Source organism: Hesperophylax consimilis, chromosome 18, assembly GCF_061612785.1.
Source record: "Hesperophylax consimilis isolate HC1 chromosome 18, BYU_Hcon_1.0, whole genome shotgun sequence".
NCBI lineage: Eukaryota > Metazoa > Arthropoda > Insecta > Trichoptera > Limnephilidae > Hesperophylax > Hesperophylax consimilis.
The window spans coordinates 32,857,963-32,930,051 of NC_142853.1; the positions used below are offsets into that span (position 1 = coordinate 32,857,963).

The 72,089-nt window shown below is 34.4% G+C and overlaps 3 non-coding genes across 3 annotated transcripts; all 3 read left to right on the forward strand.

Moving 5' to 3' along the window:
* Window positions 1–22,152: 22,152 nt before the first annotated feature.
* LOC149415690 (5S ribosomal RNA) lies at window positions 22,153–22,271 on the forward strand. Its single transcript, XR_016303835.1, has one exon. It is a non-coding gene; the product is annotated as a 5S ribosomal RNA (ribosomal RNA).
* A 323-nt stretch (window positions 22,272–22,594) lies between these two features.
* Window positions 22,595–22,713, forward strand: LOC149415691 (5S ribosomal RNA). Its single transcript, XR_016303836.1, has one exon. It is a non-coding gene; the product is annotated as a 5S ribosomal RNA (ribosomal RNA).
* A 323-nt stretch (window positions 22,714–23,036) lies between these two features.
* On the forward strand, window positions 23,037–23,155 carry LOC149415692 (5S ribosomal RNA). The gene has a single exon (XR_016303837.1). It is a non-coding gene; the product is annotated as a 5S ribosomal RNA (ribosomal RNA).
* Window positions 23,156–72,089: the final 48,934 nt, after the last annotated feature.

Genomic DNA, 72,089 nt, shown 5'->3' on the forward strand with positions numbered 1-72,089 from the left:
ATTCAAATCTCGAATCAGAAATTAAAAAATATACTTATATTTTGCAATAACTTTATTGAGCAAAACCTCAAATTGTAGTATTCAATCATCGAAGACAATATTAGCGATTTCCAAACGAAAATCTGAAACAAAAAATCAGAAAAGGATACGGTCACATCTAGGACCAAAAAATGAAGACAATGTCGGTAGTTCTTATTCGAAGCATGATACAGTTAAATGTGACCGAAGAGTATAGGGTCCCATTAGCTCAGTGGCAGAGCGGTGCCCCGGAAAGGCAAGGGTCCTGGGTTCGCGTCTTAGATGCGTTCTCATATATATGATATGGGTATATAAAAACACACGCGTATTCGAATGCAACGGTGTGTCAAAATTTCATAACAATCGGTGAATAACTTGACTGGAGATTAAATTATTTAAAACAAACGAACAGTTTCATTTTTATTTATATGGATAGATAGATTTACATATTACACACGAAGATCGGATATCGCGTCGCTCCATAATTTAATATCTCGCCATTCAGTGTCCAGCAACAAGCCTATCGCCTGTGGACGTGGACCGAGTTCCTCATTAGGTCTGCATGGACCAGATCTGCATTGTAATACAAGGGACATAAACCATCTTTACATCTTATTCACTTACTGCAGATGTAATGTAATGTCTATTGATTCTGTATATAATGTGTTTGACTTGTAGCATCCTTTGTTCGTTCGGAAGCATCGATTGTTAGTCGATGTTCAGAAGTCAATTATTCATGGTGAATAATATCATAAATTATACTGGTTTATTTTTCACGGTATTATGCCGTGTTACGCTACCTCCATCTTTAGCAAACGTTTCGGTCAGCATCACAGTGCCCACAGTGGCCGAAAAAACCTTCCACCCCAAGGACTGGCTCTTAACTGCTGTAAAATTTTAAAATGTCATCTAAAGTATAAAAAATAATAATTTTTCGTTAGAATTTTCCTTCCCAGCGACTGGAGTCAATCAGATTAGTCAATCGACTAATTCTCATCATGTGTTATTTTACAATGTATTCATAGACATTTGCGGCACGTTCCAGATTGGCATATGATTTCGGAATATTTTTTTATTTATTAATTTATTTAACGCCTAGAGAGCTTTTACATGGTTGGTAGTATAATTTTAATTTGACAGATACTTTGAAACACAAAAAAAGAATAAAATTACATTTGATAAAAGCTATGCAACAAATCATACAAACACAAGAAACAAAAACAGAAAATTACAGCTATTTGTAGGTTAACATGATGTATTTAGGAGTATTGTTGAAATAATTGTTTTAAATGATCCAATGATCCACAAAACTTGCCAAGTTGGTATTGAATATGTCAACATCACCCAAGTAATGATTTCCCATGGTGTGAAGTCGTTGTATCGGAGAGTGGGCAATGTAGTTACGCTTATGTGTGCTGCTGTAGAATATTGTATTTTGTCGTGTTGTTACTGTGGGTGTATGTATGTTTATAAGATGCAGGAGTTCACAACAGTCGAATTTAGAGTTAAGTATTTTGAATAAGAACGTTAAATCGTTTATTTTACGTCTATCTTCTAATGTATGTATTTTTAGAGTATTTACTAAGATATTGTATTTTATGTTTTCGACAGGGCTATTTAATTTAAAATTTATAAAACATAGAATTTTTTTTGTATTCGCTCAATGTTGTTAATGTGAATTTTGTAAGATGGAGACCAAACTACTGAGTTATATTCAATTAGACTTCTTACTAGAGATACGTATAATAGTTTAATGGCTTGTAAAGAATTAAAGTTTTTAGTTGTTCTTAATACAAAGCCTAGTGTTTTCATACCTTTGTTCACAATTTGATGGAAATGATTGGTAAAACTTAGTTTTTCGTCTAAAATAATTCCATGATCAACCAATTGGTTATATTGGAATCGAAGAACAAACAACCGAAACGTTTCTTGAAATGGCTTTAGCCATGTTTGGACAGCAGACTTGAATATCCATGTACCTCATCTCTCTTTCCCCTTCCCACTATGTTCAGCTTCACAACAAACGTATCGCAATTAGGGATGCCGTACACGAAGAAAAATTACTAATATGAATATTGCTTTTAAATTGTTCGTAATACGGTTAAAATGGGCTTGGAGGCCCTTAACGAATGAACTGATAGGTTTCCTAAAAAACTTAAAGTAAAATACGAATGTGTTATCACGATGTGCCTTCAATTCTTCGAATTTCGTCATTGTATATTATCAAGGCAAATGAAGGTGCACGAACACGTGATCCGATATATTAGGAATTGACAAAAAAATTATCAGGAAATTACTTGCTATCCCGTTTTCAACCGGATTACCAATATTTTGAAGAGATTCTTAATAAATTAGCAATACCCATTTTCTAGGGAGCAGTTGAGAATTGAATGCGATAGGTACCAACTCGCTTAAAAAAATTATGATAACAGTCTTGTAGATAGGTTAGATTTAAAAATGAATAAATTCAATAATGAACACTGGCAGAAAGCAAATAGTCTTTAATCAGTTACCATTTTACTATCACCTATTTCCAAATCTAGGCAGTCTTTCGAAGTCAGTTCCCTAATATGGCAATATCTTCCAGATGCAGCTCGAGGTGATCAGTGATCAGTGATCATTGGTCGGTGGGCGAGTGGTCTAATAATGTGTCGGATTACACCGGACGTGCGCGGGCGGGGCTCGGATTCTATCCCCGGCCTCGGTGATGTCAGACCGTCACTGATGCCACACGAATGGTCAATGATAAAACAGAACTTTGATAAAACATTAATTACAGCGAAAAAACAGAGTAGCGAGAAAGAGAATATCGACCAAACTGAACAGTGACAAAACAAACCTATGATAAAACAGTACAGTGAGAAAACACACACGGAGAAAAACGAGTAAACGGGATTGCAGGCAGTTTCCTTATAAATTTTTAGTACATTTATAATATATCGAAAAACATGTTATGTTTGTCCTAAAAATATACAATAACGAAATGCGAATATATTAGACTTCTTCAGATTATGTTTTCCGACAAATTCCGAAAGTTTTTTAAGAAACCTGCCATTTCATTTGATAAAGGCCTGCAATCCCATTTTTAAACGTATTAGCAATAATTTGAAGAGATTCCTAACAAATTAGCAATATTTTATATCAGTAAGTTTTCTCCCTGGACCACTTAAAATTGAAATGTTGCTTGAAACGGCTTTTGCCATAATTGGTGATGAGATCTGAATTGCAAGGAAACAGTGTCAAAACAAAATAGTGACACAATATAACATTGACAAAACAGAACAGTGACTAAGAGAATAGAGACAAATCAGAACATTGACAAACAGAAAAGCAACAAAACACAACAATGACAAACAGAAAAGCGACAAAAACGAACAGTGACAAAACAGAACAGTGATAAAACATAAAATTGACAAAACAGAATAGTGACATACACAAAAGCCATAAAACAGAACAGAAAAGCGACAAAACAGTAAAAAAAATATACCAGTTACAAAACATAACAATAACGAAACAAAACAATGATAAAACATAATATATATAAAACAGAACAGTGACAAATACAAAAGCGATAAAACAGAACAGTGACAAACAGAAAAGTGATAAAACAGAATAGTGAAAAAACATACCAGTGGCAAAATATAACAATACGAAACAGGACAGTGATAAAACTTAAAAGTGACATAACAGAACGGTGATAAAGATAACAGCGACAAAACAGAACAGTGACTAACTGAAAAGCGACAAAACTGAACAGCGACTAAACATACCAGTGACAAAACAGAATAATAACGAAACAGGACTGTGATAATACAGAAAATTGACATATAATAACAGTGACAAAACAGAACAGTAACGAAACAGGAGAGTGATAAAACATAAATGTGACAAAACAGAACAGTAACGAAACAGGAGAGTGATAAAACATAAATGTGACAAAACAGAACAGTGACATACACAAAAGCGATAAAACAGAAAAATTTACAAACAGAAAAGCGACAAGATAGAACAGTGACAAAACATACCAGTGACAAAACATACCAGTGACAAAACATACCAGTGACAAAACATAACAGTAACGAAACACGACAGTGATAAAAAAGAAAAGTATGTAAGTACCTAACCTAACCTAAGCTATTACTTTTTTCTAATTTATCCGGTTACCCACACGACTATAGGACCTTTAGCAATGTGCAATACCAAGGTCTAGGTACCTAATTTTTACAAAACGATTTTGAATTAAAATAACCAAAAATGTGTACTACGCTTTTATTTACTCTTTGCTTATCTACGGCACTATAGGTTGGGTAGGATCTTGCAAAAACAATCTTAACTTAGGACGGGTTGTTTCGGAGAACTTGAACAATTCTTCAAATTTCAAAGTTAATTTTCAAGTTCTGTGAAAGATATTTTTAAGTTCTGTTTTTATTTCAGTTCTGTCAAGCAACTAGCCTATAATGTGTCATATAACAGATTTTAGGCGCAAAGACCCTACAGTTGCCAACTTGAGTAGCGGGAATTATCAGGCTAGTTGCTGGGTCAAACGTAACGCGCAAAAGATCCGCTACAGTTCCCCCCACCCCCGGCGACCGAGCTCCTCGTTCCTCCTTCTTACGCGCCGACCTCTGACCTAGCTGGACGTGTGTTCGTTTCGGCGCCCGCGTTCCAATTCGCACCGCTCGGTCGAGAAGCCAAATGTACGACAATGTCGCGCTTTGAACATCGACAGGCTGGCACCGTTTGTTTGAAACACGGCGCACCGTCCTGCAATCAACAGGATACCCCGACAACACCATGCTGTGAGTCTCTTACATTTCCTATTACCCTTGAATGTGTCCGCTAATAACCTAAATTCGTCCACGCTGCCTGTCGGTCTAGAGAGCTGTTAATTATTTCCCAGAGAGAGATTAGGGAACCCTTTGATGATAATTCTAGTTAGGATGTAACAACCTGTATTCTATTGTCATTCACCCATGTAATGTCCATTTTGCCGCTCAAATACAATGTTGATTTATAAAAACCTAACCTCTTTCATTTGGGGATAGCGGTTGTATGGGAGTGTTTTGTGTAGACGGTGGGATATGGATTCTTGAGCCTCGCGCTGACCCCGAACCCTGACTATGAGAGAGACGTCTCACGCCCCCGCTTCTGAGCTGGCCGAGGGAAAGTCAGGGCCCCCCCCAGGTCCGACGCGCGACACTGGCGACCAACTTAGGGCAGAATTTTTTTTTTAAACATATCCTTTCCGACTGCACAGAATTGCCTTTACGATTGCCCCCAATTTGAAAACATGTACTATGCAATTTTGTTGCCAAGCGCATTTTCGCCGCGAGAACTTTTGTTTGTTGCCAAGCGCATTTTGCCGCGAAAAAATAACGGTAGGAATCCTCTCGAACGAATAAAAGAGACGCACGAAATTCCCGCCAAAACGCTGTGATAACGAAAGTTTGAACATAATGTTTCTTCAATAACATAGATTCTGTGTTCTTTGTTTAAACAAAACAAACCCACTGTTTTAATTTCGGCATAAATTGCACCATAATAATAACAGTCAGGATTTAGAACTGTGAAGCCAATTTTTACACCGGAAGTGATTTTTTTTTTAAAAAAAGCACAATACACCCAACGGCCCATCGAAGCTGATTTCTAAAAAGTATATCAGCTACAACCTGTAAAACACAAATAATTCTTTATCCCGATTAATTATATAGGTACGGTGTTCGTCCATTTTCTCGTTTTTTTTCAGCTTTTGACTGTTATAAAAGTGATTTTAAGTGAATTGTTTCAAATTAACTTCAGAAGTGCAGTGTTTTTTTGCAAAGAAGTGCTTTCTCGACGCAATAATAAGAACGTGTGTTCAATCTCACGATTTAGTGCCAGTAAATGAAGCAAATATAAAATCTTTCCATCAAAAGTGTTTTTTCGCTTCTAAAGTGCTGTTTTTTGTGCCTTTTTCGTGCCTTTCCTCGAGTGCAGTGAATATAAGTGCGAATAGTGCCCACAAAATTAAATAATGCAAATCCTAAAGTGTCCCCCTGGCCAAATTTTCTTCAAAAAGACTTAGAAAAATTTCGGAGTTTTTTTTCCTTTTTTTAAACCATTTTTTAACAATGAATTCCAATCAAATGGCTACATCTTTGGACATGGGTGTCATTCCCAATGTACACAACTTATCCAAAGTGCACCTACAAGCCGTCTTAAAAGACAGAGGAATATCACCACTAAACAAATCAAAGTCAGCATTGAAAGCATACGCTTTGTTATTCAACAAGAAGTTCATCAGGAAAATAAACCTATCCGTTGCAAGTGAAGACAAGGCACCCAATACCCCAGTTTTGGAAATCCCCGTTTCTAACAAAGAAACCAGGACACATGTTACAGTAAAACAAGACAATGCACCCATCACGGCACAAGAAAAAACATACGATCTCACTCCTTGGAAGATCAAATATAACGGTGTTTCTGATGTACTGGATTTCATTGACCGAATCGAAGAAACGGCCTCAATTAAAAATGTTACATTTGACGTACTGCAGAAAAACTTTATAGAACTAATATCTCCAGAATTAATCCCGTGGCACCGAATACAAAAATCAAAATGCAAGGACTGGAATAAACTCAGATCAGCCCTGATCACTAGCTTCGGCAAATCAGAGGCCCAACACAGAATTAAATTATCGTTACTATCCATTAAACAATTAGTAAACGAAACTGTGGCAACATTCATAGAGAGGGCCGAATCCATCAACATCAAACTTTCCCACCCTGTCTCGGAAGCCGAATTACTACCAGTTATAACTGATGGCCTCCTACAAAGATATGAAAACATTATCACCTCACAGAAAATTGTGTCGTTGGCCCATTTAAACGAAGTTTGCCTCATTTTGGAATCCCACCAAGACAGGAAAAACAACAAAACCACCACGGACAATATCACTGTACCAAGCCGTCCTTCTGGATTAAAACCAGAATTTGACAACAAAAAAGTTTGCTCCTTTTGCAAAAAAGTAGGTCACCTAGCTACCACTTGTTTCAAGCAGGCCAAATTTCTGGAAGCTAAAGAACCCAGAACCTTAAAGAGACATCGCTCCAGGGATCGTTCTCCTCCACGCGACGAACTGCGTGAAATTTTCAAAAAATCAAGAAATAACATGGAAAGGTTGCAAGACCCTCACTTTGTTAAACCTCAAGTGGATTTCTCTAAACCCCCACCGAATTTTCATGCAAGAAAACCAAAAAACTAAATAATAACCTCTCAGGTATTCATTCTGTACCAAGGTCTAAGGAATGGACTGATTGGTTATCACACATTAAATATTTTAACCAGACCTTAAATGTTTCTTCGGTTTGTTGCAAACAAGCTAAAGATGGAAGACCTTATGCCCTTTTCTCCGTTAACAATGTCCCCTTCTCTGGACTACTAGATAGTGGTGCATCTGTTAGTTGCCTCGGCAACAATGCCCACCTGCCTTTTGTTAACAACGGTTTTAAAGTTTTTTCCAAACCTACACTCGTGACAACTGCGGACAATGCTCCCCAGACAGTCATCGGTACTCTGCAATTACCAATTAAATGTAACAATAACACAGTTACAATTAACTTTCTAATAGTACCCTCTATATCCCAGAATTTCATCCTTGGCGTTGACTTCTGGAAGGCTTTTAACGTTGCTCCACAAGTATTTAATACTCTTGGCCAAAAACCTCCGGTCGCTCAAGTTGGTGAGATTCATTAAAGACTTTTCCACTATTTCGGCCCCATTAAACAAAATTACTGGTATCCGTAAAGGTATCAGCAACTTTCGTTGGTCTACTGAAGCCGAAGAAGCTTTTACGACTTTAAAAAATGCTCTTCAAACAGCCCCTGTCCTGAATTGTCCTAATTTTGAACTACCTTTTACCCTCCACACGGATGCTTCTAACGTAGGGATCGGTGGAGTCCTAACTCAGGAATTCCCCGATGGCGAACACCCGGTAGCCTATTTTTCCCGCACCTTGAATAAACACGAGAAAAATTACGGAATCACCGAAAAAGAGTTACTGGCAGTATTGGATTCTGTTCACCATTTTCGCGGTTACATAGACGGTAGCAAATTTACTGTAGTCACAGACCATAGTAGTTTGAAATGGTTGATCTCTCTAAGTAATCCCTCCGGCAGACTCGCTCGCTGGGCTTCTCGCTTGTCCCAATACACTTTCGATGTCATCCACCGTAAAGGTGCGGACAATATTGTCCCAGATGCCCTGTCAAGAATTGAACTTGCCACATTAAACATCGATACAATTGCCTCTACCCCATCCACAAAAGATGAATGGTATCTCAAAATCTATGAAGGATGCAAAAACAATCAACAAAAGTTTCCCAATTTTATTATAAAAGAAGGACAACTATATCGCAATTGTAAGGCCCCACTGTCCATCCTTGAAGATTACTCTTGGAAACTCGTTGTGCCCCTCGAAAAGAGAAAACAAGTAATCATCAACAATCATAGTGCCCCCGACTCTATACACCCAGGAACCTTCAAGACGTATAAAAAGATTTCCTTGAAGTATTACTGGCCTGGTCTTTTCAAGCAAGTTCGCAACTACATCTCCAAATGTGAAACATGTAAAGCTTACAAACATAGTACGGCACCCCCTGCCGGCCTAATGGGAAAACCCAAACGTGCTGATAGACCCCTCCAATCGTTATCTATGGACCTCGTCGGACCTTTTCCCAGGAGTTATTCTGGACACATGCATATACTCAGCATTGTGGATATCTTTACCAAATTTTGTTGGATCTTCCCCTTAAAAAGAGCCAACGCCGCCGCCATTGTCAAACTTGTGGAAAAACACATTTTCATACCCTACGGAACACCCAAAACCGTAATAGTTGACAACGGAAAACAGTTTATAGCACAAGAATTTAAAGATTTCCTTGCTAAATACGGGATTAAAGATATTTATTATAATACCTTGTACACTCCCCAAAATAACACTGTCGAAAGGTATAACCAGACTATTAACACAGCTCTGGCCATTTTGGTTGACAAAGACCAACGTAATTGGTGTAAGAATTTAGATAAAATTCAAGCTGCCATGAATAACACTGTTAACCTATCCACTGGTTACACCCCCTTCTTTTTAAAACACGGTATGGAACAGGTGGTACATGGTTCATTGCACTGGAACACGAATTTCCCCACGTCAACCACCTCCACAAGCAATCCTGCCGTTGATTACGCTCATCGTTTGGAAGAACTTACTGCCATTTATAGTGAAGTTACTGATGCCCTATTGCTGGCCCACCAAAAAAGTGCGGACAGATATAACCTACGTAGGAAACACATCACTTTTAATGTAGGCGATGTTGTCTGGAGAAGGAATAACACCCTCTCTCAAGGAGCCCTGTACTTCTCTGCCAAGCTGGCACCCCGTTTTGTCAAAGCCAAGGTTGTAAGAAAAATATCGGACTTAGTTTACTACCTGTCCGACTCCTCTGGCAAACATACTGGTAATTACCATATTAAGGACATTGTAAAGTCTGGAAGTGAGGAGACAGTTGAAACTGCCCCACCACCCCAGCAACTTTAAACTAACCCATTGTGTATTATCACAAACTATTGTAAGCTTATGAAGTCTTACCATAATTAGGCGTGTAAAGTGTCAACTACATGTCAACCTATTCGTCAAAAACGAGTTTAACCTACCTTTGTAAATAAATGTATATTAACATATTATGACCATGAAATATTATTCCTGTAATAACGTTCTTTCCCTCACGACAATCGTTTTCTCCCTTTTTACGTTTTATTTTCTCACCTGTTCTGAAACTGATCATTTTAGAATAGAGACACGTTTTCGAGTTACAATCGCCGGGAAGTCGCGAACCCGCTTTTGCTTCTCAACTTCTACACTATGCAATGTTTATGTCATGTCACCCCATTTTTCGTTTCATTTTGTTCCCTTCGTCGTGTTAGAAAGAACCACCCCACTTTTGTTTTTGTTCCTTGTAAAATAACGATTGGTAATCACTCATAAGAGTGCCATCCAAAAGAGTTCGGATTTTGTAAATTCCAAAGTGTTAAATACCGACCCTTTTTTTAAAAAAAAGAAAACCTGTCAAGTACAGCCATTAATTCTTTCTTGTCCAATTCAACGTTACCTTGAGTATGTAAAACCCTATAGTGGTCTCAAAGGCAAAAACCAAGTAGCAATTAATCACATAAGTGTCTTCTTTGTATGTATATAATTTTTTTCATTTTTTTTCAATTTTTTCCTTTCAAAAATTGATGGCGTCCTACCCAAGCTCACATTTACCAAAAATCGGATTTTGACACATCCATTTTGGGAAATTGTATTTATAAAAGAAAACCAAATGTCGGTCCTATAAAACCACATACAATAACTGGACTCGCTTCAACTAAAAGTATGTAAAACCCATTAAGGTCTGTATATTTTGGATCCAGGTAGAAATTCAAACCCACTTGTTTCGCCAGAAATGTTTATTGCAGAAGAGGAAGAAAATTATAAATCAACCTATTTATTGACTTTTAGCAGGGGAGCATTTATGGCGACATCTATTGAAAAAACTATCAACTTATTTATTAACTTCAGTCCGTTGGAAAGGCAGAGACATCTATGCAAAGCCAACAAACTCCAATTTCTAACATAAACTCCCCCCGAAAAAAAGGATTGGAGGTCATTTTTTCTGAAACAAACCCCAAAACATAAGAATAAAAATTAAGCAGCTAAATATCTACATATATGCCAAAATTAATTTGGAAGAAACAAAAATAGTAATTATTTACTATTACTGTTAATACAAAAAAAAATTGATTAACAATAAATATTTGAAATAATAGGTAACCTATTTCTAAGCATAAGTTTAAACATAAGACTACTCTAAAAACGAAATGACAATTTCAAACTAACTAAAATTATACAAATTAATTATGAGATTAAAATTATTACTTTCGTTCAAATCAAATTCATGCAATTCACTAAGCTATTCTATACTATAATTTAACAACTAAGATAATTCCAATAACCTTGTTCTAACAGAAATCATAACAATAATCAAACATAAAACAAATAATATAGACAACACAACATGGAGCGCTGGTTTCCTGGTCATCCTTCTTAAGGGTTTGTGTTTTTCTATAGTTCATTACCACATTTATAATTAGTTTCTTCAGATGTATTTGTGTAGTTTGAAATTACATATAGCCAGCAGGCTATCTCGGTTTATAAGCGTTCATTTTTAAAGTGTTTTTTTTTTTTTCTTGGTATATACGGATCTACAATCCTTTTTTTATTTTGTACATTTTTTATCAAACTCGCAAGTTTTATTGTTATCCACTTTTTTATGCACTGTTTTTACCTTTTATTTATTATTATTTCTTCCTTATCTTCTTTTAATTTATTATTATTATTTTTTATTTTTATTTATGATAATACACAAAAATTTTATATTGTTTTTATCACGAAACTTTTTATATTGTTTTGCACAAAACCTTTTTTTATTTTGCGCTTACTCAGAGTCTGGTCCGTTGGGTGGGGGTGTCGACATTTTCAACTCCTCGTTGTCATCTATTGGCAACAGACAGATCTTTGATATGGCCCTCTGGATGATGCCTTTCGACGTGATGATGGTCGCCACGCGAACTCTTCCATCAGCGCCAGGATGAACGGCGCTCACACGTCCCAGCCTCCAGTAGCAAGAAGGGACGTTGTCCTCCTTTATTACGACCATGTCGCCAGACCGCATCTGCCTTTGATTCCTATTGGTCCATTTGCTTCTGGTTTGAAGTTCTGCTAAGTACTCCTTCCGCCACCTCGACCAGAAAAATTGTACAATCTGGATTAGTTTTTGGTAATTGTTTAATCGATTGAATGTGATATGTTCCAAATTTTGTTCTGGAATCGCCGCCAAACTAGTTCCTATTAGAAAGTGACCGGGAGTCAAGGGATTAAGGTCATAAGGATCATTTGATAAGGGAGACAGTGGCCTGGAGTTTAAGCAAGATTCAATTTGACACAACACCGTATTAATCTCTTCATAAGTTAATGAAGCGATACTGGTTATTCTTTTTAAGTGATGCTTAACTGACTTTATCCCAGCCTCCCAGAGCCCCCCAAAGTTCGGCGCACGAGCTGGTATAAATTGCCATTGTATTCCTAATGTGGATAAATAATTATCAATTTTATCATTAGACATATTTAAAAAATTATAAATTTCTCTTAGTTCATTATTAGCCGCTTTAAAATTGGTTGCATTGTCCGAGAACATTTTGCTTGGTCTACCACGACGCGAGATAAACCGTTTCAAAGAGTTTAAAAAACTCTCTGCGCTCAAGGACAGCACAGCTTCTAAGTGCACGGCTTTAGTGACCATGCATACGAATAAGCAAATATATGATTTAACGCTATGTGATTTTCTGTGAATACCCGACTTTATTAATATTGGTCCACAGTAGTCCACTCCTGTTATCTAAAATGGCCTACATTCAGTTATTCTTTCAGCTGGCAGGTCGGCCATCAACTGCTGTTCGGATTTGGGATTACATCTATAACAAATTATACATTTTTTTATTATTTTTTTTACAATATTCCTTCCCTTAATCGGCCAAAATTTCATTCTAATCAACGCCAATAATGACTGCGTTCCCGAGTGTAAGTTCAAGTAATGATAGTGTTTTACAATTAACTCTGTTAATTTATGATGCGAAGGTAACAAAATTGGGTGCTGCTGGCCTTCGGTTACCATTTTACCTTTGGAGAGCCTTCCCCCCAAACGAATTAGATCCCTTTCAATAAAAGGATCTAATGACTTTAGTGCACTATTCCTAGGTATATTACTTCCATTATTTAAAGCTCGAATTTCGTCTCTGAAACAGTATGATTGCGCCCGAGATATTAATTTGTTTACTGAATTTTCCAACTCACTAACTGTCAATTTACTATAGCGGCGCTGCGAAGGGTTTCTACAATTAAAAATAAATCTATTAATGTATGCTGTTACTCTCTGTAATTTGGAAAAATTGGAATATCTATCAAAAATGTCCCAGTCCTGTTTCACAGCAGACAACAGTGCCGAGCTTGTTTTGATCTCTGGTGGATCAATACAAAATGAGTTGGAATTTGGCCAGCACGCTGAATCCAACGTCAGCCAATCTGGACCATGCCACCAAATGCTGGAAATTAATAACTGTGAAACGCCGATTCCTCTGGAAAGCACGTCTGCTGCATTGTCTTCTGACCGTACATGGTTCCATTGCTCCGGCTGACTGGTTTCCTGGATTTCCGCCACTCTATTAGCAACGAAAGTGTTCCATCTTACCGGCTGATCCCTGATCCAGCACAGTACTATTTGGGAATCACACCAGTATGTAGTAGGTATATCCGGAGTACATAGAGCATCTTTAATGTAATTCACTAGTCTTGTCAGTAATACGGCTCCACATAATTCTAACTTGGGTAGAGAAACACTTTTCAAAGGCGCTACCCGTGATTTGGACATTATCAAATTGGAGTACTTCTTACCCAATTTGTCAGTAGACACCATATAAACACAGGACGAATATGCCTTTTCTGAGGCGTCACAAAATCCATGTAGCTGTAAATTTACATGATCTTGACATATTATCTTTCTACCTATTCTTAAATTATTTAATTGAGGCAGTTCATTCACATATGCTTCCCATGTCTTCAACATATCATATGGAATAGGCTCATCCCATTGAAGCCTTGCCTGCCACAATTTTTGCATCAATAATTTAGCAATAACAGTAACAGGACCTATTAATCCTAACGGGTCAAATATGGACGCAATGCATGACAGTATTTGTCGTTTGCTATTAATTGGATTTTTTAATAACTTCACTGTGTATAGGAAATTATCCTGCTGATTGTTCCAAGACAGGCCTAATATTTTGTTGTCATTTGAATCTGTACTAATAATCATATCTGACATGTTTTCTTCCTTCGAACATAACGAGGGCAAATTCGACCGCCATTTCCTTAAGTTCATGCCAGCGGATTCCATGATGGATATTAGTTGTTCTTTAATTATTAAACAGTTTTCTTCAGTTTCATCTCCAGTAATTAAATCATCCACATAAAAATTATTCTTTATAATCTGACTGACCTTGTGGTTTGATGATATATTTTCATTTCCCAGCTGCTGGAGGCATCTAGTTGCTAAAAATGATGACGGCCCCAGACCGTAGGTAACGGTGTTAAGTCGATAATGCTGAATTTCCTCCTCCGGGAAATTTTTCCATACTATTCGCTGTAGATCTCTGTCTTCGGGTCGCACCAATATTTGCCTGTACATTTTCTCAATGTCGGCTGTTATCGCGTACTGGTGTTTTCTGAAACATATCAATTGTGCGGCTAAATCTTTCTGTAAAACAGGTCCTATCATGAGAGCATCGTTTAACGATATACCATTGGATGATTTTGCTGAACCGTCAAATACCACTCGAGTCTTAGTGGTAGTGCTCGATTCTTTCAATACTGCATGATGTGGCAAATAAAAATAACAATCTTCATTAGAAGGTGCTTCGCACTGGGTCATGTGACCCAAGTCTATATATTCCTGCATGAATTCTTTATATTTTTTCATCAGGTCAGGATTTGAAGAAAATTTCCTTTGCAAATTGCAAAGTCTTTTTTCCGCCATGGGCAGCGTTTCTCCCAACTGTTTAACACAGGGGCGCTGTGGTAAGCTTACCATGAAACGACCATTGTCATTCCTTTTATAAGTGTCCTTGAAAATCTCCTCGCACGCTCGCTCCTCATGGCTCCGGTGCTTCACCGGTTGGAATTCTTCTAATTTCCAGAAGTTTTCAATCTGTTTATGGATTATATTTAATGATAGTTGACAAGATTTTACTGGCCTTTTTATTTTTGTTGTGACGATGGGTCCTGACACCAGCCATCCGAATTCAGTTCTCTGTAATATGGGTCCTGAGTCTCCATTTCGAAGTTGATCTTGCTTCATAATTTCCCAAAAGATTTCCGCTCCGAGTAGCATATCTATGGAGCTTGTTTCATAGAAGGCAGGATCCGCTAACTGAAGACCATCAGGTATGTTGGCATCCTTTCTCTGAAAGGAAATTTGCGGCAGATGACTTGTTACTTCTTTCAAAACGAGACATTCTATGTCTCTTTCATACGGTGAATAGTTCGAGAAAATTCTTAAATTTATGCTATTTTTAATATTCAATATTTTGTTTTGGATTCCGGTAATCGGTATGTTTGCCCTTTTGGGTTTTAATTGCAACCTTGTTGCAAATTCTTCTGTTATAAAATTGGACTGAGAACCACTATCCAATAAAACTCTAGCCTTAATCAAATTTCCGTTATTATTCAACACTTTAATAACGGCGGTAGATAACAAAACAAAACTATTAGATATTTTCGTAGAGTGATTTGTAACTAAAGGTTCATTATTTGATGTTGATGGTGAATCCTTATCCTGAGACTTCGAATTATCTGTTTCCTTTTTTAAATGCAACAAAGTATTGTGCGAGTTATTTTCGCATATACGACAATTGTATTTACTTTTACATTCTTTTAGCTTATGACCCAAGCACAAACATTTCAAACACGCATTTACTTGACGTATCTTTATAATTCTATCCTTAGTATTTAATATTAAAAATTTTTTACAATTATAAACCTTATGATCGCCTTTGCAAATAATACATTTTGTCATTTGAGGCGTTAAAATCATAGCCTCTTTTCGGTATTTGAAAGGAAAAGTTTTATTTTGATTAAATTTTCCTTCAGTAATTCCAGCAAATTCTAAAATCTGAACTCGATCTGATAAATATTTTATAAACTCTTTATATGTGGGTAGATTTTCTTTTGTGGCAAATACTTCCCAATGATGTCGAGTTTCACTATCTAGTTTTCGCGACAATAAATATATTAACATGATATCCCAATTTTCGGTGGGTATATTTAACTTAATTAACGATTTTAAATGTAATTCGGATTCATCGATAAGATTCCTTAATGCTACGGAATTTTCAAATTTTATTTCAGGCAATTTGAATAATGCTTCAACGTGCTTATGTATAATAATTTTTATATTTTGATAGCGAGAAGTTAACATTTCCCATGCAGTATGATAGTTCTCCTGGTTATTTGGAAGTGAGGTTAATAATTTAGCTGCGTCACCTTCGAGGCATGATCGCAGATAATACAATTTTTGAATAACTTCTAAAGATGGATTATTATCAACTAAAGCAACAAAAGTATCCCGAAAATTCAACCATTTTTCGTAACTCCCATTAAATTTTGGCAACTCAAGTATAGGCAAACGTATGTTATGTGATGTTGTATTCTGAACTTTATTTAACAATTTATCTTTAGCCTTAGCAACAAGATTATAATATAAATTTTCAAATGCTTGCCTTTCTGTTTTGGTTAATTCTTCCGGCGAAATTGCTTCTATGTTATCTTGTAATGAGTCGAAAGTGTCTAAAATTGGTTCAAGTTTCTTCAATCTGACTTCAATTTCAGATTGCGACAAATTATCACCGTTTATATATTCATTGAACCTAGTTAATTTCGCCTTGCAAATTCCACGCTGGTTAATCAAAGTTTTGAGATCCATTTTTAAATATCAAGAAAGGAGGTATTCACAGAACGTATTGTCAAATGATAATCACTTGTAATCAATCACTACACGTGCACTGTCCTTGATCACAGAACTTTACTAATTAACCGATAAACAATGAATTTTATCTGAATTTTATAAATGCAACAGCTCGATGGCTGTCAAAAAGAAAACAATTTGACACTATTGTTATTCTCTCCACAATCTCCACCGCGCATGCGTCAGCTTGCTTCGCGGCTGGGTTGGTGTTTTTACCGACTCGCGGTAACTTTCGAAATTTAAACTAACGGATTTTCAAATATAACCGCTCGTAATAAATCTTTTAAGAAATTTAAAATACTTGCTTTGTATTCTAACTTCTTTTTATATTGTTGTAACAATTATTATTGCTTACTACAATTTCGATGATGGGTATGAAATCAATTCAAACAACACTTGGTAACAATCAGCCCGATTCAATTTTAAAACAAACAAAGAAATACGGCTGTGTAATAAATCATGCTCTCCTGCCTGGGAAAATAAGGTAGGTATATGGGATATGGTCACTTGCCCGTTTTTCTGAAGATCCCCTCTGATGTTGGATGTTGAAGATGTTTGCTGGTTCTTTTATCATCCGCGATTCAATCGATAATACGGATCCGGCTCGAAGGACCAATGTATATTTTGGATCCAGGTAGAAATTCAAACCCACTTGTTTCGCCAGAAATGTTTATTGCAGAAGAGGAAGAAAATTATAAATCAACCTATTTATTGACTTTTAGCAGGGGAGCATTTATGGCGACATCTATTGAAAAAACTATCAACTTATTTATTAACTTCAGTCCGTTGGAAAGGCAGAGACATCTATGCAAAGCCAACAAACTCCAATTTCTAACAAGGTCTTTTATTGTATGACGAGATCTCGATTTCTTTTCTCTACTGTTACGTCACGTATGTCTCGTACCTCACGTTTCAACCCTACGGGACAGGTTAGTAAAACCTTACGGTTATCCTGATCTTCGAACGCAAATAATTATATCACAACGTAAATCAACAGGACTTTGTTCGATCATCGTTGCATAATATAAACACCCAACCTTTGTCTCACCATTTAACCAAGTGTTTGCAACCCAATTGCACGCTACAATGAACAGTATGTAAAGCCATTATGGGCCTGTTCTCACCCATCGCACGATGTAAGTAGAAATACCTTCTACCATCATCTTGCACCTTGTAACACATGAAGTAACATTAAAATTGTTTATCTTCTCTATTGTTCCATCGTACGCCTCTCCAGGCTACGGAGTTAGTCAATCTAACAAATCTTTGCAAACAGTATCAAATGATACTGCTAGCTTTTGTTGAATTATATTTAAATGTAAAATTTGTCACGCGATAGGAGAGATCCTTAAAAAATCCACCACTACACGAGAAGTTCGTTACAATTACTTAACACTTATAACCATGTGTTATAATTTGGTCGTGTGACATTAATTTGCCATGAGTACCGCCTTTGTGTATAATTTGGTCGTGTGACATTAACTTGCCATGAGTACCGCCTTTGTGTATAATTTGGTCGTGTGACATTAACTTGCCATGAGTACCGCCCTTGTGTATAATCTGGTCGTGTGTCATTAACATGTCATGAGAACCGCCTTTGTGTATAATTGTGTACAACCCTGTACACGAGACGTGGAGACGTAATAATAATACTTACCGTGATTCGTGTGAACGACATAATATCGACATCGTCATCTCCTTTAAGGAACTGTTTTTTACACTCTTTGACTTCTGTCTATAATTGAGTTGTACCTTGCATATACTGCATACTCGTACACTATACGTGAAGACGTTACAATACTCACCATGAATCGTGCGAACGAAATAATATCAAACCTTTATATGTGAACTACGTAAGTATTTCACAGAAACCTCTTTGTTCAACGCCAATGCCCGTGGACTTCCTGTTTTTGCTGCTTTCCAAAAAGAAAAGAAGCCCAGGAATATCTACTATCCCAAAAGGACTAGTTTTCAGCTTCACTGTCAATTATGGGGCATAGTGCCGCAGGAGTTAATCGATGGGCACAAAACCACTAAACTCGTCGTCTGGGAAACGAATAAGAAGAATCCCAGGTTTGTGAAATTGGAACTAGGGTCTGTCTTTTCTCACAATCATGTAGAAGTTTAAAACGACCCCTAATCTTTTGCCAAATACACGCAAAAGATTAGCCTCTTTAGTACAATGTGTATTCAAATACTGTTTAAAATTAATCCACTTTATTAAAATGTAAAGAGTCAGGAAATCTGCTGGTTGAATATGTTTCACTCTCACATAGAGGTTGAATTGGAAATTAGTCCAGTCTCTAGCAAATTTCGTAACTCAATTCCCGTCCTTTTTCCTCCCACTCCCTACCCCCATGCCCTCAGGCATATATATGAAGTGGAAAATCTGTTGTCGACCATATTTCGCCCTCACTTCGAGTTCGAATCGGTAATTGTTCCGGTCACCAACAGGCTTCCTACCTCACCTTTCACGTATGTTGTCATTTTTTTTCTCTCCTCAACAAAACACATTCATGAATTTTGAATATGTATGATACGCACTTGGCGTATCGTCTGTCTTTTCTGACAACCTTTATTCATGAATTAGTTTCCCTGCTGTTGCCGTGACTCGTTCACGAATTTTTTGTCTTGTTCTTTGAAATCCTACGAAAATGTTACCACCTGTATGTTAACATAGGCCAAAGAAGGCCGGTTGTTTTTTCAACCAAGACAGTTTGTCATTCGGCAAACGCCAAGTCATCCTAATAAAGGATAATGTTTATGTAATCAAAACTAGTTAGGAACCTCTCTCTACCTCTCTCTCACACTCTTCGTCACTCTCTGGACCGGCAGCTAAACCTCGTTTGTTTATTTTTTCTGGACACATTTTGTTTCTCTCCAAACTTTTCTTCATTGGTCCCTAGGCAGGTAAACTTCAAGAAATTTGCTTTAATAATAATTCCCCCCGGATTTAAAAAGAAGCCCAGGCGGATGCCATCTCCGGCAGCCAAGCTGAGCCTCACCTCCTAGCAGCCTGCGCTGTGGTTACAAAGGCCCCTCGACTACTACTCGCTACACACTTGTTCCATCTTGTTCCATCTTGTTCCTGAAAGCACAGACAATACCACTCATATGTATGACGTTTGTCACACCACTGCAAGCCGAGTTGTCCCACTATACTTTATGACACTCTGAACTACCTTTCGGACACGCTAGTCCCGGAGTTCAAATTTCTTGCCCTCAATGCCAATGCCAGTTATACCGTCTCTTGCTCTGTCATGCAGTGACACATACCAGGTCATGGGTGAAACATAATTACCCTTTGCCCCTCCAGTAAACACAAACTGCGCATCTCTAAAAAGTTATCCTGAGCTACATTATGCTCCGACAACCAACACATACGATCCGTGCCCACCATAATAGCACATAGGACTCGTACTGGCATAACTACGGAACCTGGACTACTCTCTCCAATGACCACTGTAACCATAGCCGCAGCCCCGCAAACCACAGCCCCACTTCGCAAACATCAACGCCCACAACGAAGCAAAGTGTTCTTTCCAAGGCCTAAGTGTACTCCTGAGTGTTATCTCAATGGGTCAGATTACAGTGATAATGTAATCTTTTAGAGTCAGTGAAATCTCGTTTCCTTCGCAACTCTTCGAAACCAAAAAACCAACGCAACGCAAACTTAGCTTCCAGACCAATGAAACCCTAGAATCACACCTTAACATTCCGTCTTTTGTTTTTTTCAATTGTATAATGTTGTCTATTGTTTTTTCAATTGCATAACCATGCCTTTTTGTCTTTCAATTGTATAATGTTGTCTTTTGTCTTTCAATTGCATAACCATGTCTTTTGTTTTCTAATTGCATAATTTTACTTGTTGTTTCCACACCTGCTCTCTCCCCAAAATTATTTGCTCCAAACATGCTATGTACCCTTCCTCATTTCTCCCCACAAATATTGTTACCTAGCCTATGGCATAAGCTAGTCATTATGTTTTAGCTAGGCATCTCTCTGGCCATCCAAGTCTCTCAAACTAAGGGCAACTCTTGTTTTGTCAAAAAAAAAAAAACCCCAAGGGAGGCACATAGAGGATCTTTTAACCCTGATGCTCCATTACCACGTCGCCCTTTTTACGAGCGCGGGGGGAGGTGTCATATAACAGATTTTAGGCGCAAAGACCCTACAGTTGCCAACTTGAGTAGCGGGAATTATCAGGCTAGTTGCTGGGTCAAACGTAACGCGCAAAAGATCCGCTACAGTTCCCCCCACCCCCGGCGACCGAGCTCCTCGTTCCTCCTTCTTACGCGCCGACCTCTGACCTAGCTGGACGTGTGTTCGTTTCGGCGCCCGCGTTCCAATTCGCACCGCTCGGTCGAGAAGCCAAATGTACGACAATGTCGCGCTTTGAACATCGACAGGCTGGCACCGTTTGTTTGAAACACGGCGCACCGTCCTGCAATCAACAGGATACCCCGACAACACCATGCTGTGAGTCTCTTACATTTCCTATTACCCTTGAATGTGTCCGCTAATAACCTAAATTCGTCCACGCTGCCTGTCGGTCTAGAGAGCTGTTAATTATTTCCCAGAGAGAGATTAGGGAACCCTTTGATGATAATTCTAGTTAGGATGTAACAACCTGTATTCTATTGTCATTCACCCATGTAATGTCCATTTTGCCGCTCAAATACAATGTTGATTTATAAAAACCTAACCTCTTTCATTTGGGGATAGCGGTTGTATGGGAGTGTTTTGTGTAGACGGTGGGATATGGATTCTTGAGCCTCGCGCTGACCCCGAACCCTGACTATGAGAGAGACGTCTCACGCCCCCGCTTCTGAGCTGGCCGAGGGAAAGTCAGGGCCCCCCCCAGGTCCGACGCGCGACAAATGATATAATAACAAAATTTGAAAAGAACTTTCACAGAACCCGTAAATGAACGTTGAAATTTGATGAATTGTTCAAATTCTCCGAAACAACCCGTCCTTAGTTAAAGGTGATGAGATCTAGCAATCACCTTTTAAAATATTTGTATTACCAAATGTCGATGATATATTTAAGCAAGCTTCCATTATCAAAATGTGTAACGAAAATATAAATTTATTAAACCTAATTTTAAACACACAAACACAAAACCATTATATTTACCAAGCAATAAAAACATTTAACAGTCTCTCTTTTGAATTGCGCTGTGTTATCAAACAATCAGAACAGATAAATTAAATAAAAATATTGAGTGTAAAAAAAAATATACAAAACATATTAAAACATACGTGGCTTGCTTATAAGGGACAAGAGTTCCTCTTTTCTGATAAGATATACATGACCAACAGTGACGACAAATAAATAAAAAAAAAGTGGGTGTGTCAAGCCTACGCAAGACAGAAGTGAAACTTCTAGTATTCTTCTCTCTTATTATTAGGGCTTTTTTATACTAATTTTCATATATTTATTGGCAGGTAGAGTAGAAATTAATATTGTTTAGCGTTTGCCAACGACCATACCATGTTGAACACACCGGTTCTCGTCCGATCACCGAAGTTAAGCAACATTGGGCGCGGTCAGTACTTGGATGGGTGACCGCTTGGGAACACCGCGTGCCGTTGGCCCATTTTTTATGGTAATTTCATGTTTTTTTTTATTTTTTTATCGTTACTATCATTAATAATATCATAAAATTCTTTAACTTTTCAAGTATGCTACAGGCCTAAAATATTACTTAGTGGATTGATATTATGGTCAACCATTGAAAAAAAAAATTCCTGCAAAGTTATGGATGTAATTACGATCTTTTTCAAGCGCGTATGTAATGATTATTTTTATCAACGTCGCACACACCTTGCTAATGTTTTCAGTATTATTAGGGCTTTTTTATACTAATTTTCATATATTTATTGGCAGGTAGAGTAGAAATTAATATTGTTTAGCGTTTGCCAACGACCATACCATGTTGAACACACCGGTTCTCGTCCGATCACCGAAGTTAAGCAACATTGGGCGCGGTCAGTACTTGGATGGGTGACCGCTTGGGAACACCGCGTGCCGTTGGCCCATTTTTTATGGTAATTTCATGTTTTTTTTTATTTTTTTATCGTTACTATCATTAATAATATCATAAAATTCTTTAACTTTTCAAGTATGCTACAGGCCTAAAATATTACTTAGTGGATTGATATTATGGTCAACCATTGAAAAAAAAAATTCCTGCAAAGTTATGGATGTAATTACGATCTTTTTCAAGCGCGTATGTAATGATTATTTTTATCAACGTCGCACACACCTTGCTAATGTTTTCAGTATTATTAGGGCTTTTTTATACTAATTTTCATATATTTATTGGCAGGTAGAATAGAAATTAATATTGTTTAGCGTTTGCCAACGACCATACCATGTTGAACACACCGGTTCTCGTCCGATCACCGAAGTTAAGCAACATTGGGCGCGGTCAGTACTTGGATGGGTGACCGCTTGGGAACACCGCGTGCCGTTGGCCCATTTTTTATGGTAATTTTATGTTTTTTTTAATTTTTTTATCGTTAACATCATAAAAAATTTTATATCATTCTTTAACTTTTCAAGTATGCTACAGGCCTAAAATATTACTTAGTGGATTGATATTATGGTCAACCATTGAAAAAAAAAAAGGCGTTAAAAACAAAAAAATTATGTGCGATGGCCGAGAATCGAACTCGGATCAACTGCTTGGAAAGCAACTACGCTGACCATTACACCACCAACGCCAGTTGTCGAGATGAGCTAAGAAGCATTTATATTTTACTTCAAAACTTTGACTAGATCAAATGAACTTTAATCGGTCCCGCATTTTCGTTTCGGTCATGAGTTGGTTTTACTCCGGTACTCGAAATTGCATGACGCGGGTAAAGAAGTTTCACTTCAACATTTTGTAAAATATACATGTATCTGACGGCCGGCATAGTCCAGTGGTAACGCATTGGACTGCCATTCCGAAGGTCGCGGGTTCGAACCCGGCGTGCGCAAATAAATTTTATTTGATTAATTTGTGTTATTTCACAATTAATTAATTAAAATAATATATAGTATATTTGCGGCACGTTCCAGAGTGGAAGATACTACCAGTATCGCCCTGGTGTAAGACCACCATTCAGAATTGAAACGTTGCTCCAAATGGCTTTAGCCGTGTTTAGTGACTAGATCTGAATAGCCAGGTACTTCCCCACCTCCCTCTTTCCCTTCCCCACTTACCTTCAGCCTCACAACATCCCCCAATTGGGGATGCCATAGTCTCACTGGCTCCAGACGGGAGCAGTTGGGACTCTTGTGCGGTATTCACTATAAATTTTTTTAAAAAAATGTGTACTGCAACCCATATTCTTTAAATCATAATAGAATATGTATTAATAAATACATATTAAAAATAGAAAAGGTTAAAATTAAATGATTATTTTTGAGTTGTAACTATTTTAATAGTTCCTTAAGTATTTATTTTATACTCTTGTTATAATATCTCACTTGTGAATATATAAATTTCTTATTAAATACTGTAAAAATAAATACACTTGAAGATAAATGATTAAACCTTTTTATTAAAATAATAAACTTTAAGTTGGATTGTTGCAAACTTTGGCAACTCATAAACCTACATATACCCACAATAACAACACGACAAAATACACTATTCTACTGCAACATACCCAAACGCAACTATATTTGCCATTTCCCTAGGCAGCGGCTTCACACTTGGGAAACCAATACTTGGTGATATTGACTTATTTAATATTAACTGTGCGAATTCGGTCGATCACATCAAATATGTATTCCAACATTACAAACCTTCTGTTATATTTTTGTTAATCTATTATTTGATCACTGTATTTTTATTTATTTTTGTTGTATTTCTTTTATGTTTCAATATTATCTGTCATCTTAAAGTTGTACTAACTACACGTAAAAGCCCTCTGTGCGTTAAATAAAATAATATATTAAATTATATTAAGCAATAATTAGTCGCCTGTATTAATAAATACAAATTGAAAATATCTCCCGAGTAAAAATAAATGCCGCCGACGGGAATTGAACCCGCGCCTTCTGATGTCCGATCAGACGCTCTGAACCACTGAGCTACGTCAGCTTATTTCCGACCCAAATAATTCAATCTGTACTAGTGCTTCTCTCAACAATTACTGAAAGCTATATTTTTTACACCTGTAAACAACCAAAATTTTGTAGGAAAGGCTTTGTTAGTGCTAAATTTCCCACTAGATGGCGTCGAGACATATTATATCTACATTTGTTGGTGAAATATTTTGACTTGTCAAATATTCTTTTTTTATGATAAACTAATATTTCAACAGCATTTATTTTTACTCGGGAGATTTGTATTGACATTATAGGCGACTAATTATTGCTTATAATAATTTATTATGCTTTGTGCCATGCATAAAAACCTTGAATTTCAAACATTAGTTTATCATTAAAAAAATATTTATATATTTGTAAATGTTAAAATTGTGCAACAAAATATTTTTGCTGTGTTTAAAGAAGTAATTTAAAAAATATTTAAACATGCGTATTTATCCACAGGAATCAAAAAAACTGTGTACAACAAGTGTACATAAATGTAAGCGTTAACATCATCAGCCTTACCATGAAATCATAAAACTGATTTAAATCACTACTGATAAAAACATTACTTAGATGGTTTTGATAAGCGAAAACATACTTTTAATTACTAGGCAGTCTTTTTGCAGTTGAGATATTCGACACAATATCGAAGATTGTCCAAAATTGATGAAAAGAAAGTGGCTGTCAGGTACTTAAGGAGGTGATTAAGTCAGAACTTTTTAAATATCTTTCGGCGATGTTTTTGAAATGATTAAGAACCATCCTACAAGGGTAGGCAATGTAATTTACTTTTGAAACAACTCTCCATACCAAAGGTAATTATTTAAAATTAAACACCTACAAATTGGGCCCTGTAACAAAGTTATATTTCTTGGCTCGGAGGCAGAATCAGGAAACCGATAAATGATCAAAAATAATTGTATGAAAATTCACCACCTAATAGTTACGATATCATCGTCACATCTCTGGACTTGCTTAGCGCCAGCCACCAACAACTGGACAGCTGCCGAAATTATTTTATTTTAATTCTTTTTGGTTTTACGACCAGCTGGCTTTTACACGGATTTTAACCGTTTGAGTGCCAAAAAATTCATACAGTTGCTTGTAAAATGCCACCACAAAAACATTATTTTTTATGAAACTATATATTTTTTTAAAAACCCATAAATTCTTTGAATTTTCAAGGATTTCGATGATTTTTTCGGTGTTTTATTAAAGAATATTGGTTTAGAATCACGCGGAGGAGGATCCCGAAGTCCAGGCGTTTCGAAAAAATGAGAATCAGAACACGACTGACGCAATCGACGGAAATCGACGATCGGCAATCTTCGTTAAAACACGAATCGACGAAAATCGAAGATTGGCACCCGAACGGTTAAGTACAGAATATACCTGGTGAGCTATCGAAAAATAATGGAACGGATATCTAGAATAACACTTATTAAAAAAAATTGTTGTTACTGATAATTTAGTTTTTTAATTTTTTTTTAATGTGAATACAGCACACGAGTCCTAACTGCTTCCAATCACCCGGAGCCAGTGGAACTACGGCATGTTATGAGGAAGTTAGGGAAGAAAATGGGGAAGAGATACACCTTTAGGCCCAGTTGTTTCATGCCCGTCATACAGTTGGCCAAAAACGCCTTTTTAATTTCAAATCATTTGCCACATTAAATGTATTGTAACGACCAGTTAACCAACCTTCAGCATTGGTTCGAATTTAGGAGGCTATTATCATTGACGTATAATCAAACAACTCAACAAAAATTAAACAGAAAAACGCATATTTTCGAAAATCATTCTTAAAATTGTAAATTTGCTCCCCGTTTAAGAAATTTTGGCATTTTCAAGTTATAAAGCAACTCACCTTTCTTCGCAGCCTGCGAAGCTGTACGTCATAAGGAAATTATCAACTGTTAAACAGGGACAACATAATGCCAATAAGCGGTAGTAAACGAGATCGAAGCCTTCGATAAACCTTTCCACCGATAACTAGGCACATAAAGCCTTCTGCAGAGTGGTCCGATTTCGGCTCCAACAAGATAAATTATTTCGCACAACTGACCCTTCAACCAAAATCGCGTACGCTCCAATCGCACTCTCCCAACGATTACATAAGCGGCTACCGTTTGGAATGGGAGTTTGCAAAGGTGAAATTTGAAATCGATTTTTTTGTCGTTGAGTTAAGGCTTTTTGGGTCCTTGAGTTTAAAGCTTTTTGGATAATGGCGGACAACGAGGTGTCGTGAGCCTTGTTAAAAGCACCATTAGTCAAATTAGGGGTGTAATTATCGGTTGATTTTGCGAAGCCTTTGCGGCGTGAATATCTGAAATCGTTTGCATCTTTTTATGTCGCTTTGGCACTAACAAGAACGGATTTATTGGCCTGAGATTGGGCAGGGTATGTAGTGTACAGAGTGTATCAAGCGGGTACGTAATGCGTTGCATCGACCGGGTTCGTGTCCGTCTCGTATCCGAGAAGTAATTAGAACGGAGGCGTTTTATTTGCGCAAAAACTGCATTCGTTTAGCGCGGCTTTGTAATACGTATTTTTAATGGAAGTTATTTGCATGAATTGATGCAACGAATAACTGTCCTGAACGACCCTTGAATTAAATTTAAATGAAATGGCTTTTTGAACAGAAGTTATTTATCGAAGTCAGATTGGAACTGTTTTTGTGAATCAATAGAAAGGGATTTTATTTTAACAAATGAAAAACGTCATGCCTCCATTTTCAATAGACTAAAAGCTAAACAACTATATTCTAAAACATGTCAAAAGCATATCCAACAAGCAACTAAAAATACAAAATTTGGACAAAAAGTTTCCTACACTATGGTACTAAACTCTAGAACAAAATTCCAATCTCATTCAAAACTCACAATAATATTATAAAATTTACGTATTAAAAAACTGAATACAAAACATAAGGAGATCAGAAATAGATAATTCACTGACAATAAATACAGACTCAAACAGAAACCACCACTGAACAAAAAAACGCCATGTAATATATTTTTTATTATTTCAGAAGAAACGCCATCAATATATTTATAATAACTTCATATTATCCATACTACAAAATTTTAAGTTAATGAAATCCTCAGCACGGGAGATCAGTTGGATATCATTGACTGAAAAATATTATTATTATTAAATAATATTATTATTAGATCTTTAGTTTTTGGAATAAAACTTTATTGAGTAAAACCCCAAATTGTAATATTTAATTATTGAAGATAATATTAGCAATTTCTAAACGAAAATCTGAAACAGAAAAATCAGAAAAGGATACGGTCACATCTAGGACTCGAACCCAGGACCCTTGTACAACATTGTCTTCATTTTCTTTATGTAGTTCTTTAAATAAATTTCTTTAAATGTGATCGAAGGGGATAGGGTCCCATTAGCTCAGTGGTAGAGCGGTGCCCAGGCAAGGCAAGAGTACTGGCTTCGAGTCCTAGATGTGACCGTATCCTTTTCTGATTTTTCTGTTTCAGATTTTCGTTTAGAAATTGCTAATATTGTCGTCAAAAATTAAAAAATAACTCTGCCCACACACCTTGCTTCTAGTGTTCAAAGCAGTTACTAACCAACAAAAAATGGCAGTTTAAAATCAATTGTAACTATTGTTTGATACTTTTCGCTCTCTTTTGGGATAGGCTATGCTTCTAACGCAAGACAGTACGGATATAATGGGGAGCAGCAACGAGAGTTTACGATAGCAAGTCATAATAAATCTTAATTTAGTTCAAAATTTTAACAACATTCCATTGTCAAATTACTCAACAAAAAGACATTTACGTACCTGAATCATTGCTAAGCAATTCTTTAAGTCTAGGATCTATTCGTGCTATACTGTAAAATTAAAAAAAATCTATTGTAGACTAACCTCAAACGAGGGACGTGTTATTCCCAGATTTCTAAATAAATAAAGAATGTTAGAATATAATTTCAATTTATAACTCAATAAAAAAGTTGTGAACTAATTTTCAAAAGGAGATGCATGCTGAAAAAAATTATTATGTGAACAAAAACTTTTTATACTGAAATTTTTTTGCTTTCTGATTTTCTTTATACTTTTTGAATCTTTATTAGTTTTTCAGTTGTATCAATTTTATTTACTATGAATATCGTACTTCTGTTATTTAAAATAATAATATAAGTGCATTATTATTACTTTTGACAAACTGCTGTCTAGCAGTTTAAAATGACTTCATTATAATTATGTAATTTAGTTAGTTAGTTAGGGTTTTTCAAAGGATTTAAGACACATCAGTTAAAGCTAGTGGAATACAGCATAATCTGCTCAGAACAGATCTGTGACCGCATAGCTGATAGGGGTGAGCCACGGGAGACGACAGGTGATAATGATTTCAATCTGGGCATATGTGCGGGGCATCCGCATCCCGCCTGACAGTAACAACAGTAATAAGCTTCTCTAACTAGTTATCTACAAATTAACTCACCTGTGCTTTTAAACTTGACCAATCTAAGATTATGAATACACATTTGTAATATGTGTTTGTAGAGGTATTGTTGAGTATGCTTAGAGAGGATAGGAAGGAAGGATATCTACATATTATAGAACGAAATTATCTAGCCTCAACCAACAGTCAATGGATCCACAGTTCTCTAAGTCATTAGAACGAAAATTACTAGAGTGGTGCCGTGACCAAGAGAGTGATGTTTTTTAATCCACGCGTCAACGGACCCACAGCCGTCAAGGCCTATTGAATTGAAAATTACTACAGTGACGCCTTGACCCGGGGAGTGATGTTGTATAATTCTAGAGTCAATTGACCCACAACACTTAAGAAAATTACTACAGTGGTCCCGTGGACCAAGAGAGTGGTGTTATCTAATCCCTGAGTCAATGGACCCACAGCCCTCAAGGTCAACGAAACGAAAATTACTACAGTGCTGCCGTGACCAGGAGGACGCGATGATGCTGCCAAACTTCCAATAAAAAGGTCCGCAGAGTGAAAATTATTACACCCTGAACTCATAGAATTTCCCGCTCTGCCTCAAAGATTTTAATGATGATACATTTCTTTGAATCCGGTTTCAATCCTAAGATGAAAGAATAAAAATACAAGGTAAAACATCTGGAAGATAAAATATGTTTACAATAAAAGGTATCAATTTGTTTTAGACCACTTTATACCACCTTACCACCTTAAGTGGTCTAAAACAAAATTACATTATACCACCTACCACCTTAAGTGGTCTAAAACTAATTGTTGTCTTTTATTGTAAATTATGACGAGCCACAAAGTAAATGCTTATTACAAATATATGAAATATGTGTTTTTTATAATTCGTATTTGAAACGTCTTGATAGCGGAAGGTCACAGAGTTCCAATAATTCTGGAGTAAACCTTTTTACTGTACACGATGCAACCAAATTGTACATTTTATAGTGTAAGCCCGTGAAAAATCACGGATTGTCTAAATTCTCGACAAATCAGTCCAAAATTTGAAAAAAAAACGTAATTTCCTAAATAAATAAATATATACTTGCAATTTTCAAAATGACACAAATTGAAGTTCTAGAGTTTATTGAACCATAGTTACGCAGAACAGACACACAACCGAAATTATTATTTTTGATTCCTACTAATACATATTTAATAATATATTTCATTTGAAAACTAATCTGTATAAATGTTGTATATTCTATCACTTTTATTCTTCTAGACACAAATAGACCTATGTACCCATATTACGAGTACTTCTCCGCTTCTACTATTTTGTTTTGTTTAATCTTTTAAGCTCAATTATATGCGTGAGGATTCATTTTTGCCATTATGTTTATATTATTCTTTATTGTATTAATTTTTAAGTGTTTACTCTGATACAAAATGCTTGTATTTTTTTTAAGAAAAGCCCATAGGGCGTGTAATAAATAAATGAATAAAATAAATAAATACACTTCTTGGATTGCTTGGACAGCCAGGTTAGTGGAAGGTCGCAGAGTTTCAATTCTGCAATAAACTTTTTTCTTGTACACGATATTGTATGGTTTTTATTCACTGAAATTTTTTTAAATTTTGTTTGCCTTTAACAGGGTTGCCACTCTGCACTCAGACAGTATCCGAGCATCTAATGTGAATGCAATATTATCACTCGCATTACTGACTTATTGGACACGAACGCTGTGAGAGGTTGCTTCCGATGCGCCTCTTGCTAATTTATTTTTAGCAAGCGATTAATCTGTGACGACTGGCGTGTAAGTGAAGCTCGTGCGTGGATAACCCTGTTTATTTTAATCGAAGTAACTTTCAAATGGGTTTGTTGATAAAATAAATTAATACCGTCTTTATTAAACCTTCGTTTTATGGTGACATGACCAATAATTAATTAGGTATTATGCTACAATAATATTAACTAGCAGTTAAGCGGTTTTTTTGCTGCCAGGCCCTGCGGGCGGCACTTGATTGGACTTCGCCCTGTTTAAGTGATACTAACAACAATTAAATTTAATAGGTAGCTATTACGTCAATAGTTAGATATATAATAGTAAGACATTCTTATTAAAAAAATATGTGTATATTGATAGCTACTCGTAACTGACACTATGGAGCATGGCGGCGCCAGTACCTACCGCGATTTGCTTCTAACTGTGTTTTTTATTATCTTCCTTTTTTGTACCAAATAGAATTAATGATATTATTACAAATTTTGTAGTATGGATAGTATGTCATGATGTTTTGTTGTTCAGTTGAGTGGTTTAGGTTTCAGTCTGAATTTGGTGTTATGTTTCGTTTGCAACTTTTTATTTGAGATTTAAAAGTTATAATTTTTTTTTTCACTTCTAGCAAACACTTTGTGGGTATACATAATTATAATAAAAACATATTAGATGTGTTTTTATTAACCCTGATGAAGGTTCGGGTTGAACTGAAACCGGTTGGTTATAAATATATACAATAAAGTGGTATTCAAACAAGGTTATTTTATTTTAATTATTATAGTTTTAATGTTGTTGTGAGTTTTGAATGAGATTGGGATTTTGTTGTAGTGTTTAGTATCATAATAGTATAGGAAGCTTTTTTGCCCAAATGTTGGATTTAAGGTTGCAAATTGCTGGGGATATTCCCACGAATTGGCACCTTCTTTCGTACTGGCTGGCTTTTTTTTAAATTATTTTTGGTATTATTTTGTGACCCTTAAATTATGTTCCGTCTTTTGTAAGAAAAAAAGATCCGATTTCGCGGATTGAAAATTTCAATCCGCGAGTATCGTAGAATTTTTGTATAAACCGATTTTTTTTCTAAATAAATAGGTTATTGAATCGTTTTGAATAATGTAGGGATTTAGGGTTTGTGTGGCCTATCGTCAGGCAATATCGGAATGAAAAAGTAAAAAATGTATGTTTAAGGTAAAAATGTCAATTATTTTATTGTAATATATATATATGTTTACATAAAAAATCTCTACAAATACCCAATCATAATACTATAATAGTATTAAAAATGTATAATTTTTGTTATTCGGAAAGATATTTATTAAAATATTTATTGAAAAAGTAGTATTTTCTAAAAATATAAATACGTTTATATGTTTTAACATTATTATTTAAAAAAACTTTTATCATTTGCCCGTTGGATATGTTTTTGACCTTGAGATCTAGTGTTTCTAATATTCGTGTTAGATGTTATTTTTGTGTGTTGTATTTATGAATGTAAAAGAGTACTGTTTTAGCGTAGGGTTGTTTAATTGACATAATGTTAAGTTTGTTGAAGATTTCGTCAGTGCTAGTTCTTACCAGATAGTTAAAGGTCATATGTGCGTAACTGGGTACTGGTCGCATGTATCCACGTAGGATGTAGGTATAAAAGATTTACGTGGTCTTTCTAGTAAATTTTGCATGCTTTATTCTCAAAATGTAAGTCTGTGAAAAAAATGGTATTGGATAGCTGGAAAAAAAATTACTTCAATAATAATAATAATTGGATGACTTTTATAGCGCCGTTTTTGTGCAAAATCACCTCAAGGGCGCTGTACAAACTTATAATACATTACTACAGTGATCTATGTTATTACTTAACTATTTATGGAGAAAATATACAGTACAATGCTTACCTGGTAGGTCACTTAAGTATCCATCCAAGAAATAAATCACACTTATTGTATCTTTAAATTTAGATACCTTTAACCTATCGAACCAATTATTCAATCAAAGTCAGTCAAGTTAAGAAACATTATTAATATTAGTATAATATTTAGACTAACATAACTAATACATTTAGTATCGGAATTATTCATTACCGGAGGCTAGTGGGAGTGTGGGCGGATCAGGTCATGATCAAGTGTCTAGTGTCTAGTGTCGAGTATCTACCGTCTCCGTCTGGTATCTGAACCTTATGAGATAAGAGCTGATGATCCCAGATGAGATGGGAGATCATATCAGAAACATAATCAGATAAGATATTTTGACAGCCTTTGTGGAATATTGATCATGGTCGGCGCTTATGAGAAGTGTTGCGATGTGCTAAACATGATTTGATTTTAAAAGAGTTACAGCGTCTCTTAATTTTTAAATTTTTTTTACGCAACTGATAAACAAACGTTCAGCATGCATAAAACATTTTATACAACTGATAAACAACCGTTAATCATACATAAATGGTTGTTTATCGGTTGTGTAAATATGGGAAAAATTAATTGCAAGATAATTATGATGTATGGTAATAAAGTCAAGTATTTAAGCGATAGACGGCGGTAGTCATAAAGCTTACTCCAGAGTCCGACAGATGTCACTAGAGTGTAACAATTACTTATGAGATGAGATTGACAGGGAACAAGCGTCTTGAACCAGAGAATAACCAACCCTTGGGTAATGAACAGTGTAGCTAAATCCAGACCTATTATTTGTGCTGTAAATAAACACAATTATAAGTAGAACCTTTTACTTTTAACAAAGAGTTCCCAAAACTTAAATCTGCAAGGTAAGGTATAACAATAATATTGTTGATTTTGTATTTTAAATGTGATATTGACAAATATGACTTATAATAATTGGGTCCCGATGGTCGGGTGGATAAAGACATTGTCCTGTAAAGATATAGATCTTGGGTTTGATTCCCAGTTGAGATTGTTATATTTTTATTTTCTGTGTCTTGTTTTGTTTCCTGTTTCGTTTAGATTTGTAAGTATCTTGTTTTTCAATGATATATTACATTGATGGGTATAACCTTCAGAAGTTAAAGAAAATTTGTTCCTATAAAAATAGTAAATTATTTTAATTTTTGTATAGGTAATATAAAAGGTGAATAAAAAAAGAAATGGTTGAAAAGAAATAAAATTTATGATTGATTTTACCTTAAAGCTTGCAGCATCTATAAACGGCATCGGAAAATTAAAAACACCTTTTCATTATCCCTATTGGAGATACATGCAAAGAATTGTAAACTATTAGTCGTTAAAAATATTGACCACAATAGTTCTATAGAATAAAATAATAATCAAAACGGTTATTTCGCTTTTTCATCTCATATCAAAATTATTCAGATTCTTGTATTCCGCGTTATTTTGGACCTCAACGTAAACACCCAAATTGATATACCAGCCAATCAGGGAAAGGGGAACGAAAGAAGAGGCGACGTCATGACCGTCTCTTCTTCTTTGATTATCAATAAAGGAATTTGACAGTATACCGGCAACTCGAATTATTACTTAAGAATTAATAGTCCTTTTTACAATGGCGGACAATTTTCTGGTTGCGTAAAAAATCTTACTACAAATCTCATTTTCAGCGTTGATACGCGAGGTGGTTCGTTTAAAAACGAACATTCAGATCCTTCGTAGAAAAGTCTCATGATGTACTGCGCTGAAAATCTTTGCCTTACTTTAGCGAACTTTACTTTTCTGCGCATGGCCTATTTATTTCAATATGCTCTCTTCGGCCGTTAGGCCAGTGCAATTAGCGATTGGCGATCGAAGTAATTCCGGTAGTCCCAATTTTTTTATATGTTATATAAACTGATCTCCTGATGTAAAATCTGAGTTTCCGACCTTGGCGCACCTGTGCTCGCGCCGCCATTTTGAAAAAACTGGCCGAAATCGGGCCAAAATCTAGTTTTTCCCAAATACCTCATTTCCAATGCAAATTTTGGGTAAAATAACTAAACAAGTATAATAGAACATAAATTAACCTACAAATTTTCAAAAAACAAATTTCTTCTATCTTTAATAGGTACCGAGGTAGAAAGTCGTAAAGGTGCGTATATTTTTGAAAAACAAGTTTTTTGCGCGACTAGGTTTGGTTTTTTATAAATACCTCGTTTCCAGTGGAATTTCATGAAAATTTTATTGATATCAATTATGTAGAACATAAAATTTCAAAAAAAATTGGGACTGCCGGAATTACTTCGATCGCGACCCCCTTTTTGGCGCTAATTGCACTGGCCTACGTCAATGTACGACTGATGTTGTAGTTTATTCAAAGTATTAATAGAATAATAGCCAGATTCCAGGTTAGGGCAAGTCCATTAATTTAACCAAGCAATTTAATATTCAACAATATTTAACGTTTTTAACCGATTAACCAATAATTTGACGTTTTGTCTCCGTGTGGACCCTACAAATATCCATCCAGATTAAATGCATGCTCATATGACATCAACATCTTGTTACCTATTAAAATTAAAATAATTTTTTTCGTATTGTTACTTCAATTAAAAAGCCGGCATTTGTGACAGATAGTCATTGATTGGATAAAAACTTATATAATTTAATAAAAAATAATTGGAAAAAAACTAATCAGAAATGCACCTGTCTCAGACACAGGTACCTACCCACGTAATTATATTATTATTACTTGACTGGAGAAGTCAATGGCATCGAGTGCATTTAATTTGATAACCTATCATAAGCGATATTTAATTACCTATATTTAATGCGATTAATATGCATTAATTTTAGAACACGATGTGGGTAGTATTGAAAAATTCGCATCGATCGTGCGCAGGGTCATCACAAACTTCGAACATGCATTGAGCAGTTTTGTGCCGAAAAAAACCGACACAATAATTATGTGTATTCAGCTTGGAATTACACAGAGGCTTGCATAGAGTTTGTAACAAATAAATTGATGTTTTAAAAAAATACCCTAAGCAACACTTTCCGTGCAAGTTTTTGATAGCTGCTAAGACGTAACCGATGTTGGTTGGGATTACCTAAACCACATTTAATCTATTTTAATTTAATTTATTTTTTTAAGTTAATACCGCACAAGACTTCCAACTGTTCCCAACCGTTTGGAGTCAGTTTTGTTTTTGAATCTTTATTTAGATGTACGCAATTTTTTTCATACATCTAGTAGGAAAATATAAAAAATACAAAAAATAGCAATTGCATTTTAAGAGAAAAAGATAAATACACAAAATTATATAATATAAGATATCTAGGTGACTAAAATAATATTGGTGAGTATGTTCAACAATCAAAAATTATTTTTTACATATAAAGCACATGTCCTACAGTGCGACTATGGCATCCTCAATTAGAGTATGTTGTACGGCTGAAGGTATTGGGGACGAGAAGAGAAAGGTGGGGAAGTACCTGGCTATTTAACCTGGTCACCAAACGGGGCCAAATCCATTTCAAGCAATGTTTCAATTCTGAATTGTGGTCTTACACCAGGGCGATACTGAGAGTATCTTCAACAAAAGTTACACACAGTAATTTGAAAGAAATTCAACAAGATATTATCTGTATTTGGTTAACAGAAGGCACTGCTTGCTATATTTACTGGCTTCTTTCCGAAACCGCCTTTGAAAATTAGCAAGTTTCCTTCTAGGATTCATCCTTGACTTGCAGAAAAGTCAATAGATGTCGCACATTAAAATAAAAATAAAATATGTTTATCTAAAGACACTGTCTAGATTGCATTTAGTTCCGGTTGAATCTTGCGATCATACATAAAGATAGTTGCCAATAAAAATGTGCGGTAGAAAAATAAAGACAGTGATGGTACTTCTTATTCGAAGTATGATACAGTTAAACACGTATCCAACAGAAAAAAAATATTTAGGAATAAAGTATTTCAACAACCTTCCGATTGAAATAAAGAAATTGAAGGATATTAACATACTTAAACTAAAACTGAAGTTACTCTTTCAGAAATAATCAACTAAATAATTGCCTGATTTTCTCTTCATTGATATTTATTATCAGTCTATACTCATCTCCACTGTATTTAGATGTTGTCTCTTTATATATTGTTCCTATGATATATATATATATATATATTTTTTTTTTAATTTGCCGGTAACCCGGGCGTTTATTGACATCAATATTTGTTTACAAATTATGTGCGCTACCCGACTCACTAGCACTAGACAATATCTGTTCTGAGCCGGGTAGCAGTATCTACCATTACATATATCAATAATAATAAAAGTGAATAAAAATACAAAGAAAATAAATAAAAATACAAAATACAGGAAAAGAAACGTAATTAGAAAATAAAAGATTACCTAGATAAAATAATCTAAATATAAATTATTACATACATATGTAATAGTAATTGAACTTTTTTTTTTTTTTTTTTTTTAATATGTCATATAAAAATTAGCATGGAAGGTTTGCATATACTTACTTATAGCATAATGATATTCTATTTTTCTTATAATTAGTGTAACTCTCTCACCAAGCACAAGAACCAACGAGATTGCGAACATAAATATATTTTGTAATGTAAATATATTTTTTATGTACTCATATTATATCCTGTACCCACTTATATATTAAATAAAAAAAATTTAAAAATATGACCGAAGGAGATAGGGTCCCATTAGCTCAGTTGGAGAGCGGTGCCCCGGCAAGGAAAGGGTCCTGGATTCGACTCCTAGATGTGACCGTATCTTTTTCTGATTTTTCTGTTTCAGATTTTCGTTTAGGAATCGCTAATATTGTCTGCAATAATTAAAGTTTCTTTCTTTTGATGACCCTGCAAACTGTTTAAATAATTTAACTGAGAGTATTTTTACAACCAGTAATTTGCATGTTGATTTTGATTGGCGCTTGAAAGGTATCGTAAAGATGGACGTGGCTTGGAGTATTGAGGCATGGACCAAAGAGATCGCCGCTGCCACTCGCGTGCGGCCATTATCAGCAGCGGGGCTCACTTTATTATTGTTACCTGCCCGTTACCGGTTGCAAGTTACACGTTACACGGTGGAGAGCTATTCAAAATGTTTTATTACTAATGGTTTAATACAACCCTTTATTTCTTTCTAAAATTAATAATCGTGCTAAGTATTTACACCATTAAAAAAAACTAATTTGGGGTCTGGCTCTCTGTGTAACTCTGGTGCAAAGAACTCGAATGCAGTAATGGTCATCAGATGTTCCGAATTTGAAAAAGAGAATTTAAATAATTGTCTTTTAAAATATTATATTGTAGGTATTTTATAGCTTGTTTGACTTCTTCACACAATCAGTTTCAACGTTGAATTTTGTAATAAACTTGATATAAGTATATGAGGTCACCCATAGATGGAATTAGATTAGTATATTAGGTAAGCCGTATATGGCGTTGGCTGTCAAGAATAATAGGAGAATAAATAACGTGGTAATAACTTCAAGGTTGAGTTCCAGATTATTCCAACCGCCCGCTGACTAAAATAGATGAATTTTTATTTATTGTTATTAAGTTTAATTTGTAGAACTAAATTTTATTTTTTTTATTTTTTTATATATACAATAATATTATTATTGGGTTTATAAAAACAGTTTATTTTTAAACAAGTTCTGCTGTATAATTATTATTACGCGTGACAGCTGTTTCGCCCTCTAAAGGCATTAGACATTTTGATAATGCCTTCAGAGGGCGAAACAGCTGTCACGCGTAATAATAATTACACAGCAGAACTTGTTTAAAAATAAACTGTTTTTATAAACCCAATAATAATATTATTGTATATATAAAAAAATAAAATAGATGAAGCTTATTGACTAAGGATGGGTTGTTTCAGAAAATTTGAACAATTTATCAAATTTAAAAGTTGACTTTCAAGTTCTGTGAAGGTTCTATTTATTTTATGTTATTATATAAAACTGAAATAAGAACAGAACTTGAATAGATCCCTTAGAAACAACCCGTCCTAAGAGAGTTCTGAGAAAATCCCGGAGATACAACAAATGTAACACTTTAATTCAAAGCAGGTCCGAGAGTTCATTGAACTAGATTCGTAATCACTCACAGACTAACAGACCGATATAAATATTATTGTGAGTATGCCTGACCCGTGATTAATCATTAATGAATGAGGTCGTCTTCTTATGTTTTCATTTTGATGAAAATAGAGGATTTTCCAATAAGAGGTATTATTTTGAATAGCCCGCTATTTCCGTAGATGTTACTTTTGAAGCTGTCATTTTTTAACATTTGACAAGTAGACACTACGCCATTAATAAAAATGGAACGATGCACGCTTCAACAACGCATTGAAATTATTAAAATTCACTTGAGTGAATCAAATGCAAATCATCTTGAGTGATGAGGCCCATTTCCACCTCGGTGGCTTCGTCAACAAGCAAAATTGTCGCATCTGGGGCTCGGAAAACCCAAGAGTTATTGTTGATAAGCCTCCCTATCCTCAACGTGTGACTGTTAGGTGCGGTTTATGGTCCGACGGAGTCATTGGACCTTACTTTTTCGAAAATGTGGCTGGAGCAACAGTTACTGTGAATGGATTCCGCTATCGAGAGATGATTGATGATTTTTTATGGCCGGAATTGGATGGTATTGATCTGGACAACGTTTACTTCCACAAGACGGCGGTACGTGCCACACAAGCAACGAAACCATTGATTTTTTACGATTAGGTATCAAAATAACACCTCTTATTGGAAAACCCTGTATATTATATTCAAATGGTTAGTAACGACAGAAAAAATAGTTTTTCGATAAACATATAAAAAATGACATTGTTTTGAGCTTTTAAATTGAACTAGGATAAAACACAGCAATTTTGTCTCGTGATATCTAATTAACATGAGAAATTTGTAAAAAAAAATCCTCATTCTCGACAAATCAGTTCTAATTTTGAAAATGGCAAATTAATATCATATTATAATAAATGTAAAAAAATATTATATTATAGGTAGGTACTTTTTCTCTTTTCTGAATTCTTCAAACATTTCAAATATTGAAAATGATGACACCCGAATTTAAAGCATAAGTTCAAGAATTCATTGTTACAGACATGTAAACATTTTTCTTTTAACATGAAAGTAAGACGTGGCAAGAGGATCAAAAAAACCTTTAGTTTTTAGCTTTTCATCCATCACGCAGCTTACAGATATATAAGGAGGTACTGACAGACAATACTCCTAAAGCTGTCCTTCCGATAAAAAGATATCATTTAGCCATCTAACTGTGGCCAATAACCACTTTCAGCGGATAGTAAAAGTCTCTAATAGCGGCCGTGGTAAGAGCGAAGACCGGAGGCAGACCGTATTTGGTCGTAATGGACCTAGTTAAGTGTTCCTACAATCTATCGCTTCTCTTATCTTGATTTCGATTGGATTCCGCTGCAATGTTTATAAGCGCATTAAAAAAATATAGTAAAAATGCCTCCTCTTAGAGTCAGTGGACACTTACAATGAAAAATTTGCTTTTCAATTAAACTTGAACGGCCGAACTCTGACGGCCGGCGTGGTCTAGTGGTATACGCTTTTGACTACAGATCCGAAGGTCGCGGGTTCGAACCCGGCGTGCGCAAATAAATTTTATTTGATAAATTGTGTTATTTCACAATTAATTAATTTAAAATAATATATAGTATATTTGCGGCACGTTCCAGAGTGGAAGATACTCTCAGTATCGCCCTGGTGTAAGACCACCATTCAGAATTGAAACGTTGCTTGAAATGGCTTTAGCCGTGTTTGGTGACCAGATCTGAATAGCCAGGTACTTCCCCACCTTCCTCTTCCCCATCTCCCTCCCCTCCCCAATACCCTCAGCCTCACAACATACCCCAATTGGGGATGCCATAGTCTCACTGGCTCCAGACGGGAGCAGTTGGGACTCTTGTGCGGTAATACTGTAAAAAAAAAAAAAAAAAACTTAACTTAAGTTTTAGTGTCAACATTAATATATAGAAAGTTTGTAGTATATCACATAAAGTAAACAATTTCAGCCCTTAAATACTTGTAATAATATACTGTTCTTTGTATTAATGCTTGGGGTAATAGGTAAATTTTTGATAAACAGGAAGGATGAGGATTTAGGCCATTGTATGAAATCACTCCGATGCATTGTCCCGCGTTATATGTAGGCAAAACGTCGCGCAATAAAAATCCGACTCAAGCGCCCTTGAGGTGATTTCTCACGAAAACGGCGCTATATAAATTAGCCGAATATTATTAAATATTAAAGAACACCCAAGGTGTTCTACTAATTCTTGACCGGTCGGTGGCCGAGTTGACATCGCGTTTGGGTCCCACCCAGGCGTAGTGTGTTCAATTCCTCGGCTGGCTAAGTCCTCCACCAGAACGCAAGCCACATTCAGCTTACTGTGGCGGTAGTAGGAGATTTTCAAATATTGTCAGGTTATTCGTAACCCGGGAATGTTTGTCTTTCTTCTTTTAAGAAAAATAAAGAAATTAAAAATATTTGGTAAAGATTTAAATACCTTGCATTTTCAATACTTTCTCTTCTATCTCTCTTCTCTCTCTTTCGTATTAACTGTATCTTTAAGTACATTTCTTGTTGTATCCTTTACTTTTCATGAAACTAGGTTTATGTAATAGGTAACAACTATTCACCTGTTATGTATACATTACTGCCGGCTCGTGTGAAACTACGGTATGCTCCTTGACTACCTCAAAGACGATGATGTGTTTTTACTAATGAGACGGCATAATAACACTTTCCCAATACATGTGAACACCTCAGCACAGGTTCTCCTTGTTAGGTGTTGATAAAACTTAGGTAAAATTTGTGTAAAAAAGTAATAGAAATCAAAAATTAAAATGAAAGCTAAAGCATGAATAGCTAAAACTGGAAATATCAATCGGGATAAACAAAACAGTATTATTTAATAGCACACACTAAAGGCTCATAGCGATTAGGTCAATTCGTTACAGACTGAGATCTAATTTGTGATACTAAATGCCTTTTTAAATAATGGTCATCTTCAGAGAGATAACTCCTAATATTCAACCAACTATATCCCCAATCATAGTAATTAATGAAAGCATCTGCCATATATTTCTCTATTAAAATTAATTATCTAGCCAATTCTTCTATTTAGATCATTGAGACCACCTCCCGGTCTTTTCTGTCGTTCATCAGCAGGCAACAGCTATGGACCGTAATGCTGCTAATTGCAAGCTATGCCAACATCCAATTAACAACTGAGGAAGACATGGTCGTCGACACAAGTCAGAGATAGTCGCTTGTCATGTTTACCAGAACGTCCAGAACACAGTTGAAGATGGACGTCGATCCATCCAACTAACTGCCGACGACATAACTTAGCAAAGCTTTAACACTAATTTAAGAGTATCATACTGTGTCGAAGTTGGTTCACAGAGAAGGCTTATACAAGTGGTAAGTGGGATAGGGTTAGATTGCGAGAGTTTGGGTACTATAAACTGTTTTAGCCGTAAGATTTTGTTCTCGGATGTGGCACAGTAGCTGCTCAATGACACATTTGCAATCCAGATGTACTTGGAACGTATTACGTTTTATGTCCCGATAATTTTACCAGAGCTATGTAGGGCAGGCTTCTTTTTCAAGAATGCAGAACCAACCTACCATTGATCGTGCGCCTTTGGGGAGAATTAATAAACTCCTAAACTACATTTTTTCCGAGGTATACATTCAAGATTGAAATAAATATTTTGATCAACACAAGGCTGTATCCCTAAATAATTTAATATTATGATGATCAGCTGATATTTTTGTGAAATGCTGGATGCAAACAATTTCATAATAGATAAAGCGAATTAGTAAATACAAATGAGAAGACAGAGGCAGGGATGTTTCTGTTTTTTATCAGACATCTGATATTGAAACATAGGCAATGAAAAAGTGTTGTACTATACCACTGCGATGGTGAGAGTTTTTTTTCCACCCTGGCATATTTTTTCGTCGCATAAACACAGGTAGATATTAACGATTGAAGAATAACATCAACTTATTGGAAGATGGTAATAAATGGGAATAATACTGGGACGAATCCAACTAAGAAAGGAATAATCTTATTAAAAATTAATAAAATACTTCGTTTTAACCACTTTTATTGTTTATTACAATAGTAATAAACAATAAAATAAATTTAGGTAATAAACAATAAAAGTGGTTAAAACGAAGTATTTTATTAATTTTTAATTAAAATGGTGCCACAAAATAAGTTTGCTGAGTTAGAAGAAATAATCTTATTGATGATCAAACTTATGGTCGTGAGTATTTATCTAATTCGTTCATTGACAGGTCGACGAATACGTCATTTTCCGACATCAAAACCAGGGATGAGCTGAGAATTACGAAGAATTGAAATGAAGCCTTGCAATGTGGATGCTATCAAAATTGATTCAGAGTTCAAAATTATTTTATAATTTCATAAAAGGGACAAAAAATGCATTTAAATGCTTTAATTTGACTTAAAATTTATACAAATATAGCAGAAGATAATGTCAAAAACTCTTAAAGAAAACATGAAACAGATAAGACACAGAAATAAAAAAAAAGTAACGGTCACAACTGGAACTCGAACCCGGGATAAAGTATAATATTACCAGATATAAGAAAATATACCAATTTGGGTGGCAATAGCTCAATTGATAAAGTTCCGGCAAGACTAGAGTTATTAGACGTTACCTTTTCAGTGGCCGAGTTGACATCGCGCTTGGGTCCCACTCAGACGTAGTGTGTTCAATTCCTCGGCTGGCTAAGTCCTCCAACACAACACAAGCAATATTTTCAGCTTACTGTGGTGGTAGTACGACATTTTCAAATATTGTCAGGTTATTCGTAACTCGGGAATGTTTGTTTTTCTGTAAAAAAAAAATAAATGAATAAATATAAATAAATTTAAAAAAAAACAGTAAGTGTTTTTAGAACAAAGTACAATGTACATCATTATTATATATTCATTATTATTCACTTTCTCCCATATTTTCATCCCGTCTCACCAAATTCAGGATTGGAGGATCCAACGAACCCTAAAGGAACTTCAATCGAAGCTCACTAAAGGATCAAGCGGTCATTTTGAATGTTTCTACCTCTTCATCCTCTTGTGTAGCGCTACAGTTGCTTCCCATCGATGGTAAGTGGTAAGTGACCTCATATTATACGGTATGCAGATGCACTAAATTGCAATCGGCAGTTGATTATAAATCCGTTTTAATTAGGATACCAGGCGCCGCCATCACCGAGAGGTACGCGAAGGAATCACAAATATTTGCCGACCAAATATGCTTTGGAATTTTTCATTTCTAATTGGAGCAATTAAAATATCTGTTCAGGTATTGGATAAACACATTGATCTTTAATTTGATAAACAAGTTTAAATTTTATCTGATTATTTGGGAAAACTTTGTTCATTTTGGTCACTCGTTAATCTCATGAAGCTTTCAAACTGTTCATGTTTATTTTTATAATTATGTTAACAAACTAACTTTCAGTTTTTATTTAAAAAAGGAAAAAAATACACAATACTGGAAAAGACCCAATAAACTACTTTTTATTATTTATTAGTATTTTTTTTATTTATTTTTTTAATTTTATTAAAATCAAATTTAATAATTATATTAAATTTAATTTTAATTGCATATATATATATATTTATATTATTTTCATTACCCCAACACACAAAGCCCTGAGGAAAATGATTTCCCTCAGGACAAATGTTATCTTTGGGGATGCTGTGTTGAGTGTTTTTTAACGGGAAAAGAAGGAGATGAAATTCAGGGAAGGTAAAGTACACAAGACTAGGGATCAGAATCATGATTTTAAACAAATTGTTCATGTTTGTTTGTATAACTTCACATTGCTCTGTGAGTACTTTCATAGTTCTTAAGCACTTATTTTGTACTCTTGTTATTATATACAATTATTGAACTCCTTTGTACAACATAACTCTCTACGATAACTTCTATTGTACCTGCTTATATCGTCCATACTCACTTTTTTATGTTAAGTATTACAAACTTATTATTGTTCTCCTGTAACAATGTATACATGTAAAAGCCTATACTGAACCTACATGTGGTAGTGTATGATATATTTAGTGTAGTACTCAATAGTGAGTATTACACTATATATAGTGTAGAACTCAATTGTAATATATATTGTAGTAATCAATTGAAATATATAGTGTAGTACTCAATTGAAATATAAAGTGTATTAGTCAATTGAACAAATAATGTCCATTAAAAATAATATAAATGGGATTAGTCGAGAAAACACCTAAAATAGTGTTAAGTTTTAAGTATTCACAGAGCAGATAATATTAAAAATCTGAGTGTTATATAACAACTATCTTGAAAGATTGAAGAATAAATAAAATAAATATTGCAAAGAGTAAAGCTCAGAATATAAAACTAGACTGACTCACCAGTTGTATTACTGTTCTACGATTTTTTGTTTGACTACCCTAGTACTTGAACAACATATGAACACCAAAGGCAATACAATTTATTCAATGAAAATATACAATATTAACTACAAAACGGTAAAGATACATTGTAATCGAAATTTCACAATTTTTGACAAGAATTTATCGTTTTAAACTTAGAATTACACTAACATAGAAACAGAAATCACGGAATATTGTAATTGTACGACTGATAATTTTCGCATGTTAGCTAAAAAGTCCAGACCCTTGAAAAATCAGAAACTCTGACTATACTTCATGATTAACCCTCAGAAATTTGAACAAAATGAATTATGATTTCAAATAAAGAATTAAAATGATTTTCCGGTAAAAACCTATCGCTAGGTACTTAATTTATTACTTTTCTGAATTTTTCACACATCAGTTCCAATTTTGAAAATAAAATTGAATTTAATTACAGTTAAATATGTATTTTTGATTGCCACGGTTGACATTTGTCACATGAGTACGGGTCGCTTCTACGACTCGTTCTCGAACAGCTTGGCTCTATGATTACTCCCTTCTACAACATGGGTCTGTTCAAGACCCATATTCAATTCTTCCTATTCTCAAAAAGACCCTCCACACAGCATCCCCAAATATAGAATAGGCTTTGAGGGAAATTATTTTCCTAAGGGCCTCCTGTGTGGAATAAATGTAAAAAAGTAAAAAGTACAACAATATTAAAATGATGTAAAAAGTAACATTATTGCAATGCACGTGTAATAAATACATCATGCGTGTGGGGCGATGCGAGGGAATGCTGCAACCATATAATTGAATTTACAGTACAATGCTAAATGAAAGTTCCCGTCCTTACAAATCACCTTTGTCAATCTTGTTCCAACATATGAACAATACAAATCAGAATCAGGTCCATATCAGACATGTCCAGAATCTTATGCGGATCCAATGGTATACCGTACACTAGATAAGCACTCAGAGTTAATGTCCTAAATATCCAGCTCAAAAGTAAAACGGCTAAAAAATTTGCAGTTTTGAGTTGGCACTAGGAAATTCTTAGAAATCCGTAATCTATGAAATTGATTTGGTCTATTCAATAAAGGCTTTGCATCAGCATGTATCTTTTGAAAAAAAAATTGCTTTCAAATAATTATAAGCAATAATTAGTCTCCTGAAATAACAATACAAATTGAAAATATCTCCCGAGTAAAAATTAATGCCGCCAACAGGCTTATAATTGTTTGTTATTCTTTATGCTATGCTTATAATTATTTGTTATACTTTATGCTAGGCATAAAACCTTGTCTTATAAACATTAGTTTATCATTAAAAAATAATAACATTTTGCCTTCGTTTGTGGGCACATCGAAAATGGAAATTCCTTTACTTTGAGTGTTAATTTAAAGATCTTGAGGACACTAAAGAGGATTGAAAATAACTTAGAACCAAAGGTCCTTAAAAAGCTTTGCCTATGTAGAACAGTTGTCTGATTTTTTAGTTTTTTTTTTAAAATGAATAAATGATAGATTAATTACACGGTTAAAGTATAGAGATGTAAGTTTTTAAGATGTTCAATGATAGTATTATTTAAATACATTGAAGCTTACTATACTTGTTTCAGCTTCGATATTATCTATCGTGATTTGTTATGATCATTTTTTCACAGCAGACACCAATCTTTACCGTTTAATGTCAATGTTTAAACTCTTGTTTTTACGCTGTCGGTAAAGACTTGACAATATATTAGGTATTACTAAGATCATAAATTTCTGAGACCACTTCATCAAAAAGGTAATACAAAAATTTCTCAAAATGAAATTAATTATCAATTTACTTTGTTCCTTTCGCAAAAACGGTTATACTTATTAATTTTGGGCATACTGAAGACGAGTCCTTAATCAAATTGATTTTTACTGGAATGTCTGTACAAAACATCGATATTCCTCCATTAGCTAACTTATTCTTCATTCAATGAATACAATATTTTGTTCACATTTTTGATAAGAAATCAAAAGCCGAAGAAGAATTCTGAATTTGGTATATAACTTGCGTTTGAATGCTGTAAACTTATGAAACCGACAAAGAACATTTTTTGAACAATTTAAAAATCTGCTATGTAGGTTATACATGCTGAATTTGATAGATACACAATGATTTACTTTTATGTGTACAATAATACAATATTCATGTCAAGCATGATTTTCCATGTATAAACATGATTTTTGTGGCTGCCTTACAACTTATTGTCTTCGAAAATTTAATAATATTTAAAACCAAATACTGAAATTCTCTCAAATTTGGGATTCTGTGATAAAAACCACTGACGTCGTTTTCTAAGGTCCGTAAGTAATAGATTGTTACGAAATTAAAGCTAAGAGCTATACAATTGCAAATATTGTTTTATAACGATTTAAAAGCAGTAAAAACCCACATACGGTATTATGGGAATGTTAAATACCCTTTTCAGTTTAATCATGTGTTTAATACCTAAAATTTCATTTAAATTGGTAAAAATATAATAAAAAATAATAAGAATTATTTATTTTCTGCTTTTAATTACCAGAAGCTTAAAGCTCGATCGAAGGCTTTTGGCAGATCAATAACTCCTCCCTTAAGACCGACTCGCTAATCTCCTTACAGATTCTCACACGCGAGCTGTCCATGGAGTCATCTCAATTGCATGGGTTTCATTTTTCCCCGCAGTAATTACAAGATCATAAGTGCGGGGCAGTTTGTGATAAGTTGTCACACCTCACGCTACGGCGTTATTCCCGGTACGTTATCGATTAATATCATCTCATTCCGCCGTATCCAGGGGTGCACTTTCAAAGTTTCCAATACCGGAACATTGGATTTTGTATTATAATAGCACTAGAATGTAGTACAAAGCCACAGATTGCTGGCTGCTTGTTAATAATTGTTAAGTTTTAAGGGCCTATTCAATAAAAACACTTCAATAAATCCATTGAGTTTTATTAACATGGAAAAAAATACACGGCGTATTCCAGTCGCAATTAAAAGATAACTTTTCATATTAATTTATTATTTTTATTTGTTGCTATAGAAATCCCGATGAGTTACAAAACACATTGCAGGACGAAAAGAACTTACAATACGTAGGTAGGAGTTAATAGGTACAATTTTACATTGGTATTTTGTTATCAAAATTATAAATTTCACATACAAAACCGTACACAAGTAAAAAACGAGAGATTAAGTAGAACAAACAGGAAGAAACAAAAAAGGAAACAGACACATAAGCACAGAGCCAAGAAAGGAATTTAGGAAAAGGTACTTACCCACTAATACTTACCCACCATTATTGGTAAAAATAGATTATGCTCGATTACAAATACATTACATTACAAATAAAATTACAGAAAAGGACAAGACAAAAGGAAAGTAGAACACGTTAGGAATTACGTATTTTCGTTTTTATATGTTTGAACTTGTCAGCCACATAAAGTCATTCAAACAAGAATGTTCGGATTAACCATGAATAATTTCAGGCGTTAGCTTGTCAGCTTACTGTAAAAAATAATTTTGAAAAAATGTTTTATCTTTAAAAAAATGTTGAAGAAGATTGGTTGATAGGTTTCCGGGAGATGCAGAAGATATGGAAAGTCGGCACTAGCAAATTGTTCTGGATTAGATACAAAATTTAAATAATCGTCTGTTACGTGTGATTAAAGTTGTTTCAAAAAAAAATTCGGTTTTTAATTTTACTATCATTGTAATAGGCCACATTTTAAATGTATAGTTGTTATAAGTTCCTACTTTATGGTGTATTTTTAATATTTGTATTTTGTAGTGAAAACTAAACATTTTAATTTTCGTTAATAAGTTAATTATGTGAAAATGTATATAAATAATGTCTCTTTCCAAATAAAAAATTATTTTCTGTAAATAATATGATATGGCGTTAATTTTGCAAATCCTTCCCCCACGTTTTTTTATTTGGTTACATTTTTTTTTCACTACAGAAAAAAGAGTTAAAACTTATAGTTTCACTCGAATAAACATTATGTAGTCCGTACCACAAGGGGGTTATAGGTTATTGTGTAAATTCAGCTTAAGAGTTCGAACTGTTCTCAATCGTCTGAAGCCAATGAGACTATGGCATCCCAATTGGGTGAGTGGTGAGGATGAAGGTAGTGGAGAGGGAGAGGAGATGGGGACGAGAAAAGATGGGAAATACCTGTCTATTCAGGCGCATAATCCACACAACGATTTATAATACCCATGTCCACTCGAAGATACTCCTTCAACACGTGTTATAATACGACACCACGACTTATGCAAAGTAGGAAATAAATATTTTCATAGAAATGTCATTTTGTTCTCCCAAAAGCAGCATCGGAACGTTCCGGCACCAGTGCACCTCTGGCCTTATCTCTTAAACACACAAGAATGCCTGGATGCTGGGACGGTAGTCGGAGACGCGCGATGTTTATGCACGTGTAATCACACAGAGATCGATATCTCAGTCGTGTAATTTTAACAAATTTAAGGCAGGGTTTCGTGCATGTTGTATCCTGTACCGATTTCTCCAAAACGAACTCACTTCTTGTATTTGTATATGTACTCGTACATTACACTTGTAGTTAAACAAAAATGATTCTGTAGTAAAATTCGATGCCATTTGCTGTAACGTTATTATGTACCTTTATTGTTTTTGTTCTTTTTTGTTACAACGAAAACCATTTACTCTACTATTCACTACGATACAAAATATCTGCACAAAAATACAATAAAAAATGGTTTACTGAAAAGTTTGAGGAAGTGCTATAAGCAAATAATAAAACAGATCAAATAAAAAACCATATCATTTTCGATTTTTTTTATAATTCTTCAGAAAAATGAATGGTTAATGAGAATAATATATTATGAAACATCGATTTGGTAACTTTTCTTAACCTAACCTAACCTAATGTAAACTAAGTTAACCTAGCCTAAATATTCAGAGTGGTAGATACGCTCAGTCGGTAACGAGGTGTTCTTTTTGAAGACCACCATTTAGAAACAAAAAAAAAAAAAAAATTGTCTATCGAAGCTCTGTGACTAGATCTGAGTCAACAGGTTCTTCAGAACTTTTTTCTTCCCCTTCACCCTCCCCTACAATACATCATTTAGCTTCACAGCATTCCCTAATAGGGAGATTGTAGTTCCACTGGATACAGGCAGCTGTAAGGAATTACATAAAATTCACACGTGCAAGTAACTACCTTTCGAAAGAATAACACATTATTACATGTAATAAAAACTCAGTAAATAAGTGTTAAATTATTCATTATTTTAAAATTAAGGTGTGCGCATTCATTGAATGTGAACTGAGCATAATGATATGTTGAAGAGTAGATGCAACTTCGATTGCAGTCCTGCATTCTGTATTTTGGAACTGTAAATACTAACTGTATGTCCACTAGAGATTTTATGGTTTCTGCAAGAGTGGAAAATACTGTCGATATTGCCCTCGTGAAAGACCAGAATCATTTGAGAATTTAAATTTTGTTAGAAATAGATGCAGAGGTGATTATATCATATCTTGTCCTTTAACCTCTCCTCATAGGTAGGTGTATGTAATATTGGAAATTCCATAGATAGTTGGAACCCTATGGCACCCACGTAATCTTTATTTTTGAACTTTGTGCCCGATGCTGACAAGGTTAGTAACAACAATGGTACAAGGTGCGATCCTTGTGGAACCCCACATATTTGAACAAAAAAACTGTGATGTCTCTAATTGATTTGACTTAAATTGGGGTAAAATTCGAGGTCATCACTCGTTTGGCCGCCAGTATGTATAACCGAGCAGAGCACTTATCAAATTACCAAAATTATCGAGAATTTCTCGTGTTTTTCCATCAATTTCGACCAGGTTTCGAGGCGTAAATTGATTTTATTTTATCTTGATGGATGTGCCTTTACGATGTTGTTTCTGTTGAGTTGAGAGAAACCAACATTGATGAATATCTATATATTTTTTTTAAAAGAGAAAATATTTATCTAGGCTGAAAAAAACTGCCAACCATATGAATTTCTCTTAGTAAAAATGATAAATAAATATTCAAGAAAGGAATGTACCAAAACAGAGTTTATGGTCTCCCATATGCCTATTCCTAAGGAAAAACTGTGTGATGGTTTATTAAATAAAATATTATACTGTGAGTCACTTCCCGTTTTTTATATCCCTACTTTACATCTTTATGTCGTCAAAAAACAAGTGCAATTAATAGTCTACTCGTTCCAGGCAAAAAAACTCATTGTGTAAATAATATTAAAACGTCCATAGAAAAAAGCAAATATAATTTGAACTATTTTTTACGTTGGGGACCGGTAATTCCTGACAACCCAATCCAACTTATCATCAGTATGCTGTAAAACCGGCCGATATAAAATAAATTTACGCGGTGTGTGACAATTCTAGGAATAAATTTAATCCTTGATTAAGAGAACGGATCCATTTTGCGTTTTGCTTTCTGAGAAAGATGCGATAATTCGATTTTACCTATGATACAAATCGAGAATTAAGCAGATCATTCAAAACTTAGCCTTTAAGTGCTAAGTGGGTCAGCAAATCATGAATAATAATCATCACACAGTATTAAGTATCGTTATGGACAAAGCAAAGCCTGCAAAAAGTATTTTCTTTAAATGCACCAGGGGCACATAATCAATCCGGTTGAATTAATTAAAATCGAAAAGGGTCACTTCATTATTCCGATTCCATTGTCCGTTACTTGAGGGAGATTGACTCGTGATGAAGGCAGCATTTCTGCTACGCGAGCTGGTCCATTCGCAGAATGCATAACAGGATTGCATTGCTGGAGCTGGTATATGGGGTGCCAGCAGAGAAGGACTGTCGGTTGACCCGGAAGCCAGAAGTAGTATAATTAGTTTTTTAAATGGTTGTAATGATTTCAAAGGTGAATCATTACGATTTTTCTTTATTACACGAAGGCATGGAGTCTGCAATCTCTTGGCTGTCAAATGCGTAAATGCAACGAAAAATTTAGTTAGAAACAACAACCTAGTAATATTTATTTATTTATTGATACATTACTCTACAGTACTTCACATTTCAATTCAGCAACGTTGGCCTCATTGGGTTGTTCACCCGTGCTGAGGCCCCCATTTTAAAATATGTCGTTTAACTTTGGGGTTTTTATTTATCGATCATAAAAAATGGCACTGCATGATGTTAAGCACTAAATTTAATATCGTATAAATGTCCATATTTTTTTTTTTTTTTTTAAATTATTTCTGGCTTTCACCCTTCAAGGGTGTTCTTGGCCATCATTTAAAATTATTGAGAAATGAAAGGTGAATTTAAATATTAATTTTATTTAAATGGGCAAATTTCAAAATTATAATGAAAATTGGAGTCGAGTTCAGACTTAGAAGAGATGAGATGTTGAATGGAGGGGAGGCAATTTTAGATAAGGCTTGATAGAAGAGAGGATATTTGTTTAGAGAGGGACAACCAAAAAATATGTGATCTAAAGTTCCCACTTCTAGACCACAGAATGTACAATCTGGGGAGTCAACAACGTGAATTTTAAAAAGATGGGAAGGAACGGAACAATGTCCGATCCTCATTCGAATGAGTGAAGAAATTTCTTTTTTGGAAAAATGAGGGAATTGCTGAAACCACGGTTTTGATGGAATAGTCCTTTGTATTGAGGCATAGCAGGCTCCCTTGGATTGACTAGCAATGTGCCAATACTCCGACCAAACATTGCGGGATCTATCTTTGATGATGGAAAAAATGTCAGATAGGGGAATGTGGTTTACGAGGGTAACAACAGGGTTGGACGCTCCTTGTTTTGCCAAGGCATCCGCAATATCATTACCCATGATACCAACATGTCCAGGAATCCAAATCAGAGTTACAGTTTTACCAGAGCTTTGAATGGAGGCTATCATCTCTCGAATAAGGCATACAAAGTGATCATCAGGATGAAGAAGAGGACTGGATTTAAGTTTTTGGAGGGAACTGAGAGAGTCAGAGAGAACGAGGGAATGTTCGAAATTATTTTTGATTATATATTTGAGAGATTCTATTATTGCAATGCACTCGGCTGAAAATATTGAAAATTGATTTGAAATTGAATGAAATATTCTGTCATTAGAATTATTGTGGTAAACGTTAATACCTATACCACAGTTAGGAGAGTCGGGAGATTTGGATCCATCAGTAAATAAAAGAGAAAAGTTGGGCCATTTAGATGAAATAATGTCATTGAAAATATTATTGACAGTTCGGGCCGGGAGATTGGAATGACTTTTAAGGATTCCGATCCCTTCAAATATTGTTGGGGATAGGGTGACGTGACTATATTTTAATTTGTATAAGGGAAGTAGATCATTTTGGATGATGTGGAGCTCTGAGAGAGACTTAAAATTTTTACAGATGTCAGGAAGAGGTTTAGTTGAAGCTCTGATTGTAGATGAATGGGTTGAGTCAATGAACAACGAGACGCTGGGGATAACCTGATGACATTTAGAATTTAAACATTTAAGAACAAATTTGTCAGCAAATAGTTGACGCCTTAAATAAAGAGGAGGATCAGAACATTCTACTTGAAGGGAATTGATGGGTGACGATTGCATCGCTCCAGTTATAATTCGCAAAGATTTAGATTGAATTTTGTCTAATTTATTAAGTACATTTTTTGAGGCAGTACTAAAAAGTGGGCAGGCATAATCGATATGGCTTCGAATAAGTGCGTTGTAAAGCAACTTAATGCAAGTAGGGTGAGCTCCCCACCAAACGCCAGATAAGGATCTGATGATATTTAAATTTTTTTCGCATTTAGTAACTAAATTATTAATATGGGAAGACCATTTAAGTTTCCTATCAAATGTTACTCCCAAAAATTTTACTTCAGAAGCGTTGGGGATTGGAGAATTTTTAAATAAAATTTGAACGGGGGGGTTTTTATGGCGGTTTGAGAAGGTGACACACTGAGTCTTTTGGATTGAAAGTTCAAAACCATTTAAGGTGAGCCATGTGCAAAGGGCATTCATGGCTTCGTTAAGATATTTGACGGCGAGAGGGATGATTTTGGATGATAAGAAGAAAGCTATGTCATCTGCGAACTCAATAACTTTTACTTGTGGGGGAATAGTGACATGCATATCATATGTGTATATATTATACAGTTAGGGGGACAATACATCGCCTTGTGGTAAACCCTTCCAAACAGACCTACTTTGAGGAGAAATATCTGGAAGTTCAATGAAAATTTTTCTATCTAGAAATAGATTAATAATAGATTGGACAAACATGGGGGGAAGGCCAAGGCCTAGAAGTTTTTTTTTCAGGATTGGGATGGAAAAATTGTCAAAGGCGCCTTCTATATCTATAAAGACGGCAAGACAAACTTCCTGTTTAGAAATTGATAAATTAATATCAGTGCTGATGATGGCAAGGTTATCTTGAGTGGATTTTTTTTTTCCTAAATCCAAATTGAGATGGAGAGAGAAGCTGTTTACTCTCGACAAAAAATTCTAATCGGTTTTTAATTAATTTTTCATAAAGTTTACTGAGGGTGGATGAAAGAGCGATCGGCCTGTAGTTGGATCCAGAATTTGATGATTTGTTTGTTTTTAAAATAGGGATGATTATTTGACAACTCCAGTCATCAGGCATTATTCCAGTCTGGAAGATTTTGTTTAAGATGCTTAAGAAGTGGTTTAGAACATTATCATTACTATTTTTGATTATGCTGTAAGGTATACCATCTCTGCCTGGAGATGAGTCCTTGACTATTGATAAACAATTTTTTAGCTCAATTAAGGTGAATGGAGAGTCTAGCCAATGATTAGACATAAGAGTATTATAGATAGGCGTTATTTCATCTAAGTTAGGTACAGAAGGGGGGGCAATTTTGTCCAAGAATTCATCTATCCATTTAGAATGAGACGCTCGAGGAGATGGAGAACTGAAGGAGGATCGAAATCTTCGGATCATAGACCAAAATTCCGAAATTGGAGTGTTCGGAGATACTGAATTGCAGAAGTTGTACCACCCAGATCTTTTTTTTGACCTCAATACCCTTTTGGCATTGGATTCAGCGTTTTTGTATATAAGATAGTTCTCCATAGTCATATTGTAACGATAGGAAAGAGATTTAGCTTTCCGAATTCTTACTACTTTGGAACATTCCTCATCCCACCAGGGAGTTGGAGGGAGTTTTTTTAAAAGAGATTTAGTTTTAGGGGGAGGATTTGATTTATTTATTGCAGTTATGAGCATTGATTTGAAGTTATTATAGTCATCTTTGACGGAAAATATATTGGTGTTGGGTAAATTTAGTAGGAACTTGTCCATATGACAGTTAAATTCATCCCATTTGGTGTGTTTCGTTTTAATCTTTGTCGAAATATGAGACTTGTCCGATTGGAAAGAAGTTTGATAAGTAATGGTGATCGGGAAATGATCACTGGAGCAAGGGTCGGGGGACACCACCCAAGAGGAGAGAGAACCCAGACTAGTAGAACATATCGAGAGATCCACTGCACTGGGGTTTGTGCTGGGGCGAGAGATCCTAGTAGGAGATCCGTCATTCAAAAGGAAAAGGTTGGATTGATCTAGGAAATCCATCACACTTTGACCATCTCGGTCGGAGAAAGCAGAACCCCAGACGGGGGAGTGGGCATTAAAATCGCCTAATATAAAGAAAGGAGGACTTAGTTGACTTACAATTTGCAACCAAATTTGTTTATTGAAGTGGGCTGTTGGGGGAAGATAGACTGAAATAAAGGATGTGTCCTTTATTTTAGCTGCAACCATTTGGAAGTCAGCATTGGGGGGTTTGATATTATTTATTGGGGAAAATGATATGGATTTCTTAATAAAAAGGGCAGCACCGCCGCCCGAACCTTCCGGGCGGTCGTCGCGGAGACAGGAATACCCTCCCACATTAAAGTGGGTGGATGGAGTAAACCAAGTCTCCGAGATAGCAGCCAAAGAAATAAAGTTGGAATTTAATAGGTTAAGGAGATCAGATTTGTTAGAAATAGCACTTCGGCTATTCCACTGAAGTATTTTGAAATCTTGAAGAGTCATTTTGAATAAATGATTTTAATGTGGAAATAATAGTAGCAGCGTTGGACGGTAGATTAGTTTGAGAAGAAATAAGGTCAATTAGAAGCATAATGAGAGTTTGGATAAATGAAGAATTGTCTTGGGAGAGTTTTTCCGAAAGTTTTAGAGAGTTCATTGAGGACGGATTATAATTATTTGCACACCCATTTGTGGCATTTGAAAGAGGTGAACCATTGGGATTTAAGAGCAGTGAGTTGTGTTGTTGCTGATCGTATCCAGGAGCCGGTTTAGAGATATCGTTTTTGTATGTGAATTTAGTTGAACGAGAAGAAGTTGTTGTAGAAGAGGGAAGAGGGTTGGATGAGGAGTTGCTGGATAAAGCCTCAGCAAATGATTTTTTGACAGGCGGGAATAGTTTAGAAGCCTGCAGAAAAGACAAGTTCTGAGAGGCCATAGAAATTTTTATATTTTTTTGGCGAGATTGTTCTGGGCAAGAAGTGTTGATAGCTGTATGTGAGCCTGAGCAGTTAAAACATTTGGGTGAGGAGGAAGAAGGACATTGGTCAGCTGCGTGGTTTTCTCCACATTTAAAACATCTGGGTTGAGATCTGCATGCAGCTTTGGTATGACCAAAACGGCAGCAATTGAAACATTGAGTGGTGGGATAAGTATACATTTCAACCGGTAATGAGTTGAAGAATAAATATATATGGGAGGGAAGAGATTGACCTTCAAAGGTGATAACTACAGATTGGGAGGGCTTCCAGAAAATTATACCCTCAGAGGAGTCCTTGTAATTTAGCCTCCTGGCTTTTATGGGATTGCCAATGTGTTGGGGGGTTGAAAGTGAAGACAGAATTTCTGCGATGGACAGATCGGTCGAGATACCTCTGACCAGGCCCATGCGAGTGACATTGAAAGTAGGGATATATGCCTTGAACTTTGAATTAGATGAAATGAAGATATTTTTGATGAAACTGTTGGCAGCTGACCCTGAGAGGAATTCGACGGAAATTCCGAAGCGACCCTCGGCTTTTACACCTCCAGGCTTGATTGAAAGGTTCTTGCTATTTGATAGGAATTTGCCAAATTCAAGAGGGTGGATGGTTTTTCCTTGCTCAGTTTTTTGGGCGTATACTATGAATGGGCCACGGGAATGAGGAGAATAAAAGTTTGTTGGAGGAAGTTGAGAAAGTACTGGTGGGGATTGTGAAGTCGAAGGAGAGTCAAGTTTTATTGGGGAAGAAGGAGTAAATTTCCTTTTTTTGGTAGAAGTCAAAATGACAGAATCACTGTCAGAAATTTCTCCATTTTCCCCGTCTGGGGGGTCTGGAAAGGAATCTGGGGGCTTTGTAGGGGGTCCAGGAGGGAAATCTTCCTCCATTATTCACAACAGTAAACAACTACAATAATAGTATGGAAAATGACAGAAGTAAAAAAAGGTTATAAATATCTGGAAATCAGCAGCGAAAAGTGACTCCTGGAAGATCAGGAGGGAGAAGAAACCTCAAGGCACAACACACAACACTTTTTTTTGCCAGAAAACAAAAAAGAATGGTAAAAAATTAATTTTAGATAGAGCAAAACAAAACAACTGATGACAGCCAAATGTTATTGTTGCAATCTCCGTCCATATTCTTCTTTACTATAAGAAACGACTAGAATAATTCAAATTGGAAACAAAAAATGAACAAAAATGATAGTCGAGAATCAAAATCAATACGCATCACCGTCTACCAAGAAACCAAAGCACTTAACTAAATTTATTGAATATCTTGTTTTCACTTGACTTCGTCTGAGGAAAAAAATATTGTATTTTTTTTTGTCGTTGTTTTGCATAATAGTTGTTTCATATCTCCGAGACTTCACGGTTTCGGAAGTAAATATATTTCACATTCCAATACTTTCATTTGTCTAGCCACAATAGAATATTCTACAAATGTTGTTATATTTAACATCAGAACCGAAGAGTTACTAAGTAAATCAAATTTGGTGCTGTTTATTTGTGGAGTGATAAGCATCTGAGTTTTATTTTATTCTGAGTTTTTGTTCACATTTTTACCAATGTATTTTTTTTTCTTCATATCTTAAAAGTATTTATAATGGTTTTGTGTTACTAACACATGTAAAAAGAAATGTAATAGGTAATAAATAAATATTATTGTAAACGTTTATTGGACGGTGGGTACTATTTATTTTTTGTTATTTTTTTATGTTTACCGTCTGTATGTTGTGTACAATTAAAGTACCTAAAGGGTTTTTCACAAAATTTTGGTTTTTCTTGGTCTTGTTACAATCCACCCCTGGTTTGGGACTTGAACTGAAAGTAGCTTTTACTCTCTTATCGGTCTGATTCCAATGAGAGTAAATAATACATTTTCTTACATAACATTACAAAGTAACATTTTGACTGGATTGATCTCAGAGTTGGCTGAACGCGGTGAGTCAGGTACCGAATCCTAAAATATAAGGTGCAGTCACTTTTGCATTTCCATGGGTCGCTTTTTATTTAAAATATACAAATTACTAAAAATTCTTTTCCTTATTTTTCTTTGACCTGTGTAAAGACGGCCTCCGTGGTCAAGGGTTGAGGCCCTCGACTAGCAAGAAGAAGAAGGTCGCGGGTTTAAATTGTGGCGTGCGCAAGTAAATTTTATTTTATGAATTTGTGTTATTTCACAATTCTATCAGTATCACCTTGGTGAAAGACCATCATTCAGAATTGAAACGTTGCTTTAAATAGCTTTGAACGTGTTTGGTAATCAGATATAAATAACCAGATACTTCCCCAGCTCTCTCTTCCCTATCTACTCCCTCTCCCCTCCATCTTCAGCCTCACAACATACCCCAATTTGGGATGCCATAGTCTCACTGGCTCCAGACGGTTAGGAGCAGTCGGGACTCTTGTGCGGTAATCATATTAAATTTGTTTTTAAATTGTAACTAAGAAAGGTAGCCTTTTGTTTCGTAATTGAGAATTTCAGGGCTCCCAATACCATCATTAATGATTTTATTTGATAGAATATGATCAGAGATAATCCGCTCATATGCCAATGCCAACGCCTTGAAAATTCAACTAGCAAAAAGGTGACTTTATCGTGATTTTTTGGGGGTATTATGCCGTGTAGCGCTTCCTCATTCTTCAGCTAACGTTTCAGAGAGCATTACAGCGTCCATCATTAGGAAGATGGCGTGTAGATTGTGGTAAATTGTGTGTTAATGTGCGTAGAAGTGACACCGTATTGCGCGTGATATTTCATTGTTAGTTTATCAAATTAATATGGTTTTCGGCGTTTTTTAGGTGTAGCCGTAATTTTGACTAAAGAAGATGAAGCGCAATATGGCAAAATAGTCCAAAAATAAAGTGAATATTTAAAAATAAAGATTAATTTAGTTTACCTTTTCTAATAGGAAGACATAATTTTGTATTATGTTAGTAGATGCAGATGTCCTTGGGATAATTTATCAAGAATATAAATAAGACAAGGAAGAACAAATTTGACAGAATGTAGGGAATTACTTATGCTATATTTTCGGAGAAATTAATTTTGAGGCTTTTTCTGAAATATTTTTATGATAGGCGATTATTCCAAGACTAAGCGAAGATACACTTTAGGCTTAAGGGTCAGATACTCATGGCTCTTTCTAAGATGCTCTCAAAACATTTAGTCTTGATTCTTAACACCAGTTTCCGTCGGCTTTACAGCTTTATTCTTAGGACGGGTTGTTTTAGAGAATTTGAACATTTCTTCGAATTTCAAGTTCTGTGAGAGATTTTTTCAAGTTTTGTTATTATTTCAGTTCTGACAAGCAACTAGTCTATAATGGTATAGTAACAGAATTAAAATAGAACTTTCACAGAACTCAAAAATGAACGTTGAAATTTCATGAATTGAATTAAATTTGAAACATACGAAAGCAATAAGAATAATTATGTTCTTTACGCGTGTTGCAATTTAAATACGCCTGTTTAAAATAAAATCCGAGAATTATATTATCCGCATAAACATGTTGAAAAAACATATTTCTTTATATCAACTTAATCACGAACACCATTAACGATTAACTGCATTTAAAAGCAATCAGGGTATTTTGTGCGTATACCTAAAGTTTCGTGTTACGTAGGACCGGTAGTGAAAAATGCATAATGCTCAATCAGATGTAATTATGTACTTGCGTGAAATCATTCCGATGCAATTTAGCGAGGAATTATTGCATTCTGTCGAATATATTGCCAATATTGAGGACATTATGGCGTCAATTTTTTGTTCAGGCAAAAAGCGCACAGGTTGTTCCAGTTTAGTTAATTGGTATCGATCAAATAGAGTGATGCATTTTTCTGGTAAATCTGATGGCTTCTTTAAAATATTTTTGTTTTGATTTTATTCCAGTTTATTGGAGGATTCTGGTTTTATGATATCGTTAAGTGTTCTTGTATTTCGGGTGTGCATTGATGATATAGCACTAGTTTATGGTTCGAGTGAATACAATTCTTTCGTATTTATTGTTATTAAGTTTAATTTGTAGAACTCCATTTTATTTTTTTATTTTTTATATATTCAATAATATTGTTATTAGGTTTATAAAAACAGTTTATTCGGGTGTTTAGAATTCATCGGACAGACATCTAATAAAATTGCCAAAGTCCTCAAAAAGTGTGGCTTAGATATTACCTTCCGCACAAATAACAACTTAGGATCATCTCTTAAAAACTCAAAAAGTAAGGTACTCAAATTACAAAATAGTGGCATTTATAAACTCCAGTGTGACGAATGCAACGCTGTTTATGTTGGACAAACGGGAAGGTCCTTTAACACTAGGTTTAAAGAACATATAAGATCTTTTAAAAATAATAATAAAATGCAATCTCAATTTGCCAAACATCTCCTAGATGAAAATCACTCACTTAATGATAATAATAAACCAACTCCGTTACACGTACAAAATAAAGGCCGTAAACTGAATCTTTTAGAGCAGTTAGAAATTAACAAAAACTTTAATAATCCGAAAGCTATTCTAATTAATGAACAAACAAATATAATTCGTTCACCCCTACTAGATATCTTCAAACCTAATGCAAATATGAGTGCACTATGAAGTACCTACTTAATTATGCTATTAAAATAACCCTATGAGTCATCGTTTGGGAATAACTAACATAAAGACATTCAGTCAAATTTAAACATTACACTAATTGGGAAAACTTTGCTGGGGTAATAACCATTAATAATTTTTAATATTTTACTTAGAAATCAATTAAGAAATCAGTAAATGAAATTAAAATAACTACCTAGAAATAATATAAATGTATCGTCTGTAAGTGGGCTACCCACAGTTTGATAATGCCTTCAGAGGGTGAAACAGCTGTCACGCGTAATAATAATTACACAGCAGAACTTGTTTAAAAATAAACTGTTTTTATAAACCCAATAACAATATTATTGAATATATAAAAAATAAAAAATAAAATTCTTTCGTTTCTTATCTTATGTGTACCAGTAATTTTTGAGTATATAATGGACAAATAAGGAAACATTAACATGTATTAATGTTTCTTTATATTTGTCCCTTATATACTCAAAAACTACTGGTTTGTTCTTATCAGTTTCATAAGTGTTTAGAGAGTGGGTTGAACTGTTGAAGAAGTCGAGGACACCCGAGGAAGACTTAACGCATTTTCGCTGCACTAGAATGAGATACGGACTCGAATAAAAGTCAATATATAATGTAGTTGTTTTTTAAGTAACAATGTGCTATACGGTAGTCAATGGTGGGAGTCAGAGACGCCCGAAAAGACATGGCAAGATCAAGTGAAACTAAAACTTATAAAAAGTAAACTTTTACAACTCTTTAAAATAATATTATTTCTACCTTAAAAAAAAACACAGTTTTCACATACAATAGAAATCACAACCTCAAAAATTTACTCTGAACCATTAATTATTAAGTTACATATTAATTTTTGGTATTTCAAAAGTATTATTATAAAATAAAAAAAAACCGGTTAAATAATATAACTAAACAAGTTCTACTGTATAGTTATTAGTACGCGTGACAGCTCTTTCGATCTCTGAAGTCATCATCAAACTGAAGAAAACAAATAGAGATCTGTTTCATAATTTGCAGGATCATAATTTATAATGTAGGCGGTCATGAATAAAGTTACAAAGTGACGTCTTGAAGTGAACTGAAAGGTAACAAAGTGATGTTAGTGAAAAGGTCGCGAACAGAGAGGAAATTGCCTTCTACCCCCTCATTTTTTGTATTTTTTTTGTACCAGAGTCTCGCTCTAAAAGACGTCGCACTCTATTACTGCAGAGCCATCAGCACAAATTTGTTCATAAACTCACCCGTGGAAGGCATTATTTATGTCATGAACCGTTCACAGCACATTGAAAGATTTTTAAGGGACATTTACAAAGAAAACATTAAAATTTATAAGTAATTTTTGGACGTTCTTCAGGTATCTGTAACCTGCGACCAGTTCCCCTCCATTGTCCTGTTCCTGATCGTGCTAGGAAACTGCGGCGATGAGACCGCCGATTTGACCGCCGATATCCCCGACACCATCGGCGGCGAATCGGCTAATCAAAGGGCAGCCGATCACAAATCACTCATCGGGAATCGTCCCGCTTCGTGTTGACAATATGTAATTAATGGCGGCGAGGTTCCTACGTACAGTATCCATCTGATATTGCACTGCGGAAGATTTTAAACCACTCTATCTGTACTATATTTATGTTTTTCATCGAATGATCAAAAATTGTAAAACCGTACTAGGCTTTTTTAATTGATTATTCAGGGATCCCAATATCACACTCCTATGCGACGGATTCAACAGCTAGGAAACAAATACTATGATGTTGTTGATATATTTAGTACATCAATTTCAATATATGAGCATACCCTATTGAAGTTTTTTTTCATCCAGTAGTGGAATAATTTAATAAAGGTATTTAATTTGACTAGCACATAATAATTTTGTCAACTGAAACAGAAAAAAATATTTTGGATTATTTATGTTTTGTGCCTACATACTGTGTAGATCGAGTTCAGTGATATTTTTACTTTATTTTTTTGCAATTGTTTTAAATAGTCGTTTCCTGCACTATTTTCGTGTATAATTTCGTAAATATTTTTTATATATATGTATGTAAAAGCCTTGATAGGCGTGAAATAAATAAATAAATAGAAATGATCGATAGAAGGCGTAGAGTAGTTCACCAGGCGTAGCCTTCGGTCTGAAGATTGCTGCGATGATAACCAACTTTCGATAGGAAAGGTAGCCGAAGATGATCCGAGCTGTAAAGCAGACATACTCGTTTTGTTTCATACTGATTTTATTTATTTTAATGTGATTATCGCACAAGAGTCCCAATTGCTCCCTGCAACCGGAGCCAGTTGGACTATGGCTTCCACAATTGAGTTATATTGTGAGGCTGAAGGTGGTGGGGAGGGAAAGGAGACGGGGAAGATGAGGAAGTACCTCACTAAGTAAGTCCTGTAACCAAACATGGATTTATATTAGTCTTTCACTAGGGCGATACTGAGAGTATGTTCCACTCTAGAACGTGCCTCAAATATACTATTTATATTATTTTATAATTTTCTTAAAATGTTATTATAAGTTTATTTCTGTAAAAAGAGTCAGACACGAAAGCAAGGTTTAAGCGTTAAAACACTTAATTAGTTGCAGTGACAGGCTATAATGAGATTGGACTAATTTATACACTTATTTAAAAAAACATTTTATTACGAAATGAAAACGCTTATCAAAAGTTGAATTAAATTGTAATTAAATATTTTTAATCATGCGCAATGTGTTTGAGATTTCTCAATAATTATGTGTGAAAAATCCAATGCACCGATCTCAGCCTTATTGATGCGTAATATAAAATTATTATCCAATTAGATCGAAAAAAAAAAATTATAGTATTTTAAATGCTACCAGTTGCGCCAGTGTAGTGTATCGTTATATTTATTTTTAAAATGAGAATACACTCGGTGATCGGGTGTTTATAATAAATACTTCTGCCGTCTAAGATTACGAGTTTCTTCATTATCGTGAGATACTTACAATGAATGTCTTCAAGTGATACGTCAGTTCTATGGGAGACTGTCGAGGAAAGAATCTCGTACTAAGCTGCCGGCTTGGAGATCGGCTAGCATCTGCTGTAATCGTAACCAATAACCATTCGGGTACAGCCGACATGTTGTCTCTGTCATGTGGCGTCACTATTATATATTAAAACTAAATAACAATAACTTTACAACACTCTACCGACATCTGTTTGGCGGTATTCAAACTACTATAACTATCAACACTACAATATTTAATTGAGTAATAAATTATTATCAAGGCGCTTATTTCCAGATTGGTAAATACTTTTAGTATACTCTGAAAGACCACATTCAGAATTAAAACTTTGCTTGAAATGGCTTTAAACGTGTTAGGTTACTAGAATCTGAATAGTCAGGTATACCGCATACCCCACTTAACTCTTTTATCACCTTCCCCTCCCTCAGTACCTTCAGTTTTACAACATACACCCAGTTGAGCATGCCATAGTCCCACTGGCTCCAGACGGCTGATAGGAGTTGGTACTTTCATGCGGTATTCACATACAAAAATGTATCAATACTTATTTATTTATTTTCTCGCTTATTGACAACTCTAAAAAAACACAAGGATCGGTTTTGGACCTTTACTACCTTTCAGGACAGCATCCAGGCAAACGGAGATAGGAATGTTTAGTATTAAAAGTATGAAATGAGTTGATAAGAGGTGAAAAAAATAAAAATTGAAAAATTATTACTACTAATCTTCTAATTGCTGTTGGCTATCATCAAATGAATCTTTACCCTGGAGACTGTAGCCTGGAACAATTCAGCGGAACTCGTACAAGTCAAGTAGGTGTCGAAGCCAAAGATGAGACATTTTCTCTAACATGTCTGTTTCATTTCCCCCTCTCGCTCCTCATGATTGGCTAAATTGTTTGAGTTTTTCTTCTATTTTGTTTTCTACAAATTAGTAAATTTTAGACATGTGTTGAAGAACTTTATAAAATAATAACACGTATTTATTTATCAGTACGGTATTTTGAGGTTTAGCCCATGTAACCATATTTCACAAACTAAAGTTCAAAGCGTTTAGTTCCTACCAAGGCGTCGATGATTCAAATTTCAGCAAGCTTTGTCTTCCGTCATTGAACATGCAACATGTTTCCTTTATATGGTATTTGATTCGCACAACTTCTTCTTGTAATCAATTGCTTGGAAGTTAAAACGTAAAAGAGACGAGTAATTATTATAAATATGGTGAAATTGAACAAACTTTAAACCTTTTTTCTTTAGATTAAATAAGAAAAGATTTTTTTCATTACGACAGATAAGATGGTCTTTTAATAAAAACGTGGGCTTTCCAATTATAAATTGTATGGGACTTCAGGGTATTTCGCTCTAACCCATCTGGTACACAATTTCTCCATGTTGAATTTAATTATGAATCATCTAAAAATAAGATGGACTCTTACAAATTTTTTAGAGTTTACATGAAAAAACAGTTATAAAGGTTATCAAAAGTAATTTAGGATATTGAATGAAACAACATATTTACATAGTATTTTAGAGCATTTTTTTGAGAATTTGCTCCAAAACAAACAATTCATACATCATGCAAACCTTATGCAAACAAATATTTCTTCTCCAAGGAGAGCTTGGGTACTGGAAGCATGTAAATTAATGGACATCAGTATATTCAGCTCTTAAATATCTCTGGACTACTGTTGTTTCAGACGAGGATATTTTAGAAATGATTACCAGAGTTTTCAGCGTTAACAGTGAACATATAATGAAATTGGTATTGTTAAATCAATTATTAAAGACTTATACGCTTTTTATGACTTTAGTATGAGTAATTGAAAAGTTGTAAAGTTAATCGTAAACAGGGAATGTATGTCTTTAAAAAAAACGAGAGAGTGAAATAATTACTAATAACAGAAAAATAATCTTTCTCTGATGTACAATACCATTTTTCAGAAAGGAAGAAAAAAAGATTATTTATTTAATAAATGTCTTTAGGCGGGCTGCCTTGGATCCCCCGTTTAATCATCAGAAAGGCGCGGGCGGGTGTCGGATTAAAGCAGAAATTAATTAGCAATTCGGCTGCGCCCGCAGAGATGCTATCTCGAACGGTCTGGACCAGTGATGCTGCCTTCAGTTCCCTGATAAACGATGCCAATTATTTGAGTAACCCGCTTCAGGTCATCACAAGAATGAAATTTAAAAAATGGCCCGAATAAAATGAAAAATAGCGTGCGTGAAAAATTGCCCAAATATTTTTCTCTTGAAAATATTGTCAGAGCGACGCATTGGTTGAGATAATTCGAGAAAAGTGCGGTTAAGGATTTTTTTCTTTAATGTGACAAGGACACATTGAACAGGTTGAAACATTTTTGGTTTTCATATTCTGAGATATTAAAATATTTGGTTAACGCAAAAGTTCGCACGGTTGTTATTTAAAGAATGAAAAGAACCTTATATGATTTATAATATCAAAGATGATTTTTTTTAGGGATACGCACTTCGGGAACATTTAAATTTTGTTTTGTTTCTTCATATTATGTTATCATTATTTACATTTCAATTTTTAACCTCATTAGGACTGTGTAGGTAATTTAAAGCGTTTTTTTGTCTTTGAAATAATAGTTTTATCCTTCTTTCCCTTTAATTATTGGGATGATTATTGTCTATCTATCCTATCAGATCGATTAGATGGTCGAGCGGTCTAAAGCGTCGGGTTCCCACTTATGATAATATTAATCTTTTTTTCAAAGCGCCGCACTGTGTTTCGCCCCATACAAGCTAGATGGTTTGTATATTACTTTGGAATTTTTGAACGATGACGTCACAAGTGTATTACAAGACAGACAGTGTGACAAATAATTTTTTAATTAGGGTGATTAATTTACGGGATAACTAATTCAGAGTACGTAAGCTTGATTATTCAGATGTGAAATGTATTAGGATGTTTATTGAGTTTAAGGTACTGTATTAGGGGTCTGAGGAGTTCTGTTTGGAGCTTACTTTGCAAGATATGTAGCATATTTAAAAAAAAAACCTTTTAATGCTAACCATTTTAGATTGTCACTCATAATAATAAATAACTAGTGTTTTTATGTGGTCTCAAAAAACGGTATTTCCAACTTACCGAGAATTTATTTCGGAGAGCATATCAAAACCGTACACCAATTTAATTTTTTTCAATTACAACAAGTTTCTATATTTTTCCACACGAACTTGCAGCAAGCCTACGAGATTTCCAGGCAGGAAGTTTGTGAAATTTAGAATTTTGCCCAGTTTGCCGAAGAAACAAAGGCTTCAAGAAATGTGAAAATAAATATGTATAAAAGGGAGGCCTTAGCACGGGTAAGCCCTCAGTGAGGCCAACATTACTAAATTTTACTAAGAAATGTAAAATATTGTACCAAAAAAAAGAAAACTTTAATAATATTTTAACTTGAATAACTCATAGTAACAAGTGTTAAATATATGAAAATTGGAGGTGGGCAAATTTTAACTTTAAAGCGATGCCATACGTAGTATTACGTAGTAGTGCAAAATCATGTGTTTTTGGTTTGAAAATTTGGTCGCCTAGAAATGTTTCAGATGCTTTAATTAAATACTGCGAGTAGAATACATCCTGGCCTTTGAAAGAATCGAGTATTTTTTAGACGAGTCTTTTTATAAGCCCAGAAAAAAATAATGTAAAGGCCTATGAAAACTGCTTTAAAGTTCAAAATCTCCTACTTACGAACCCATTTTCGGTTATAATTTTATTGTATAGTGTGGCAAATTAAGTAATTTATAAAATGTTCGAAAAAAATTTAAATATATATGCCTGAACATCCACAAAATAAAATAAAAGGCTCTTTTTGGCCATGTTTTTTTCTTGCATAAATCAAAACAGGCGGATGGTGTTAAGCGGGAATTTAAACCTTATCGCCATCTACGTAAGGGTTGTTATTGATAGCGGCTCAATTTAAAATATTATACGACGTAGTGCATCGCCTTAAATGTAAATTTTTCTGATAACTAGCAAATACTATAGGTACTGTTATAAATATGCTCAAAATACCGTGTCTTTAAGTACTTAACTTATCTATGATAAAATTGTCTATGATATGTCTATGAAAAATTATTTCTACCGATTATTTCTACCGATTTTGTTTACAAAAATCTTTCTAATTCTTTTTATTATCCAAATTATTTTAACACCAAATTTTACTGCTCTAAATGTATTTATTACCAAAACCATTTTAATTATTTTAACATCAAACCTTATCATTCTAAATGTTTTTTTTACCCAAATTATTTAAGTTATCTTATCATAAAATTTGATTGTTTTAAATGTTTTTATTACCCAAATTATTTTAATTATTTTTCCATCATTTTCTATTATAACCCAAATTATTTTAATTATTTTTCCATCATTTTCTATTATAACCCTAATTATTTTAATTATTTTTCCATCATTTTCTATTATAACCCAAATTATGTTAACTATTTTACCATCATTTTCAATTATAACCCAAATTATTTTAATTATTTTTCCATCATTTTCTATTATAACCCTAATTATTTTAATTATGTTTCCATCATTTTCTATTATAACCCAAATTATTTTAATTATTTTACCATCATTTTCTATTATAACCCAAATTATAACCCAAATTATCTTTACATTTTTACCTTCAAATTTTATTGTTTTAAAGGTCTTTCAAAGTATTTTAATTATTTTTACTTCAATTTCTATTTTTCCAATGGTTTTTATTACCCAAAGTATTTTAACTATTTTACCATAAAATTTTATTATTTTAAATGTCTTTACTACCCAAACTATTCTGATTATTTTATCATCAAATTCTATTATTCTAAATGTTTTTATTACTCTAATTATGTTAATCACTTTACCATAAAATATTATTGCTCTAAAAGTTTTTATTATCTAAAGTTTTTTAAGTATTTTTCCATAAAATTTTATACCTTTAAAGGTTTTTATTATCCAAAGTATTTTAATTATTTTACCAACAAATTTATACCTTTAAAGGTTTTTATTATCCAAAGTATTTTAAATTATGTTACCATCAAATTTTATGGTTTAAAAGGATTTTATTATCCAAAGTACTCTAATTATTTTAGCATGAAATTTTATGTTTCTAAAGGTTCTTATTATCCAATGTATTTTTATTATTATTCCATCAAATGCTATTGTTTTAAATGTTCTAATTATCCAAAGTATTTGAATTATTTTAACATCAATTTTTATTGCTCTAAAAGTTTTTATTACCCAAATTATTCAACTTATTTTTCCATCAAATTAGATTGTACCAAAGGTTTTTACTATCCAAAGTATTTGAATAATTTTACTGTCAAACTTTATTGTTTTAAAGGTTTTTATTATTCAAAGTACTTAAATTATTTTCCTTTAAAATTTTATCCTTTTCAAGGTTTTTATTATCCAAAGTATTTTCATTATTTTACCATCAAATTTTATGTTTTTAAAGGTTTCTATTATCCAAAGTACTGTTATTATTTTACCATCAAATTTTACTGTTATAAATATTTTTTATTATCCAAAGTTTTTGAATTATTCTACCATCAAACTTTAAGGTTTAAAGGGATTCTATTTTACTATCCACAGTATTCTAATTATTTTACCATGAAATTTTATGTTTTAAACGGTTTTCATTATCCAATGTTTTTTTATTATTATACCATCAAATGCTATTGCTTAAAATGTTTTAATTATCCTAAGTATTTGAATTATTTTACCATCATTATTACCATATTACTTTATTGTTCTAAAAGTTTTTATTATCCAAATTATTCAACTTATTTTTCCATCAAATTATATTGTACCAAAGGTTTTTATTATCCAAAGTATTTGAATAATTTTACTGTCAAATTTCGTTGTTTTAAAGGTTTTTATTATTCAAAGTACTTAAATTATTTCCCTTTAAAGTTTTATGCTTTTCAAGGTTTTTATTATCCAAAGTATTTTCATTATTTTACCATCCATTTTTATGTTTTTAAAGGTTTCTATTATCCAAAATACTGCTATCATTTTACCATCAAATGTAATTGTTTTAAATATTTTTTATTATCCAAACTCTTTGAATTATTTTACCATCAAATTTTATGGTTTAAAAGGATTTTATTTTATTATCCAAAGTATTCTAATTATTTTACCATGAAATTTTATGTTTTTAAAAGTTTATATTATCCAAAGTATTTGATTAATTTTACTCTCAATTTTTACTCCTATATTACTCATTATTTACCACCACTAGCAAAATGTGTGAACTTTGTATGGATCAACTTATGTAACTTCGCAACCGCAACATGATCACTCAACTTAATATTGATACAGAAACATTTAACAACTCAGAACACACTTTTGACAAAGCGACAGAATGTAATTCTCTGTCCACAGAACAACACAACTTAAACATAATTTCCCAAAACATTAGAAGTATTCGAAAGAACTTCGATAATTTCTCGATCCTCTTAAACGAAATAAACATAAGCTTCGACATTATTATCTTGACTGAATGCTGGTTAGATGATTCGTACACAAACCTAAACTTAAAAGACTATACAACTCTCCATTCCACTAAACATCTAAATCAAAACGACGGTATAGTAATCTTTGCCAAAGATTCACTAAACCCATCAATAACAGAAATCAACCTAACCGAAGCAAACTGTATCCAAATCTCGCTCGGAACAGACATCTCCATATTTGCCGTCTACAGACCCCCATGCTATAACAATCTCTCACCTTTTTTCAACTCCTTAAATAAACTTCTCGAAAAAAATAAAAAAAACACAACAATTAATTATTGCAGGGGATATGAATATTAACTTACTAAACGGGCAACCAATAACCACAGAATACTTAAGTCTACTTACTCACTATGGATTAAATTCGACAATCAACTCACCAACAAGAATTACGTCAAACTCTGAATCCTGTATTGACCATATATTTGTTAAAACTAGGAAAAAAACATCTTCATCCATTATTCGATCAACGGTCACAGATCATTTCACTACTACACTAAGCATACATCATAACGAGAAACAAAAAGATGAAAAAAACAACTCCGTACAAGACAAAATTAATTTTAAGTGCCTAATAGAGGACATACATAAGGAATCTTGGTCAAATGTAATAAATGAACCCGACCCAAACAACGCGCTGAACACATTTATGAACACAGTTGGAACCTACATTGCTAAACATACAACAAAAAATACCCCGAAAAACTACTCACATAAAGAAAAAAAAATAACACCCTGGATCACGAAAGGATTAGTAAACAGCATTCATAAAAGAGACACAATGCACATGCAAGTGCGCAAAAACCCATATGACGACAAACTAAAAAATAATTACCTGCTATATAGAAACCTTTGTAATAAATTAATCAAACAAGCCAAATACAAGTACTACAAAAAAGAAATAAAATCCGCCAAAAATGATCCCAAAAAAATCTGGAAAATCGTCAAAGATATTACTTTCTCCAATCCGAAAAAAGACTCGAAGATCAAAGTACTGTTAATAAATGGAAACAAAACCCTTACAAAAAATGAACCTGGTAAAATAGCTAATTTTATTAACTCCC